The sequence below is a fragment of the Hyperolius riggenbachi genome, chromosome 4 (assembly GCF_040937935.1).
Source record: "Hyperolius riggenbachi isolate aHypRig1 chromosome 4, aHypRig1.pri, whole genome shotgun sequence".
Lineage (NCBI taxonomy): Eukaryota > Metazoa > Chordata > Amphibia > Anura > Hyperoliidae > Hyperolius > Hyperolius riggenbachi.
The window spans coordinates 475,498,732-475,570,820 of NC_090649.1; the positions used below are offsets into that span (position 1 = coordinate 475,498,732).

At 46.5% G+C, this 72,089-nt stretch overlaps 2 protein-coding genes across 2 annotated transcripts; one reads left to right on the forward strand and one right to left on the reverse strand.

Moving 5' to 3' along the window:
* Positions 1–3,303: 3,303 nt before the first annotated feature.
* Positions 3,304–53,424, reverse strand: PACC1 (proton activated chloride channel 1). The gene is made up of 8 exons (XM_068232938.1): positions 53,271–53,424; positions 38,904–39,018; positions 38,178–38,381; positions 29,284–29,438; positions 18,268–18,410; positions 12,465–12,609; positions 8,955–9,062; positions 3,304–5,346 (listed from the first exon to the last, which is right to left on the reverse strand). Exons 1-8 carry the CDS (start codon positions 53,304–53,306, stop codon positions 5,185–5,187), a joined length of 1,068 nt encoding a protein of 355 aa, XP_068089039.1. The 5' UTR covers positions 53,307–53,424; the 3' UTR covers positions 3,304–5,184.
* A 4,044-nt stretch (positions 53,425–57,468) lies between these two features.
* NENF (neudesin neurotrophic factor) lies at positions 57,469–67,481 on the forward strand. The gene is made up of 4 exons (XM_068279695.1): positions 57,469–57,646; positions 59,428–59,488; positions 60,752–60,855; positions 65,727–67,481. The coding sequence occupies exons 1-4, from the start codon at positions 57,491–57,493 to the stop codon at positions 65,901–65,903; spliced, it is 498 nt and encodes a 165-aa protein (XP_068135796.1). The 5' UTR covers positions 57,469–57,490; the 3' UTR covers positions 65,904–67,481.
* Positions 67,482–72,089: the final 4,608 nt, after the last annotated feature.

Below are 72,089 nucleotides of genomic sequence, written 5' to 3' on the forward strand. Positions count from 1 at the left end.
CAAAAACACTGTGAAACAGACAACTTCACATTGCTGCCGGGTTGTGCGTATTGTTGCGCTTTTGCAATCTTAGACTACGGAAGCCTGTATAAAATGTGACATCCAGTTTGATGGCCTGGCTCCAAAGGTAAACTGCAATGATAAAAGACACTTTTGTGTTCAAAATCCCCCTCCCTCTTCAGTGATGCAGTTATATTGCATTATTATAAGTGAGCAACTGTGGTTTCCCATGATGCACCACTCACGCATATTCAATGTTTCTTTTTAGCAAGAGGGCTTTTTATTTGGTCTTTGTTAAGCCCCATCTACCCAATACGATTCTTTGTGCGATTCGATTACGATTCTATTTACGATCTAATTAAATCCGACATGTTCGATCGGGATTTGATTCAATTCGATTTGCTGTTTTGCAATAGCAAATTGAATTGAATTGAATCAGCCCTATTTGTAACATTTAAAAAACATCTGACTAATGTAACACACACACACACATTAAATTTTTCTCCAATTATGAAAAAAAAGGATTGAAAACTCTTGAGAAAATTGCTTGGGTGTATATATCAATAAATTAGCAATCTACCCTACACCATTCAACTTTCATAAAAATTGATTAGAATAATCCTCTACTCCCAATCGACTTATATTGAATAAAAAAAAAAAAACGGGAAATCCACACGTATTTCTTGCTCGATTGAAAAGAAAAGCTTTAGATTTTTCGGGAAAATCCTTTTTTTTATCGAATTGCCGTAAAAATCAGATCATTTTATTGTATCGTGTCTTCCCAGTCCAACCTTTATACTCGCCTAGTGGTTCTGGGTCATATTAATACCTGCCATGCACTGATTAAGACCAGAAAGTCTGAAACAGGCTGTCTGCATGTTGGGTTGATGTGGCTGTGTAACTTTATGAGCTATAGGTTCACTGTACACCAGCGGTTCTGGATGTGCGCCTGGCTTTCAGGGGCATAAATAGAAGATTGGTATATTCAGGAGTGATGCATTATGGGAAACCACACTCTCACAGCTGAATAAGCACAAATATCTTCTAATGAAACATCACATGTTCCCTTTAGAATGTTCTACAGTAGTTTAAATGCTAAAAAAATAAGGCTCTGCCCACACTTGAGGCAAAACACTTTTACAGATCAGAGATTAGCGGAAGGAAAGGACACTCAAATAGATCCTATATTGAGTATAGGAACTATTTACATTTGTACGTTTCACGGATCAGTACGATCCAGTACGCTTAGCGCAAAGTCCTGACCTGCACGATTTTTACTGATGAGCAGATGTGTTTCCCATAGAAGTTGATGGTGGAAAAGCATCTGCTCAAACATACGCCAATGGACCACTGGAGCAGATCTTGCGCTGCCCGCTCTGGATGGCCTTTTGCGATCCAGCCCCGGTGTGGCCCAAGCCCAAGTGAGGTCACTTATATAAGTTCATCTAACATTCTGCACCCCAGTAGACTGTAAATCGAAGCACATACCACCACCACTCACAGTAGGTAGCGTCAGCCTATGCTCTCCCAAGCCCTGCTAGGTGCTTCAGGCAGTGGTAGTCCAGCAGCATCAGTGCTGGGTTACATTATTTAATGATTGGCAGTGAGTGGAGTGTCTGATATCACCTCTCTGGTCTTGGTAGCCACATTTTCCACACAACACTCGATGTAGTACAGTATGGAGACAGGTGGGCTACTCTGCATTTCTGTGAGGAGCACCTAGCAGGGGAGGGCCAGTAGGCCGTTACTTTTAGTCTTGTGATCTGAAGGATGTTCTTTCATTTACTGTAATTTTTCGGCATATAAGACGCACATTTTCTTCCCAAAAATGGGGAGAAAAGTCCGTGTCCCATATGCCAAATACAGGGAGCCCCTGACTTACGAACGCCTGCCGATACGAACCGCTGACCCGCTAGGGCAGCGCAGATCACCTAATGCACGGCTCAAGCAGCGATCACGCCCCCCCCCCTTCTGCACGTCTCCCTTAGTGTCAGCTTCTGCTGAGGACGCGATCAGCAGAAGCCGGCACTACGTAAGCCGCGTGGGAGAGAAGAGATCTGTAAATCGCCACTGGAGCCGTGCATTAGGTGAGCCACACTGCCTCTAATTGGGTTGGGTTGTGAAGCAGAGCCAAGGACAGAGGGGGACAGGAGGGGAGCCAAAGAGGACACGTAGGAGGACACAGGGGAGGAGCCAAGGATGACGCATGGGGAGCAAAGGAGGACACAGGGACAGAAGGGGACACACATGGGGAGCAAAGGAGGACATGGGGGACAGAATGGGACACAGGAGGATACAATAATTGGGGGCGAACATCTACAAGACACTCCTGGAGCATGGATGCACCAGGTTTAGTCCGGATCATCTTATATGCCGAAAAATACGGTACATGTCTGTAGGCCTCTGGGGGGCAGAAGGATAGGTGGATTAACCTGAATAAGATCGGTTTTCCCTTCAGTTGACTACATAGAGTTACAGAATGTTTACTGTTGTCCATCCAGTATTCTCCCAGGAATATTCCATGCTGAACCTGCAGATATTCTTCACATTTTTCAGGCAGTCGGGATCAGCACCGCCCTCTCTAGCTCTGCAGCGTCCAAATATCTGAGAGAGTCTCATCCCGCACCACGACTGGCCTAATAACGGCAGACAACAGGGCTAATAACAGACGGCTACGTTTCCCGATTCAAGGCGGACACATTCATGTACCAATCAGGAGCCAGTCAGTCCACTTCAAAACATAAATTATGCATTATATAGTCTTGTTGAAAATTCCAGAGTTTATAAACTGATTTGGGGCAACTCCTATCTTTTGGCGATTTGTAAATTCCTGTGTTGCTGAAACTGCTGCCTGCAGATCTGTCTTAAGGTGCCCATTAACGATACAATTTTACCTTCAGATTCGATCTTTCGATGCGATTTTAATGATCGAAACTAATTGGAAGGTAATTATCGATTGATCCCATTAACGCAACAATTTAAGAAGGTTTTACCTTCCAATTCAATCATAAAATCCGACTTTCTGATCGATTATTTTTCATATCGACCAAAGATTCTTTGGCCGCCCGGAATTGCTGACCGGGCGGCCCACGGTGGCTGCTGTACACATGCTGGATTAGAGGCAGTCATTATCGGCCGTCTCATGTGACTTTAATCTAGCGTGTATAAGGGCCATCAAGGTGCCCATTATGGTACAATTTTTCCTTCAGATTTGAGCTTTCTTTTTATGACTGAATTGTATAGAAAACTGTGCACTGCACTGCTCTGTGAGCCCTCTGCCCCCCCCCCCCCCCCTCGTATTGCCATAGAACACGTTGTTAGCCTGTAGGCTGACTGCACATCTGTAAAACCTCAGCCCAGCAATGTCCCCCGAGGAATCGGGTCCTGATCCGCGAAATCAATCTAGCATGTGTGGGCCTTAACCTGCAGAGGCGTTCGCTAGACTTGTACAGCAGACCTGCCATATCTGTTCTCCGCCAAATCAGCAGCAGGGATCACAACTACTGTCTGGTGAGTTGTTTTTTTTTTATTCTGGTACACACATCCAATTTTGATTGGTCAATCACTGAAAATGTTACCACTTTCATGTAGTATGAGAGGTTACCTAAGCAATCTGTTCATAGTATTTAAAATCTGTTGGCCCTCTCAATTTACACGGAAATGGTAAAATTTGTCAGTGGTTGGCCAGTCAAAATCAGATCTGTGTATGCACCCTCAAACCTGGAACACACCTTCACTTTTGATTGGCCAATTTTACTACCCCTCTGTAGTATGAGAGCCAACAGATTTTGAATACTATGAACAGATTATGTAGGTAAGCTCTCATATTACATGGAGGTAGTTACAATGGTCAGTGACAGGCCAATCAAAATTGAAGGTGTGTATCAGGCTTAAAGTGAACCTGAGATGGTTCACTATCGCTAATTTATACTTACCCGGGGCTTCCTCCAGCCCCATGAGCAGCGCTGAGCCCCTCTAGGGCCCCTCCATTCAGGTGTCACGACTCCGGCATGCTGGGCCGCACGCATCCCTCGTCACGCTCCTGTCCCCTGGAGCGTTTTGTGCCCGTGCAGTATTACTGCAGCAGCACTTTTGTGGGCATGACAGTCATTAACTGCAGGAATAGTGTTGGCTGGCAAATCTCTGCCATCAAAGCAGCTCCTAAAGTAGTAGTTGAAGGATGAATTCTTTGGCTTTTCAGAGGTACAAGGATGGGCTAGCTAGACCCTCCACCACATTTTATTCCCAGCAGTGTCCCCGTTTGGGCACCATTCCTCGCTTTCTTGCCATGTGATATTTGACTCCAGTGCAGAATGCAGCACATTTTCCAAAACTCTACAGATAACACCAAAACAAGAGCTGGGGATAATCTTTCAATGGGGTGTCTGTTCCAGTGACAGCTGAACACAGTGAGACACTCCCTACATCCGGTGAGCAGGCCCGGATTTACCCCACAGGCACAGATGTTCTGGCACCTTAGCCTTCGCCCTCCATTAACCTACAAACACCCATCGAACCATACTGCAAGTGTGCTGGCTGTCCCAGCTGTCACTTCTCCCCTACTTCCCTTGCCTATGATAGGTAGCTACAGGTGTTCCTTAGTAATAGGTAGCCAGAGTTATCCTCAAGATTAAGTAGCAAGAGGTGCCCTCAAGTATTAGGTAGCCAGAGAAACCTCAGTATGAAGGAGAGAGTTGCCCCCGAATGAAGGTAGATCCTCTCAATGGAATGACAAGAGCAGGGTGAGTAACCTCTCATTTACACTCTCATCAGGACTCTGCATAGGGAGGGGAGTTAGCTGCTTTTCCATCATCAGGTGCTTGTAGGCACATGCCTACAGTGCCATATGGGAAATCCAGTCCTGCCAGTGAGGTTTCCTCTACTTTCTGAGGCAGGAAGTTAGCAGCCAACTCCCCAACCACATTCCTCCCTCCCGCCACCCAAAAGTGGAACAACATATTTTGGAAATAGACCCCTGTTGGCTGACTCCTGGAATGTGTCCAGCCTTGGCCGGGACCACGACTGAATCTGCTATTCTCACACTAGAAAGAACTGATTGCAATTCAAAAAACAAAAGGTTTCTGGCAATGTCCAAGCACCGTCTCTCCACACAGGACCACAGGGGTCCTTGAGCCTCCAGACCTTTTAGTAACGCCCCCAAGAGTCCACTGGCCAATCGGGATCTCAGCTTATGTGGTTTAGCTCCCGCGCTCTCTTCTTCAGGTGCCGCTTGCGGATCTTGATCATCCACTTTACGCTGAGTTTGGCAAAGTCGGCGGCTTTGAAAAGAACCAGAAAGACGCTGCAGAGTAAGGCTATCATGCTCCAGGGGTTGGCGGTGATAATCTGCAGAGCGGGGATAAAACAGGAAGAGGAAATGGTGAGAGACAAGTGAGTCCATGAGAAGCAGATGCTGCTGAATTCTACAATTAAAGTGAACCTAAATTGGGGGGGAAAAAGGAGTTGAGCTTACCTGGTGCTTCTACCAGCCCCCTGCAGCTGCCCTGTGCCTGCACCATTACTGAGCGATCCTCCAGTCCCCCGCAGCACGCCTTTTTCTTCTGGATGCGCAGCCTCGGTCTGCAAGCCTCCTGATTGCGCTTCCATGGATCGGAGAACTCTGCGCATGTGCAATATGGAGAAATCTCTACTGCACATGCGCAGTGGCCATTGATGCGCCCGGCCAAAAGAGGGGCACTGAGGGGGACTGGAGGAGCGCTCAGTGACGGCACAGGAACAGGATGGCTGCAGAGGGCTGGTAGAAACCCCAGGTAAGGTAAACTTTCTTTCCCCCGGTTTATGTTCCGTTTAATGGATTGTTGGCTCTGCGGGTGTCATGTGCTTCTCAGCATCAGAAGTGTAGACACATGTCCTGCCTGCAGAGACGGTATTCAGTGCCTATTAAAGGAGTCATCAGGCAAAAATATGGGTCCCCCCCTACTTACCCGGGGCTTCCTCCAGCCCCTTGCAGATGACACGTCCCATGCCGCAGCTCCGCGCTCTGTCTTCAGCCCGGTGTCTCCGCCAGTGCAGCCGGCGACCTCCTCTAGTGCGCCGCTGTCAATCAAGTCCACGTTGTCCGCGGTGTACTGCACGTACTGTGTACGTGGGCTTGATTGACAGCGGCACTCGCACAGGCGCAGTAGAGACAACCTCGAGGTCGCCCTCTGCACCGGCGTGGACCCCAGGCCGAAGACTGAACGTGGAGCTGCGGCGTGAGACGTGTCATCTGCAAGGGGCTGGAGGAAGCCCCGGGTAAGTAGAGTAGGGGACCCATATTTTTACCTGATGACTCCTTTAAACTCCACTAATGGTGGCCATACACTGTTAGATTGCCATATAGTTTGGGAAACAGATCAATCCCTCTCCAATCTGAATATGATTAGCGAGGGGTCAAATCCGCCCATACTGCATTCTACTCGGGGAGAAATGTACATTTTATATGTATGTATTTCATTTTTTAAAATTTTTCACGATTGTGGTCTTGTAAATCAGGGCTGTGGAGTCGAAGCAATTTTGGGTTCCTGGAGTCGGAGGTTTCATAAAACTGAGAAGTAGGAGTCAGATTATTTTTGTTCTGACTCCACAGCCCTGGTAAGTATTAGACTTATGCTGGGAATACACGATGCGTCTTTGCGTTCGTTTTTGCCGTCGTTTTCGCTTTCGATCGATTCTACTCTCGATTCACTGCTCGATTCCCCTCTAGATTCCTTATCTTTTCTTATCAATTACATTCACTTGAATGAGGAGAATCGAAACGAAAGTAGAATCGACCAGATCCAACAGGTTGGAATTTATCTATCGAACCCATCTATCTAAAGTAAAAACTTAACGTGTATTCCCAGCATTAGGTCCCTTTTTATTGCATTGCCACACCCTTTTTTTTTTTTACCACAGACTGGCGCAAAAGCAATGAAAAACTAGGGGGGGGGGGGGGGGGGTGTCAAACCTATAGCGGTGCATTGCGCAGGAAGGATCAGATTTGATGCAACGACAACAGCACGTCGTTGACCACCCATGGCGACCAGAAGTCATGTAAGTCTATGGGGCCGCAGATATTTTAAACTGCTTGGCGTTTGCATTGCGCATGCGCGGACACGTATTTTGTCAATACACTTCCGTGCACTTCTTATTTCCTCCACAGGAAGTGAGCGCTAGAGAGCCATTCGATCGCACCGCACATATAACGCTGTTTTCTACTGTGAAACCGGCCTTATGATTTGGAGCAATTATGGGTACCTGGAGTCGGAGGTTTTGTGAAATGAGAAGTCGGAGTTAGATTCTGATGATTTTTGTACCAACTCCACAGCCCTGCTTTAAATACCAATAAAATATTTTGAAACACAATGTGTCAACCACTTGAAATGCAAGTTTAAACTATTTAGCACTTTTATACAGATAAAACACATTATCTTTTTATACTCTCTTCTTCATAACACTTCACTTTGCTAATAACTTCTGATAGAGTACTCAGACTTTCAAGGATAGTCAAACAGGGGCGTTGCTAGGATACCAGAAGATCTTGGGCTACTCTGGACTCCAGAAAATTGCCATGGTCGCTTCTAAGCTTCACATACATTATTTGACTGCTATCTTAAAGACAATCTGTGTATTAAAAAAAACTCTCTGGGGGATACTTACCTTGGGAGAGGGAAGCCTCCGGGTCTCAATGAGGCTTCTCCGACCTCTGAAGCTTGTCGGAATCAGCGCTGGCTCCCCCAAAACCCCATCCCCGACAAGCGGTAATTTATTTACCTCTCCGCAATCCTGCGCAGCCGCATGAGCGGATAAGATCGGGTTCTGCTATTTCCACCTTACTTGAACGGAGAGCCGCTAGGGCGCCTGCGCAGGATTGCAGTAGGTAAACATTCACCTCCTCGCACTTCGGGGGGTCCCAGCACATGGAGGACAGGGAAGCCTTGTTAAGATCCAGAGGCTTCCCCCTCCCTAGGCAAGTATCTCTGGAAGGTTTTTTTTTTAATATACAGATTCTCTTTAAAGGAATACTGTGGGGGGGGAGGGGTCAGGGGAAAATGAGTTGAACTTACCCGGGGCTTCTAATGGCCCCCCGCAGACATCCTGTGCCCACGCAGCCACTCACCGATGCTCCGGCCCCGCCTCCGGTTCACTTCTGGAATTTCAGACTGTAAAGTCTGAAAACCACTGCGCCTGCGTTGCTGTGACCTCGCTCCCGCTGATGTCTCCAGGAGTGTACTGCGCAGGCGCAGACCATACTGGGCCTGTGCAGTACGCTCCTGGTGACATCAGCGGGATTGAGAACACGGCAACGCAGGCGCAGTGGTTTTTAGACTTTACAGTCTGAAATTCCAGAAGTGAACCAGAGGCTGGAGCATCAGTAGCGAGTTGCTGCGCGGGCACAGGATGTCTGCGGGGGACCATTAGAAGCCCCGGGTAAGTTCAACTCATTTTCCCCCGACCCCCTTACAGTATCCTTTAAGGTAGCAGCCAAATAATGTATGTGAATCTTAGAAGCAGGGGCGTAACTAGAAATCAGCGGCAACCCACACCCCTAGCAACTATTTAAACAAATCCCCCCTCTCCTCAAAGGACAATTTAGGCCATAACTGCCACACAAAAAATCATATGCAAAGTAATAAAATGGGCAGTGTCTGCACTGTTCTCCACAATAATCACTTGAATCTCAGATCATAATTAAGCAGACATATACCCCAAACATAATTAGGCAGCACATCCCACAAACAAAATAATTAGGCAGCATGTCCCCTCAAATAACATAATCTGGCAGCATGTGCCCCCAATCAATGTAATTAGCTAGCATACCCTCAGTATACATCCATTATGCGTCCTATTTTAAGACGCACTAGGCAGGTCACTAGCAAAACAATCTCTCCCTGCTTAGTCCTCTGTGCCACTGACCCAGTGAAGATGCCACTGAACACATTATGAGCATGACAAGGTGTCTGTATACTCACATCCTGAATTTCTTGAATGTATGGATCTTTCCACTCAAAAACCACGAAGAATAACTGGTCTCCTTTGTCAGTGGAGCCTCTTCGATCAATGTAATTTACAACACTCGTCTGCCATTAAGAATAAGAAAACAGCCGTTTAGCGATATAGAAAACATCCCACTATACATAGAGGACACAACTCATTTGACTGGGGCAAGATGAATAAGCTGCTTCTGGCTATATTCCCGGTCGTGAACAAGCACATCCTATCTGGGCATGCACGAGCAAAGTCTGCACATGCCCAGTAGAGTGAAGTTCTCATTCATTGAGAAAAGCAAGTTGTGTATAAGTGGCTCGATTCTACTGGGCATGCACAAGGTTAGATAAACTGGGATTATTTAGTCTAGAGAAAAGACGCCTTAGAGGGGATCTAATTAACATGTATAAATACATCAGAGGGCAATATAATAGCTCGGCGGATGAGCTTTTTGTCCCTAGGCCTTCTCAAAGGACTAGAGGACATGATCTGCGCATGGAGGAAAAACGTTTTAGCCATTTATTTAGGAAAGGGTTCTTTACAGTAAGAGTGATTAAGATGTGGAATGCATTGCCACAGGAAGTCATTATGGCAAACTCTATACCTGCATTTAAAGGGGGCTTAGATGCTTCCCTTGTGTTGAAAGACATCCATGGCTACAATTACTAGGTAATGCCTAATGATGTTGATCCAGGAATTTTATCTGATTGCCATCTGGAGTCGGGAAGGAATTTTTTTCCCTTTTGGGGCTAATTGGACCATGCCTTGTAAGGGTTTTTTCGCCTTCCTCTGGATCAACAGGGGTATGTGGGGGACGGGCTGGAGTTGTACTTTGTACTGGTTGAACTCGATGGACGTATGTCTTTTTTCAACCAAAATAACTATGTAACTATGGACCTAACTCACACATGCCCAGTTGTGATACCTCCAGAAGCGTGGCCAGGGTCCCTCTGAACTTCTGTAATCGAAGTAAGCTTCTTTCGGCCACGCTCCTTGCCGTGGACAAGCGTATCCCAATTGGACATTAGCTTTGTGCATGCCCCATAGAACAAAGCTACTCATGGACCGCTTTGGTCCTACTACTGGTTCATTCTACTGGGCATTTGTAGGCCAAACACAACCAATCGGGACCCACTTGTCCACAGCCAGAAGAAGCTTATATGACCTTTTGCCAGAGTTTTCCCTTTGCCGGGGTATCTGAATTTTTAAATAACGGTTTATGGGTTCTTTAAAAGACCACTATCGCGTAAAAATTGTAACATTTAAATACATGTGTACCTCTTACCAACAGGTTATGGATTAGACAACAAGGAAAAGAGCTGGCACATCCAAAGTTAATCTTTATTGGTTCCATGTAAAAAATATGGCCAACGTTTCGGAGCCACATAGGACTCCTTTATCAAGGCAATGTTTTCTCGGAGGCAAAGATCTGTCTGCTGCTGTGCAGAAGTTCCTGCAAAGGATAATGGAAATGTATGCAGCTTGAAAATGTGACCAATCAAATGTAACCTCAGCAAAATTTGATTGGTTCATTTTCAAGCTACATACATTTGCATACAAAATTTGCATACTGCTGCATCAACTCGAAATTACTTGGCCATCCCTACTTAGGATTATACCACTGCCATCCAGGGAGAGCTTTGAAAATTAAAAAAAAAAAAAAAAAAAGTGCGAGATTTTCCACCAATGAATATCAGAACATTCTTAAAGAGTCTCTGAAGCCACTGTAAAAAGCAGTTTTTACCTTTTATTTCTTTTAAGGATCATTGCCAGACATAAACCGCTGCATCCCCGCGGAAAAACGAGGTGTTTATACCCCCCAAATCCTCTGTGCAAAATCCACAACTTTCCTGGTCGTGGATTTTGCTGCCCAGGGAGGCAGAGCTTAACACTGAAGTTCTGCCTCCATTCGCGTCAATCCACTGCGGATCTCCGCCTCTTCCCCGCCCCTCTCAGAGAAAGAAGACTGAAAGTGGCGGGAGAGGCGTCGATCAGCATGCATTGATGCGATGAGAGGCAGAGCTACAGCGGAAATCAGGAAGCGCCCCCTCAACATTGTCCCGGGGATTTGGGGGTGGTAGAATCCTCGTTTTGCCACGGGGATGCTGCGGTTTTGTCTGGCAATGATCCTTAAAAGAAATGAAAGGTAAAAACTGATTTTATAGTGGCCTCAGTCTCTCTTTAAGGTGGCCATATTTTGGCCAATTTTTTTTTTTTTTTTTTTTCCAACCAAAGAAATATGATCGATTTTTCCACTCGATCAAATCATCAGAAATATCAAAATAATAAACCATACATTTATGATGGACTTTTCCAAAAATATCGAATGATAAAATAAATCTATCCATTTTTATATTTTTCTATAATTTTTCTAAAATCTATTGTTTTTTTCTTAATAGAAATTTTTTTTTTGAGGTTTCATAAAATCGATAGTTTTTATTGAAAAAAAAAATCGTAAAACAATCAATTTGATTGTGCTGTATATGGTCACCTTTAAATCCCCAGCCCAGGTCTGACATGTGTTGAGGTAATTCCTGCACAAGTCGGTAATTTAACTTTCTGCTCAGGAATTTCAGCTTTTCATGAAGTGACAGCTTTTATGAACTGACATTTTCCTAAGTGCTCGGTAAAGTCAGCTGTTTTCAGCATTACCGCATTTGGTAATGCTTTATGAATCAAGGCCATTTTGGGAGACCACATTCGCATTAAAGCTGAATTATCGCAACTACCTTCTGTTTTAAGAAGGCAAACTACTTCTCTTACGGTCTGAACTTTCCCTCGAGGGGTCCAAATACATCTACAGGTCACATGACATGGCAAATATACAGCAATTATAAGGCATAAAATTACTGACCTAAAAACTATTTATTCTGCAATTAAAAGTTATACTCACAGTGTGCAAGTAAAAAGTTCGTTTGTCAGCGGTATGCCTTCCGCTTAACACTCCGGCGGCTATGGCGCTCATGCTGTGGCCAGCAGCGCGGTCCCGATGGAATCCGTAGCTCGTCTCTGGAGGGATAGGCGTGGCTTAGTCTAGGCGTGCTTGTAGCGTCATTACGCGTTTCGGCGCTCTGCGCCTTCGTCAGATCTGACGAAGGCGCAGAGCGCCAAAACGCGTAATGACGCTACAAGCACGCCTAGACTAAGCCACGCCTATCCCTCCAGAGACGAGCTACGGATTCCATCGGGACCGCGCTGCTGGCCACAGCATGAGCGCCATAGCCGCCGGAGTGTTAAGCGGAAGGCATACCGCTGACAAACGAACTTTTTACTTGCACACTGTGAGTATAACTTTTAATTGCAGAATAAATAGTTTTTATGTTAATGCACCATGGAGCGCTCCTTGTTTTTGTTTTAAAGTTACACACATCCCAGAGTTCTGGAGCAGAGCCGGGCAGTAGGAACATAAAAGCCACAAAGAACTGTTGAACGATCTTTTTGAAAACTCGGATTGGAGCGCAGGGGTTGTTTGAATTTCTTATAAAATTACTGACCTCCTGCCTGAACTCCACTGATTGGCTGCTGTCCTCCTCTGTGGTCTTCACAAGGGACATTTTCACCCACGTTCGGAATCCACCAGAGAATTTCCAGCTGGAGAAGGAGCTCTCGCACTCCTGCATGAACCCCGCCTTGTCTCTACTGCAGGGAGTTCATACAAAGCAGTTACTTCACACATATAGACTGATATCACATGCATACATCAAGCACTCATTTTACTTTGACGTCAGCTAATCGCAAGTGGTTGTGAGTGGAGGATATAAGGTTATTTTTTATAAATAACACAATAGCACAAGACTAGAGCACGTGGCATGGATAGGCTGTACAAGAGCACGTGGCATGGATAGGCTGCACCAGAGCACGTGGCATGGATAGGCTGCACCAGAGCACGTGGCATGGATAGGCTGCACCAGAGCATGTGGCATGGATAGGCTGCACCAGAGCACGTGGCATGGATAGGCTGCACCAGAGCACATGGCATGGATAGGCTGCACTAGAGCACGTAGCATGGATAGGCTGCACCAGAGCACGTGGCATAGGCTGCACTAGAGCACATGGCATGGATAGGCTGCACTAGAGCACATGGCATAGATAGGCTGCACTAGAGCACATGGCATAGATAGGCTGCACTAGAGCACATGGCATAGATAGGCTGCACTAGAGCACGTGGCATGGATAGGCTGCACTAGAGCACGTGGCATAGATAGGCTGCACTAGAGCACATGGCATAGATAGGCTGCACTAGAGCACATGGCACGGATAGGCTGCACTAGAGCACGTGGCATGGATAGGCTGCACTACACCACATGGCATGGATAGGCTGCACTACACCACATGGCATAGATAGGCTGCACCAGAGCACATGGCATAGATAGGCTGCACCAGAGCACATGGCACGGATAGGCTGCACTAGAGCACATGGCACGGATAGGCTGCACTAGAGCACATGGCATGGATAGGCTACACTAGAGCACGTGGCATGGATAGGCTGCACTACACCACATGGCATGGATAGGCTGCACTACACCACATGGCATAGATAGGCTGCACCAGAGCACATGGCACGGATAGGCTGCACTAGAACACATGGCACGGATAGGCTGCACTAGAATACGTGGCATGAATAGTAGTGCTGAACGATTTTAGGAAAATATTGAACTGCACGATTTCTGTCAGAAATTGCGCTTTTGATTGGATTCACGATTTTCAATACACAACGATGGATGAGCACACTGATGGTGAGCATGAGTTCCCCCAGTAGGGGTAGCCACATATAGGTGCCCCCAGTATAGTTTAGCCAGCTATAGGGTCCACAGGACAGGTTAGGCAGTGTGTAGGGGCCACAGGACAGGTTAGGAGGTGTGTAGGGGCCACAGGACAGGTTAGGCAGCGTGTAGGGGCCACATACAGTAACGCCAAGGACCGGATGCCATTACCCTGCAGTAACAGACCTGCATGATGTGGTTCCGTTGCCTGGACTAAGTCATTGAACTACACTGGTGAGCAATATGATACAACCAATCACATCTCCTCCAATATATGGTCTTTACCCGTGTCTTTGGAGTTACCAATTTTTATCAATATGGACTTCTTGCCTAGAGATGTTGAATTAAAATGCTGCTTTTTGCCTCTGCATAATATGGAACTTACGCTGACTACACTGCTTATGCCATATTGCTGCTGCATCTGTATTAACCACACTACTTTGCATCTGCTCAAGCGGGAATCCGTGTTTTAGCTGCCTATACTGCTAATACTCTTTGCAAAACCTGCTGCACTGTCTAAACTGCTATAATATATACCTGTGTTTCAAGAGGATTACCTACTTACGGACTGCCATATTTTTAATATGGAGATAATTGATCCGGCTAATAGGACTGCCAGTATGCCTTTTGGGACCGTACTTGGTTGAAATTCCAGAGACTCACTATATATGCAATATATTTATTTGCAGGAGGGCCCCACTCATATCCAACCTTTGATAGATCAGACGGTTGGAAACAACGATATTGCACTCGGAGATCTCATATTTGGTGTATGTGTGCACGTGTGAGGGAGATGCAGGTGGGATACGGGGGGCAGTTAGGGGGCATGGGAAATGGTCCTAGAGGTTAGGGAATATTTTATTGTTGGTAATTTTTGATAAAAAGATTATATTATGTATATATATAACATTATTGGTATGTACCCTCCTCCATTTTTTCCACCTTCCTACATTGTTTAAATCTGGGTCCTATAGAGCCTTCCTGTTCCTCCTACGGTCCCCGCGTTCCACCACCGGCTCCCCCGGCCAGAGACAGCTCTCTGCCGCTTTGGAAGTCTTTGGGAGCCCGAGTGCTCCCGAATACGGACTGTTCCTTACTGCGCATCCGCGACCATGCTCAATCATACATGTGCAGTACGGAGCCATCAATCCTCGGGAGCACTCGGGCTCCCAAAGATTTCCGAAAGCCTCCCGCGGTGGAGGCCAGCACTGGAACGAGGGGACCGTGAGAGGAATGGGAAGGCTCTATAGGACACAGAGATTTCCCTCTCCTTAGATGAGCATCTGTTTTTTTTAAATACGCGTCAGACTCACTTTTAAGGACAACTGTAGCAAAACAAAAAAAAAACAAAAAAGTAAGCAGTCTGACAATCTGACAGGTTTTGGACTAGTCCATTCCTCATGGGGGATTCTCAGTATTTCTTTTATTCATTTCAAAAGCATTCCTAAATGGCAGTTGCTAAGTCTAACTGCCAAAATAGAGTGCAAGCCTGTAGGGAGGCTGGCCGGTATCTTACTATTTTGGCAGATAAACTTAGCAACTGCTGTTCAGGAGTACTTTTGAAAGCAAAAAAAAGCTTTAGAATCCCTTATGAGGAGATGGACTAATCCAAAACCTGTCTGAGTTTAACTGCTTACATTTGTTCACCATAGTGGTCCTTTAAGACAGGTTCTGTCTTTTTTACTAAGTACTCTTTAACCACTCCTTTGAACTATCTAGGGATGAGAGGTCACACCGCCTGCGCAGGTGCTCAGAACCCACCAGACTGCACCAGTAGCAACAGTAGACAAGACAAGACAAATAACATTTATATTGTGCGCAAAGTATTGGACTCAAAGCACCAGAGCTGCAGCCACTAGGACACACTTTATAGGCAGCAGCAGTGTTAGTTGTGAGTCTTGCCCAAGCTCTCCATACTGAATAGGTGTTGGCTTACTGAACAGGAAGAGCTGTGATTCAAGCCCAGGTCTCCTGTGTCAGAGCCAGAGCCCTTAAAGAGACACTGAAGCGAAAAAAAAAATATATGATATAATGAATTGGTTGTGTACTATGAATAATTACTAGAAGATTAGCAGCAAAGAAAATATTCTCATATTTTTATTTTCAGGTATATAGTGTTTTTTCTAACATTGCATCACTCTATAATATGTGCAGATTACACAACACTCAGCATTCAAAATGAGTCTTTCAGAGCAGTCTGTGAAGTAATGAACTCTCCTCTAGCAGAGGAACAGTTCAATTACAGTTGAGATAATAAAAGTCAGATAACAGCCCTCTCCACGACTAAGTTAGTCGGAGAGCTTAATAGCTTTTTTGCATAGAGATAACAACTGGAGTTTCTCAACTCTTCCTGTACTGGAAACAATTAGACTGATGTATCTGATCTTAATGTTTTTTTTCTTAGCTGTACTACACATACAAATCATAATATCATAATTTTTTTTTCGCTTCAGTGTCTCTTTAACCATTACAGTATCCCGCCACTGCTGGATAGACCTTTGCCAGGAGAACAGGTCCTCTCCTCAGTCTGGAACAGGTAAGAACACGTGGTCCAGTTTACACAGACACGGCTAAATGTTTCTCTATTAACAAAACAGAATTGCTCTGTTTTCCCGTCCATCACTCCACAAATCAGCAACGCCAAAGTGGCGGTGCCAGAGATCAGGAACCTGCGAGGCCGAGACACAAAGAGCTGATTGAGAGGCTGCCGGACAGCGAGAGGAAGGAACAGAGGGGATCATTGTCTCCACAGAGAGATTATGGAGGTAGATTCACAGCCCTATAAACACATCTAATCCTGCCAACATACTATTCACTGTGACTCCAAACACAAAACAATATCACTTCATCAGGGCTTAAAGGGATCGGCCACCCAACACGTTACTTCTGCGGTAAGACTTGCTGCCCTGCTATGGCCATTGTTTGGCTTTTCAGCCGTGTGCTCAACCACTTGATGTGCAGTGCAGAGCCGCCAGCAGGGGGCCGGACAGATCACTGAATACTCACCTAACGGCACAGAAAGATGGATCACGGCGACATCCACCGACGACCAGCGTTCCCCGATCCAGTGTTCTCCCCAGGGACTTTTAGCCAGGTGCTCCACCCGGCTAGTTTTGGTGAACACCCGGCTGTCATAGGCTCACTTCCTCCTCTGCTGTAAGCAGAGAAGCACCAGCCCTGCATTCTTTCATCCCACCCCACTCGGCTATTTTTTCATGCCACCCGGCTGGAAAGAAAAAATTCTGGGGAGAACACTGCCGATCTATCTTCCTGCTGACAGGTGCATGCAACAGAACATGACGGGTGCGAATGAGAGGTCAAACGATCACAGCACTTAGCGCAGGAATCGTCAGGGATCTCAAAGATCGGATACATTGTGATAGTCGTTATGACCAGGCGTCACCAAACGTCCTTCATGCAATCGCACGCCTGAACCACGTCACAAGATCGCATAAAAGGCCGCTCAACAAAAATCGCCGGTCGTCATAAAAATCTCGGAGTGGGTGCAAGCCTTAAAGGTGATGAATCCCAACTAAACCCAAAACTGAACAAGACAAATAGTGAAAGCAATGTTTTTATTAGTGTAAAAAACTTAATTGTGTATCTGTGCTTGCTGCAGCTGCATACCTATCCATACAGGCTTAAAGGGAACCTTAACTCAACCAACCTAGGGCTTCTACCAACCCCCTGCAGCCACCCTGTGTCCGCGCCATCCTGGAATAATGCTCCGGTCCCCCATCGCAACTAAGTTTCGTTTTACTGCGACTGCGTGGCACTGGCCGTGCGCTTCCTCGCTCACATGGCCATCACCACTCGCTCACATGGCCATTACTGCACATGTGCAGTACGAGATTTCTCTTCCTGTGCATGCGCAGGACGGCGACGTGAGCCAGAGCGCGCAGGAGCAGTGGTTTGCGACTGGCCAGTAGCCAAAAATGAAGCTTAGTTGTGGCAGGGGGACAGGTGAGATTTTAAACTGCGTAGGGGAGAGGATGACATTTTAAAGTGGGGGGACAGCAGCCGAGAGACTGCCGTGTTTGTCGAGATATCGAATGCCGAAACTTTGCAGCACCGATTTTTATCCGCTTCAATAAAATTTTCAAATGAGATGATCGATCAGCTTGCAAAGTCGGTAGATGTATGGACAGCTTTATGCTGGGAATACACGTTACGTTTTTTGCAAAGAATCGTTCCGATAGATGCCTTCGATGATAACATTCCGACATGTCCGATTCTCCGCTCAATTCTGTTCCACTCGATTTCTCATATAAGTGAATGGCAAAAAAATAAGAAAAAACGAAGATAAGAGATTAGAGCAGAGAATCGAATGGCTAATAGATCGCGTGGATAATTGAACGCGAAAAACGTAACGCGTATTCCCAGCATTAGGTACCACTTTCTGTTCAGGTGCTTTATCAGCTCACCTACCTTCAGAAGGGTTCTTATCACATACATTTAGATTCGATTTCTTACTTTATAAAATAAGTGCACTCAAATTTTAAGTCCAACTAGCGAATCAGACTTTATTTCTCACCTGGTCAGGAAGTTCTGGTAGGATGAGAACAGCAGATAATCGATAGCACTGAAGTCTTGCTCAGTCTCGTTGAGATGGAATTGCAAGAAGACCAGCTCCCTCTTCCGCACATCCCGGGGGCCCTTCACAATGAGGGCGCTCTTCTGCGAGACAAAGACCGCAAGTTCAGAATATCGCAGTCAATTAACTATCCAGCAAGAAGTAGGTGCAGCCAAACCGTGATAATATAAACCAAGGCTGCTGCGCTGAAGTTCCAATACAATACACTGGTGTTGGTATGTCCCCTCCTTCCTCTCCTGCAGTGACACTGCACTCACATCAAAGAGATAAAAACAGAAAAACCGGGAGACTCCCTTAATTTCAAGCAATCTTGATCCAGCTTTAATAATAATCTTGCACAGTACAAAAATAGAAATATCACACTCACTTCTGTGGGTAATAACTCCAATAGGACCCACTGGCTATGAACACTTCCCACCTAAGTGGTACTCAGACACGTCTTCAAGGTACAGCGTACTCGTGTTGCCCGCTCTCAACCAGACTGGTTTCGGCATCTTGCCTTCATCAGGGGTATTGATAGCGGGCGGGCATGAAAACTTTATATATAAAAATGATATAATTACCATTCAAACCAGCCCAACAGTGATGGTCAGTGTGGCACACAGCTGTGGGTGCCCATCACCCATCCCCAACCTGCATCACTTGTCTCAGAGAGGCATAAACAGAAATCATGTGACCAAGAAGCACATGTCGGTGGGGCCCTCCAGTCCGGGCACACTAAATTACTATTATTTGGTATTGATATAGTACTGACAACTTTTCCAGTGGATTACAGAGTACATAGTCATGTGACTAACTGTCCCTCAGAGGAGCTTACAATCTAATCCCTACCATAATTACATGCCCATCATATGCTTCGGCCAATGTACAGAGATCGTTGTACACAAGGCAGCTCCCTGGAGGCATCTTGTGACCATGCCCTCCTTTGGAGACCCTCCAGACAGTAGCGGTGACCCCCACAATACTGGCCGGCCACACCCCTCCTCACCATGTCCCCATCGCCGGCAGTGTTTTGCACATGTTTAAATCGCTACTGCGCCTGCACACAGTGCTCCTGGCACACATGATCAGCACCTTCCGACAACCCACAACCGGGGGGGGGGGGGGTCACCGCTGCTGGCTGGAGGGTCTCTGAAGGACAGCGCAGGCAGGCACAGGATGACTCCAGGGCGCTGCAAGAAGCCCCAGGGGGGTTGGGGGGGGGGGCTTCAAGTGGACCTGAACTCTTGCACAGGAGAGAAGGAAAACAGAGAAATGCTCCCTGTATGTATTTAGAGAGTTTAGCCTGTCTAATCCCCCCATATCTGTGACTAAGCGCAAGTTGTCATTTGATCCCTTAGCTGTGTCAGGTCAGGAATCTCCTCTGCCGTGGCAGAGCAGCTGATTTGTAAACACAGGGTGGTAACAATATGTCTGCTTCCATGAATGCAGGAAGTAGACACACTGCAGATGTATTGCCAGATTTGTATCAGCTGTTTTACAAAGAAATGTTTTTCTTTAAAGGTTATTATGCTGCTGCTTATCTTTTAGAGCAGAGAGGAGTTCAGGTCCGCTTTAGGTAACCCTTTTATTTTTTCTCTGCAACATCACTGTTTCTCATATTGGTACAGAGGTGACGCACATTATAATGGCTCAATGCTGCCATCTTGTGAAGACTTGATGAATTACAAAAACTTTAAAGATTTATTTTTTTATTTTTCTTCCTTCTTTTTAAAAGGGAACATTAAAGGGACTCTGAGCTCTGAATAAAAACGAAATTGGTACTCACCTGGGGCTTTCTGCAGCCCACCGTAGGTCGGGAGGTCCCACGGCGTCCATCTGTTTCTTCTCCCAGGGCCTGGTCAGAAATGGCTGCCCGGCGGCTGCCGTGGACACTAGGCCCGAGTGTCGGACTCCTTCATCCTGATACGTCACTGCTGTCGTCACCACGCCGGCCGCCTCGCGTCATCACGGCGGCCGGCATGACAGTACTGCGCATGCCGCTGCAGAAAGCCTCAGGTGAGTACCAATTTCGTTTTTATTCAGAGCTCGGAGTCCCTGTAAAGTGTACCAGAGATCACAAAATCTAAAGAATCGATACTTATCCGGGGCTCTCTCCAGCCCCATAAGCATGTGCGAGTCCCTTGCCAGGCCCCCCCGCCTTCATTCAGCCACAATCAGCCCCTGTAACAGGCTGTCAGGTCCTGCCTGGGTCTTCTGCGCATACCCAGACCTTCCGTGCATACGCAGCAGACCCGGACTGACGAGACTGAGCCGGTTACCAGGGCTGATCGTAGCTGAACGGTAGACCGCAGGAGGACGGCGAGGGACTCGCACATGCTTATGGGGCTGGAGGAAGCCCCGGGTAAGTATCAATTCTTTAGATTTTGTGATCTTTGGTACACTTTAACTGAATAAAAAATAAATAAAAAGTTTCACTTACCTGGGGCTTCTACCCGCCACCTGCAGCCGCCCTGTGCCCGCAGCATTCCGGTCTCCCCCGCAGCGAGGCAGTTTTGTTCCTAATGACTTAGCTAGTCGATGGCCACTGCGCCTGCCAGGCGACGGGAGTCTGATCGAGGATGCACGCGGTCAGGGCCGCGCAGGTGAATTTTTGGCTGTTTTATAGGCTTCGGAGGTTTGGAATCGGTGCCTGCACTACTATTAAAGAGAACCTGAGGTGTGTTTAAAGAATGTTATCTGCATACAGAGGCTGGATCTGCCTATACGGCCCAGCCTCTGTTGCTATCCCAAACCCCACTAAGGTCCCCCTGCACTCTTCAATCCCTCAAATCACAGCCATGCTGTGAGGCTGTGTTTACATCTGTAGTGTCAGTCTCAGCTGCTCCCCCGCCTCCTGCATAGCTCCGGTCCCTGCCCCCGTCCCTTCCCTCCAATCAGCAGGGAGGGAAGGGATGCAGGCGGGGACTGGAGTTCTGCAGGAGGCGGGGAGAGCAGCAGACTGACACTATAGAGATAAACACAGCCAGCTCTGACAAGCTGTTTGTCAGCAGAGTGGCTGTGATTTATGAGGGATTGCAGAGTGCAGGGGGACTTTAGGGGGGTTTGGGATAGCAACAGAGGCTGGGCTGTATAGGCAGATCCAGCCTCTGTATGCAGATAATATTCTTCAAACCCACCTCGGGTTCTCTTTAAGCTGCTGAGCTATCGGGAGCTCTAGTGCTTGGTTTCAGCACAAGGGGGTGAAGAGGATAAAAGGAGGGTATTGCTTAGTTTTGTTGGTTAGTTTTAAGCCTCATTTAGGGATTATGGTTTAGAAAGGTAGGGAAAGGCAGGATTAGGCATCAGGAATCAGGAAAAGGGATAGGAAACAGAGTTAACATTTTTGGGATAAGAGTTGTTTGGGTTAAGGGTTAATGTTGGAAAAGGGATTAGGGTTAGCATCAGGACAGTGTTAAAGAGAACCAAGCACCACTTTTTTTTCCTGGTTTCTAATAGCTATAGGAGCTGCCATGTTCCCCCCTCCCCTTCTAGCTGCCCACAATTTATCCAGGGGAAGGTGTGAAGATAGCATCTGTGACTTCTGTAAACTCTTTGAAGCAAAGTGTTTTATCCATCCCCCCTTCCCCACTGATTAAAGCATTTGTTTGCTGTTTGCTAATGTGTTCAATAAAATAATTACATCAGTCCTTATCTGCATGAAACTTCTGAAGTTGGGCAGGCCTGGGAAGTATGTAAAAAAAAAAACCCTCTGCTAAACTTTTAAATGTAAAAAGTGGTAAAAGGTTTTTTTTTTAATTAATGAGCCACATTGTTGGCATGCATATTTAATGTGCTATTGAGATGGTCTGGGTGCTAAAAATGGTGCTCGGTTCACTTAAAATTGTTAAACGCTCAGAAGATCATGAATGCGTGACCTAACTTAATAATTGTCAAATAATCCGTTTCCGAGAATCCAGTCTCCTAACTCTTTTACTTTCACAGAACTGAGAGCACATGAAATCTGTGACAGTTCCACTGACTTCACCAATAAGAAGCGACACAGAGGACGGCTTTCATACAAGGACTGCAAGTCACAAGTGACAAGTATTTGCTTAACCACCCTGGCGTTCTATTAAGATCGCCAGGGCGGCTGCGGGAGGGTTTTTTTTAAATAAAAAAAAAACTATTTCATGCAGCCAACTGAAAGTTGGCTGCATGAAAGCCCACTAGAGGGCGCTCCGGAGGCGTTCTTCCGATCGCCTCCGGCGCCCAGAATAAACAAGGAAGGCCGCAATGAGCGGCCTTCCTTGTTTTGCTTACATCGTCGCCATAGCGACGAGCGGAGTGACGTCATGGACGTCAGCCGACGTCCTGACGTCAGCCGCCTCCGATCCAGCCCTTAGCGCTGGCCAGAACTTTTTGTTCCGGCTACGCTGGGCTCAGGCGGCTGGGGGGACCCTCTTTCGCCGCTGCTCGCGGCGGATCGCCGCAGAGCGGCAGCGATCAGGCAGCACACGCGGCTGGCAAAGTGCCGGCTGCGTGTGCTGCTCTTTATTTGATGAAAATCGGCCCAGCAGGGCCTGAGCGGCAGCCTCCGGCGGTGATGGACGAGCTCAGCTCGTCCATACCGCCCGGCTGGTTAAAGCGGATCCGAGATGAAAAACTAACTTTAACAAGTAACTTGTCTATATATCTTATCTAAAGTTTAGATAGTTTACACAGCAAATCTGGCTGCATACAGCTTTAATAGAATATGATTATTTATTCCTGTGATACAATGATAGCAGCCATGTTGTTTGTAAACATTACACAGGGGCAGGCTTATCTGTATCTTGAGCAAAAAACCTAATCCCCCTCCTCCTCCCTTCTCCCTCTGCCTCTGAAATCTCTGGCTAGTAATACCTCCCCCTCCTCCTGCCCAGACTGAGCTCCCATGAGCCCTTGCTACTGTCTGAAAGTGCCTTGGCTCTCTGAAAAGCTGTGGGCGTTGCTTGTTTAGTTTATAGGGAATTAGAGTATTAAAACAAAAAAAGTATTTGGCTTGAGGAATGCCCTATTAACAGTAGGAAAGGAACACAATTATGCAATGAGTAAAAGTTCATCTCGGATCCACTTTAAAGGGGAACTTCAGCCTAAACAAACATACTATCATTAAGTTACATTAGTTATGTTAATTAGAATAGATAGGTAATATATTTTTTTACCCACCCTGTTTTAAAAGAACAGGCAAATGTTTGTGATTCATGGGGGCTGCCATCTTTGTCATGGGGGCAGCCATCTTTTTGGTTGAAAGGAGGTGACAAGGAGCAGGAAACAGTTCCAAATGTCCTGTGTCCTGATAACCCCTCCCAGCTGCACACGCTAGGTTTTAAATGTCAAATTCAAAATGTAAAAAAAGAAAAATTTGCACCAAAACAGCAGAACGAGAGCAACAACATCAGAAATCCCATCATGATTTGCACAGCATCAGGGGAAAAAAGCCCGGGCAGTTTTCTTCTATGCAGCTAAAAATGAGGCTTGGATAAGAGAAACAAAGTTCTGATGCTGTGAAACTGTTAAAGAAACACCAGGCCTTTTCAGTGCTGCTGAGTCGATTTTTAGTCCGGACGTTCACTTTAACAAGTAAATAAACATTTTACCAGTAGGTTTCTATGAAATGTGAGCACTGAAAAGCTGTAAACAGGCAGATTCTGCATTTTGTTTGTTTGTTTACGCTCCTTTGCAAATAACGCAACATCAGATTTGTGTCTCAGAGCTGTCATTCGTTACAGTTTTAAACCGAACCTAAACTCAGAACTTCCTCTCTGCTCTAAAAGATGAGCAACAGAATCAGAATCTATTATTTCGCCAAGCACTACTGAGTTGTGCCCGGAATTGGGTTTGGCAAGTACAGGGCTAAATGTGTAACGGAACATACAATACACTATGACACATACAAAAACATGCTGTACAATTTAGATACATATACATCAGTTTGAACGCAACATTTACATAAGATGACCATAGATTTTGTACAGTGTGCATCAGTGCAGTAAGGTGCAACCAGTTCCCGCTTGACGGGGGAGGATGGAAGAGTACATAGAGTTCAGAGAGTTTACAGCTGAGGGGAAGAAGCTATTTCTGTGTCTTGTGGTCCGGGTGTAGATGGACCAGAATCTCCGGCCAAAGGGAAGCCGACTGAAAAAGCGGAAGGTCGGGTGAGACGGATCATTGGCGATCCTCAGAGCTCTGCACTGGCGCACGGAAGGGGGTGTTCCGGGTGTCTGGAACCCTCCCCCAGGCCCCCTGCACCGAGACCGTATGTGTGTGCGGCGAGGCCTCACGCTGCGGGGGCCTTGCTTGCTGCTGGCGGCGGGCGTACGGGCACCAGGCAGAGCTGCGGGGGAAGAGAAGACTTTCCACTTATGGTGCCTGGATCCTGCGCAGCTTCTATGTACTTCCTGTCCCGGCCGGCGTCTGTCGCTATGGTAACAGCGCCCCCTGTGATGGCATAATCGCATGTCATCACGGGGAGCTCCTACCGATGCGACGCGCCGGGAGAGGCTGAAGATAGAAGCTGCGTGTAGGATGAAGGCAGGTAAGTGAAAACTCCTCTCTCCCTGCTCCCCCACCTACCTAACCTATACTGGGGCATATACCTATGTATTCTATACTGGGGGCATATACCTATCTAATCTATACTGGGGAACATATACCTATCAAACCTATACTGGGGGCATATACCCATCTAATCTATACTGGGGGGCATATACCTATCTAATCTATACTGGGCATATACCTATCTAATCTATACTGGGGCATATACCTATCTAATCTATACTGGGGCATATACCTATCTAATCTATACTGGGGGACATATAACTATCTAAGCTATACTGCGGACATATACCTATCTAATCTATACTGGGGCATATACCTATCTAATCTATACTGGGGGCTTATACCTATCTAACCTATACTGGGGGCAACTATATGGGCTACCTATACTGGGGGGGGGGACCTATAGTTGGCTACCTATACTGTGGGCACCTATACCTGTGTCCACGTTGGGGGCGCATTTTACGCCCTCGCCCTGGGTGCAATTTAGCCTAGAAACTGCTAGTATTTGGCTCCACCCACACCATGTTTTGGCCACGTCCACACACCGCTTTCAGGAATCCCCCCCCCCCCTCCCCTGGAAATCCTGGATTTGCCCCTGCTCTGGAGCGTAGTCTTGAGTTGAAGATTTGAACTAGAGAGGGGAGAGGTTTCTCAATTATTCTTTTTGCTGCTCTGATGACCCTCTGTAGTTTGTGTCTATCCCTGGCAGAGGAGCCAGCGTACCAGACCAGGATGGAGGAGCAGAGGACAGATTCGATAGTGGCGGTGTAAAAGCTCGTCAGAAGTTCCTGGGCCATGCCGAACTTCTTCAGTTGGCGTAGGAAAAATAGCCTCTGCTGGGCTTTTCTCTGGGTGGAGGTCATGTTGGTTTTCCAAAACAGGTCCTTGTAGATTGTCATGCCTGGGAGACGTGCACAGGGAACGCTTGCAACTTCCGTGGCGTCAATGCCTGATTGGAGGTGAGGTGGAAGCGTGCTTTCTGAAGTCAGCAATCATCTCAACTGTTTTTGCATGGTTGAGGACCAGGCCATTCTTCCTTATACCAGTGGCAGATTCTGTCAACCTGGTGGCGGTACTCCTGCTCATCATTCCCAGAGATGAGGCCCACAATGGTGGTGTCATCAGCGAACTTGATAACTTTGACAGAGTCTGCAGTGGACCTGCAGTTGTTAGTGTATAGGGAGAATAGGAACGGCGACAATACACATCCTTGAGGGGCCCCTGTGTTGGTGGTCCTTGGTTGCGAGATGATAGTGTCCAGCTTGACGGCCTGTGATCTGTTACTTAGGAAGTCCATGATCCACAGGTGGAGGGTCAGGAGGACCTTGAGGGCGGCAAGATTCTCTTGAAGTATTTGGGGGCTGATGGTGTTAAACGCCGAACTTAAGTCAAGTAGGAATCTGGTCTATCCAGGTGTTCATATACGAGCTCCAGGTAGATCTTTATGGCATCGTCAGTGGACCGGTTTGCTCAATACGCAAACTGGAACGGGTCCAGCAGGGCCTCCGTGGACAGTTTGAGGAGAGGAAAAACCATGCTTTCAAAGGTTTTCATGATAACGGATGTGAGAGCCACCGGCCCGAAATTGTTGAGGTCGGAGCTACCCTGTTTTTTGGGGACAGGGATGATGGTGGACCTCTTGAAACAAGCGGGAACTTTGCCTTCCTGGATGGATTTGGTGAAGATGGAGGAGAGGATAGGTGCAAGCTGCTGTGTGCAAGTGTTCAGACAGGCTGGTGACACTACATCTGGGCCTGAGGCTTCCCTTGCGTTTATCCTTGACAAGTGCTGCCGGACCTCGTCTTCGTTCATAGTTGGAGGGGGTTGACTCGGATACGGGGCAGCTAAAATCAGAGGAGGGGGCCAGAGATACTGGGGGCCTAGCTGGTGCCGGCTGGCTCTTAAATCTGCAATAGAACTCACTGAGGCTCTCAGCGAGCTCGGTGCTGGGAGTTGCATGCTGAGGTGGGGGCTTGTAGTTCTTGGCAGCCTTAAGCCCCTTCCAGACAGCCCGAGTGTCTCGCGAGGAGAGGTTTTGTTCCAGTTTTACAGCATAGTTCTTTTTTGGTGGCCGTCAGTTCCCTTCTTAGGGTGTTTTTGCCCTCCTATAGTCCTCCTGGTTGCCAGACTTGAACGCCAATTCCTTGCTCCTGCGCAGTTGCCTTAGTTTACTGGAGAACCATGGCTTGTCGTTCGGGTAGTGTTTGCGGGTTTTTGTTGGTACACACTGGTCCTCACAGAAGCTGATGTACGAAGATACGGTGTCTGCCCACTCGTCTAAGGCCGGCACTTCAAGAGCCTTCCAGTCCGTACAGTCAAAGCATGCTTGAAGAGCTTTCTGTTGGTGGGGTCTGATCGCTCCCCCAGTGTTTATATTTTTTAACAAATATTTTTGTTATTTATTTTTAAATAAATTGAGTTTTTTTTTTTTTTTTTTTTTTTATCTCCCTACCTCCCTCTCTTCGTCAGCCTGTCAGCGCTATCGGCTGTGATAGGCTTCAGCCGCACATGCAAAAACGGATCCCCCTCTACACAGACACAGAAATGCAGGGAGATCCGGATTGCCTTCTGCCTGCTCCTCCCCTCAGCATAGGTTAGGTGGCTCAGGTATAGGCTAGAGGGGGAAGCAACCAGGAGGTGGCAGCGTGCGGCAGGAAGGGTCCCCACCTGGGTCCCCCGCTCCCTCTCCAGCTATTTGCGCCAATGTGTAATGTAATGTATGCAGCGAGCGGGGAAGCTTACCTTCCTTCCATTGCTCTTTCTGACATTTATCACGCGGTGACATTTTTACTGCTGGCAGGTGATGTCAGTGGAAGGAGATGATGCATTTTTGGCAGTTGGAAACAACTGTTATTTCCCACAATGCAACAAGGCTTCCACTGTGTGATGCCAGCACCATGGTCGTGACATCACACTGTGGGAGGGGTTTCACCACAATATCAGCCATACAGAGCCCCTTGATGATCCGTTTGTGAAAAGGAATAGATTTCTCATGGGAAAGGGGGTATCTGCTACTGCAGGGGTAGGGAACCTATGGCTCGGGAGCCATATGTGGCTCTTTTGGCTCACAGACAAATCAGTAGGGGTTGATTCACTAAGCTACACTACTCAAGCAGAGCAGCTTAGTGTGGCAGCACAAGTAACATTTTCAAAGTAGTGCACACTACTGCTGTAGCAAGCACTACTAATTTACTTGCGCTACCCCAAAATAAACGGCTGCTCCAATTGTCCCACCCTGGGCCCCGTCAGGTCCAGTGACTTTGTAGAACGAGATCCCCACACTTTGATTGGCCCAATAGGCTGCCTGTCACTTGACATGCAGCCTATTGGGCCAAAGTGCGGGGATCTCATCCTACAAAATGAATCAACCCCTAAGTCAGCTAGCTAATTGTACAAGCTGTTAGTTGGTATTTCTCCTATCTGGCTCTCTGGGAAATTGCTGATGTTGCTGAAACCCAAGAGAAGCTGAAGACGTGTCTGACACTTCCGCTGGCCGGCGGATCAACTGTATACACATCACCATGGCAACAGGGAAGAGAGCCCTACTGACCCAGTTTGAAACATATTGTATGGCTCTCACGGAATTACATTTTAAAATATGTGGCGTTTATGGCTCTCTCAGCCAAAGAGGTTCCTGACCCCTGCGCTACTGACTGGGATGAAGTTCAATCCTTGGTCACCGTTTCTCTTTAAAGGGGGTGGAGGGCAACTTGTGATAGTGGGCCCCGGGCAACAAAAAGTACAAACCTTGTACTGCTGGTATTTGTATGTACGCAGTACAATACAATACAATACTTAGTCCTCCTTCTGACTGGCAGGTGAAGGCAGTGAATTAATCACCTGTCAGCTTCCCTCATGCACCAGCTGGGTGCTTGTTAGCGCTTGGTACTGGCAGTAAACAGATGCATCCACCGCCCCTCCAGAGTCACATTCAAGTGTAGCTGTAACCATGTAGCTGGCTTTTTTGCCACAGAGTAACACCACCGTGTGTCCGACGCTGACATTTCTGGTATATAACCGCTGCCATGTGGCTGCAGCACTCGATATGTGTTAATGGGCAGCAGACGGGGCACTGAACTGCCCAACGTGCACAGTTCAGCCATCTGTCTGAAAGAGGCCTTACTGATTAGCAGTGAGAGGCTAGCAGCGGAGGTACATGCACCGATGCTGAGCTGCCAGCAGGTGGAGATATCTCGTCAGACTTTCGGTTTTACCAGTCTAGAGGCAGACATGCTGCACAGGCCGGGTCTTTACCATGGACAGGAGGTGGAGCTATCACGTCACACCTACCATGGTCAGGAGGTGGAGCTATCGCGTCACACTTACCATGGTCAGGAGGTGGAGCTATCGCGTCACACTTACCATGGTCAGAAGGTAGAGCTATCGCATTACACTTACCATGGTCAGAAGGTAGAGCTATCGCATTACACTTACCATGGTCAGGTTGGTGAATGGGTCGGTGTAGTTGATCTTCTGGGTGTCACAGCTCTTCTCTCCAGGCTGCCCGGGGTTCTTCAGGGGCTGGATGTGGTTGTAGAACTCATGCTTACAGCTTAGCAGCTCCGCCTTCCCCGGGTACACAGCAATGCCTGATCAAGAGCAGGAAAATAACAATATTATTATTATTTATTGTATTTATAAAGCGCCAACATATTACGCAGCAATATGAGACATTCTATAATCAATAAATCAGTCACAAGTCATCCTGTCACGTGTTTAGTAAGGAATGATTACACAAATGTTTTCTAACAGCCAGTGAGAAGCCACTTCTGTCTGCATAACAGTTTCATGTAGTCCCTGCCCACTCTGCTCTCAACCTGGGAGGGGGAGGGGCTGCTGTGTCAGCCAATCAAGCCATTGCATTGCCCAAAAGCTAGACCAGTGGTTCTCAACATAATTATGGCATGTCACCCATAAAGTGACACTGAAGCAAAAAACAAAAAAACAACTTATAATTAATTGTATGGGTAGTACGGATAATTAACAGAACATTAGTAGCAAAGAAGAGAGTCTCATATTTTTATTTTCGGCTATATTTATATAGCTGCTTTTCTACAACATTGCATCATTCTCTAATATTTGCAGTTTACAAATTACACTCTGTATTTTAAATGATGAAACAGAGCAGAGCTAATGAACCTTTGAACTTCCTGGCAGAAAAACCTGAAAAAAGCTGAACTGAAAATTATCAGTCAAAAAATAAACATACACAGGTCATACTTACCTCCCGTGTAGTCTACTCCTCAGTCTCTTTCTCCTGTCCCGCGTCTTGTTTGTCCATTGTGATGAAGGGAATTCTCTGTCTTTTATTTTGAAAATGGCCATTACCCCCTAACAGCTTTCTGGTGAGCAAACTGTTAAAACAGTAACATTGCCCACTTGAGCCATAGGGAAACATGGACATTACCTGACACATCAGTTGTCCTCTCAGCTATAACTGACAGCAACGGATATATAACTAACAGCAACTGCTATATAACTGGACAGCAACTGCTATATTTCAGGTCTGACAAAATGTTGTCACATCTTGAAGGGATCATTGTCAGAAGAAAATGGTGAGCTTCTGAGAGGAACTGATGGCAAGGTAACTATGTAATGTTCATTTGAAGTTACCTCGTGTGTTTATTTTAAATAATTTTACTTAGTTTAGGTTCCCTTTAAGGGCCCGTTTCCACTAGTGCGGTGCGATTTCTTTGCGGAAATCGCATAAAAGAATTTGCATGCGGATGCAAATTCGTATGAGTTTGTATGCAAATTTTCATGCGAATTCGCATGCGTTTTCGTGTATTTTTGTAAGTATGCAATTTTAACCATGTCAGTGTCTGTGTGCTTTTACATTGGACTTCCACAAAAATGTATGCGAATTCGCATGGAAAATTTGCATAGCGAAAATGCAATGCAAATTCCTACTAAATACATTACATGTGAATCGCAAGCGATGTGTGCGGTGTGCGAATTCTGATGGCTCTGCTCTGCAGATTTTTCCTGCACAGCAAAGCGCTCAGTTGTCCTGACAAGTGGAAACAGGCCCATTTACTTGTATTGGTTATGCGGATCTGCATGCAGAAAATGCAAGTGAATTGCGCTAGTGGAAACGGGCCCTAACAAACAAGAAACAGTAAGAGACCGGATAAGATAAGTGTTTCAGAAAAAAGCTTTGCTCTCTGACTAAATTAGTCAGAGAGCTCAGAGAAGTTCTTTTGCATAGATAACAAGTGAAGTTTCTTAACTCTTCCTGTACTGGAAACAATATGAAACTCATATCTGTGCTACTAATGTTCTATTTCTTAAAGTGGCCATACACTGGTCGATTTGCCATCAGATCGACCAACAGATAGATCCCTCTCTGATCGAATCTGATCAGAGAGGGATCGTATGGCTGCCTTTACTGCAAACAGATTGTGAAATCACAATCTGTGGAGCTGCCGCTGTCGCCCCTCCCCCCCCCCCCCCCCCCCGCATACATTACCTGATCCGGCCAGCGCGAGTCCCTCAGTCTCCACTGTCTTCTTCTCCACTCTAGGCTCCAGGGCTGCAGCTTTACTGTACTTCCTCTCCGGGTAAGTTTAAACAGTAGAGGGCGCTCTACTGTTTAAACTTCTTGGCGGGACAGGAAGTAGCCAGCCGGAACCCAGCGGAGAAGAGACAGCGGAGATAGCGGGGACTCGCGCCGGCGGAGCAGGAAATGTATTGCGTCGGTCGTCGGGCATTCGAACGCCGCTATCAATGCACTCCCGACCCGCCGGCGATCGTGGGATATGTTCTGCACGGACAGAACGACGGGAATCGTCGGGACCGATCGATTTCGGACGAAATCGATCGTTCGGTCAGCGTTTGCACGACGATTTTACAACAGATTCGATCACAGTGATCGAATCGGCTGTATATCGGCTGGAAAAATCGGTAAGTGTATGGGCCACTTTAGCTGTACTACACATACAATTCATTATATCATAAGTTTATTTTCACTTCAGATTACATTTAATGAATTCATTGGCCAAGTACAAAATCCCCTATTGCTGGCACCATCATCTTATCTACTCCTCAATGCAAATATATTTGTTAGGTGTACTCCACAATGGTGAACAAATGCTTTTCAGACCCTTCTTGCCGCTATTAATCAACTATTAATATTCAGGTTTATTTACATACCATTTATCATTTTGGGGGGGGGGGGGGGGGGGGAGTGTTTTCAAAACTTACCATATTTGATTGATTACGACAAGCTCAAGTACCCCCCGAGGCCTACTAATGGTACATTTGAACCTTTATGAAGCTGTTCTCAGTTGTCTAGCACCTGTGGTAGGTCTAGCACCTCAGGTGGCACTTACCTACTAAAGTGCCACCTGAGGTAAGTGCACCATGCGTTGAAAACCTACCACAGGTGCTAGACAACTGAGAACAGCTTCATAAAGGTGCACATAACAGCGAGAGGTCCAGCAGTAATGATCACTTGGAATAGTCACTGAGATGCAAATAATTTTTGCTTTTCTGCAGACTGGATACAAAAATTGTACTCAGCTTGAAACTAGCAACACACATTCCTTCAACTTGCCTACTTTTTGTACCCCCAATTTAGACCCACCCTGTCAATTTTACCAATCTTGCCAGTCATGGTGCCCCCACCATTGCATCCCCAGATTTCCTCCAATTTAGATGTGTGACAGTGACGTATATGCTAATTAACTCCATCCAGAAAGTACAAATTGAGATGAGAAAATCACATCTTCTACCAGCTAATCCAGAATTTCAGGGTTTTTTTTTGTAGTGATTTGATAACCCCCAACTTCTGGCTCCTTGGTGAAGATAATTTGTTCTTTTTGAGAATTTTTCACTAGTGGTCAGCGGTTCTATGCAGCAGCCAATCGGGTTCTATTCAGCAGCTAATCAAACAGCAGACAGGATCAGGAGACAGAGGAACCCGCCAGTAGCTGATTAAGGGCCTAAGCCCACTAACGCAGTTGTGTCCGCTTTTCAGCATCTGTAACATTGATATGTTGCTGAAAAGTGGACTCAACTGCGCACAACTTCGTTAGTGGGCTCAGGTCCTAACAGTGCGCAGCATTCCTGTATCCAAGGTTATTCACGGATCCTGTATTTACCCCTTTCTGACACAAAACTAAAGGAGAAGAGTTAGTGAGCTCTGCTCTGCTCGTCATGTCGACTGTCAGGTCAGGCGGTTTACCTCTGCGCAAGTTTGCAACTAATGCATGGAAAAGCCAACGAGTAAGACACAGTGCAAGGTGGGTTCTTTAGAAATCTGGTAAGGAATAAGCAGATTCAAGGATGCTTGGTATTAAAGCAAACCCAAAATCGGTTTAAACCAAAATGGGGCCCTGGGCAAAATTGACATGGGACCCCCCCTTACCCGCGCACCGCCCACCCACATGTATTGCAGTATTAGCTGCCAAAGCAAACCTATCCTTCCCCACTCCAAGATAGAAGCAATAGGTGGCCCATACATTTCTCCCCCAGATAGTATTAGGTTGGGTCCTGGGGCCCCAGAGCTGGTTGACGGACGCCCAGGTCTGCTCCAAAAGTGAGTAGGGGCCCCCTGGGGCTCCTGCAGATTACTCATAGTGGAACAAACTTACCTGTCCTCAGGGCTGTGGAGTTGGTACAAAAATCATCCGACTTCGATTCCTCAGTTTATTATTATTATCATTTATTGTATTTATAAAGCGCCAACTTATTACGCAGCGCTGGACAATAAATATATACAATGATACAAGGATGACATACATAGGGTTATACACATAGAACAAAGTTATACATGCAAATTGTACAAAATGCATGATCATGCAATATGGGCTGGTTAGGTAGGCCCAGTAATACAAGTACAGGATGTCATAGGACAGGAGCACATGATCCTGTAAATTACACTAGGGAGTGGAGGACCCTGCCAGAGGCTTACAATCTAAAGGGAGGGGTGGAAACACTAGGTGGGGCTGTGAAATATTCAGTAGAGAGTTAAGGTGGCCATACACTGGTCGATTTGCCATCAGATTCGACCAACAGATAAATCCCTCTCTGATCGAATCTGATCAGAGAGGGATCGTATGGCTGCCTTTACTGCAAACAGATTGTGAATCGATTTCAGCCTGAAACCGATCACAATCTGCTGAGCTGCCGCTGTCGCCCCCCGGGCCCCCGCATACATTACCTGAAGCCTGGTCCCGGGCATCTTCTCCACATCGGCTCCCGGCGGGCATCTTCTCTGGGAAATCGGGCCAGTGTATGGCCAGCTTTACTGTGTGCTAGGAGGTGGGTAGGCCATCATAAAGAGGTGGGTTTTGAGGGCTTGCTTAAATGTGCTGAAAGAGGGAGCAAGTCTGACGGGTGGTGGAAGGGCTTTCCAGAGGGTGAGGGCGGCTCTTGAGAAATCCTGCAGGCGGGCATGGGAGTGGGAGATGCGTGGTCGTTGGAGGATCGGAGGGGGAGACCTGGTGTATACCTGTGAACAAGCTCCGAGATGTAGGTAGGGCAGGTGACCATCAGCAGTTGGAAAAAACCTGCCATTTACCCTAGGGCCCCCATTTCATCTTAATCCTTTTCTGCTTCTGAGATTTATTGCTAACTTTTTTAATTTTTAGCTCCCTTCAGTTTTGTTTGTTTTTATAATAACAGCACATTGTGGTGGAATTGTCTGTTTCCTTGAAGTTCCAATGTCAGCATAACTGCCTCCATAAAGGACAAAGCGACCTTGTGTGCAGAGCAACAGAACGTTTGTCAAGTGTAAAGAGCTGTTGTGCCGTAACTTATCTTACTTTACAGAAGTGAAACTGACACTGCAGACAGCGATATCTCCAACAGAATCAGCGCATCAATTATTCACGTGTTCTCAGTTCAAGAAGGTTACATTACACATAACCCCAGAATCACACTCTCCTTTATACAAAACAAAAAAAGTTTGCCTTCTTAAAACTTTTGTTTTGCATAACATTTTAGTAAGAGGGCTTTTTGGTCCTTTGTAGCCCCTTGCACACTGCTAGCAGTTCTGGTTCACCATGAGCTTGCTGGGTAGTCTCTAACTCTCCTTTATAGTGGCTCCATCCGCCTCACATTCTAAACCAGTGGTCCTCAAACTAAGGCCCGCGGGTCGAATGCGGCCCCGAGGCTTTTTCACCGGCCCTCCACTCTCAAAATGTATTACTTATAGATGTGGTCAACTGCATCTTTAAATATTAGTGTCTTGCAGATAGAATAGCAGTGCTGGTACCATCAATCCACAGGGAAGCCAGCGAGCAGTCATTCATTGGCTTCCAATCAAATTATACATCAGGTGATACTGCTGTCCAATTGGATGACAGGTACGCTTCACTGTCAGCGTATGCTTCACTGTCTGGCAAAAAAAAGTTGTTTTTTTTTTTTTTTACTATCTGTACATGCTGTATTGGGGGCATAATATCTGCTTTGGTTAAATGGGAAACAAAAGGGCTTCACGTGTAAACAGGTAATAGTTAACACTACCTTCGTTCAATGTAATGTTTTCTACATCATATCATGTATACTCCGGCCCCCCATTATTTGAAGTATGTTGACCCGGCCCTTGATGGAAAAAGTTTGGGGACCCCTGTTTTAAACGGACAAAGCCCCCCCCCCACCCCTCCTATTTGTGTACGGGCAATGCGTGGCTCCTCCCAGCATGTCCCCCACTTCTGTGTGACACGCTGGAGAAAAGCCTGAACTGCTATTCTGTTCCACCAGCAAAGAGACTGTTTGGAAGCAGTCAGGAGATGAGTGGGTGAAGGCCAGATTTCCACCACTCAGGAGTAGACCGAGAGGGGACAGAGCTCCTGGACAGACAGTCATCTCTGCAGCAATAAGAGGCACAGCCAAGATTTTACACATGTCGAACTTCAGTCCTCGAGTAGCCCTGTTTTCATGTTGGTCTTCTCCTGACTGATGGGACACCTGGCCCTCACCCAATCCCCACGTGACTGCTCCCATCCCAGTCACTGCCACTACAATGTAAATATCTGTACATCCATGTAGAGCTGTCCCTCATTAGCCCCTCCCCCCACAAGTCACACTGCCTGGTAACATGTACGGATCAAGGTTGCAAGAGTGCAGGTCCCCCTAATCCCCTTTTACCAGCGACCTCTGCCTGTCAGAATTTCAGGTTGCCATTGACATAGCTGCATCACCCTGCCATGCATATGAATTCACTGGAGTTCGGTGCAATTACAAAAGTCAGCAAAACACTGAGCTAAAATAAGCTGTAAAGGGTAAATTAACATGCAGTATTTACAATACATATGTGGAATGAGAATGGGCAGTGGTACTGAAAGAGGGCATGTTTATATAGTAAACGGTTTACCTAGTGGCAAAGATTTTCTTTTTCAGCAGAGCTAAACATGTTCAGCACCCTGGAAGACTTTTGTCTTTCACTAGATAACAAGCAATGCTGAGCAGTGCCACATAATACGATGGCCCTATATAAATGTATATTCTGGCATATAAGACTACTTTTTAACTCTTGAAAATCTTCCGAAAATTAAGGGGTCGTCTCATACGCCGGGTGTCATTGATGCCGGGTGATACGCCCTATTCTGTTGCCGACAGAGCGAGAGCGTGTAACCTGGCGTCACCCACCGAACTACTGGAGCGTAGAATCTGGCCGGCCAGAAAAGGAAAAGACACCTCGTCGTCGGAACCCCGGGAGTCGCAGAGTCAGGGCAGCGTGAGCAGCGGGACGCAGCCACAAGCCCTAGAAAGTGACGATAACATAAGGGGATAGAAGACGGGGTGAGTGCTGCGGTGCAGCGTGGATAAAAAAAACTTAAAGGAACACTCTTGAATGCATAAAAGTTGGTGAGCAAAACAAGGAGAGCATTTCCAATATGTCCAAGCTGCAACTTGTGATATCAATATACTAAATGGAAGGATAATGTCCTAAGGGGTAATTATACAACAACCAATAGATTGGACTGAGTAGTCGAGATTGGTAGAAGATACTACGATTGCTGCAGGTTACCATTCAAAACAGGTCGAGAGATGATAATTGGAATCATTGATCCTATTTGCCCTATTTTTGCATTAATATAGGAGAACTTCCCATTTGTGCCACGCTTTTTGAACAGCAAGATCTGTCCAGAGACCGCGCTTCATGTATGGTTGGTGTGTGTATGTGAGGAGCGCTCCAAGTTCTAGGCAGGCTTTTTTAAGGGGGGATTGGGGGGGGGGGGGTTTATGGGAACTATGTGTAATTTTTGATACAATAAAATTTGTTATGCAGATTGAGAACTTGAAAGTTCAATTGTTTGAGAAGTATTTAGCTATTTAATGTTCTCCTCCCAAGGGGAGTTAAAGAAAAACTCCGACCAAGAATTGAACTTTATCCCAATCAGTAGCTGATACCCCCTTTTACATGAGAAATCTATTCCTTTTCACAAACAGACCATCAGGGGGCGCTGTATGACTGATATTGTGGTGAAACCCCTCCCACAAGAAGATCTGTATGTACTTCTGGCAGTTTGTACTTCTGTATGTACTTCTGGCAGTTTCCTGTCTGTGAACCTTGTTGCATTGTGGGCAATAGCTGTTTACAGCTGTTTCCAACTGCCAAAACAGCAAGCAGCAGCTACATCACTTGCCAGCAGTAAAAATGTCACCATGTAATAAATGTCAGAATATAAATCAGGGATTTAAAATATTTTACAATGAGCAAACACTGACTAAATCATTTATACATAATTATTGTAAAAATGAAGCATTTTTTATTACATTATTTTCACTGGAGTTCCTATGATTGAAGACTAGTGCACCAGGATTACTATTTGTAGCTTTTTACAGCCCCCCATAGTTCCTGGGGGTACGGGGCGTCCTCTGAACCCCCTTGATTTTCCCGCTGGCGGCCATGTTACACCCATCACTCCAGTCTTGATCGTGCTTCTGGCAATGGGAGCTTTCTGCCCATGTGCGGTTCTCACGGGAGCGCATGAGCACTCGCCGCGACTTTCATTCAGGTCGCAGTTGTAACATGGCTGCCATCGGGAGAACCGAGGGGCTCAGAGGAACCCCACAAACTATGGGGGGCTGGAAGAAGCCCCATGTAAGTAAAAGCAGCCAATTTTAGTTAAGTTCAAGATCCCATTAAGTAGATATGCGAAAACGTACCGAACAGGTCCGTTTTCTGCACAAGTGGGAACCAAGCATTATTTTTAGCCAATCATTCAGCACTTGTAATTCTTCCTCTAAAGGGACCTCCAAAAGGTAGAAGAGAGAACTACAAGTGCTGAATGACTGGGTTGTTGTTATTCTCTCTTCCACCTCCCGTCATCCTAAGAAAGAACTCTACCCACGTATCATAGAAGCTCTCCACTCACCAGGAGCCTCATACACATCCACCTCCTTGTACGAGACGGACATGACCGGATGCTTCAGCTTCTCCCGGAAGTCCGTTATCGTCTGGTAGACCAGAAACACGGCCACGCCCATCAGCAGCAGATAGATGAGGATAAGCAGCACCGAGAAGAAGTTCTTCAGACAGGTCCGGCTGAAACGCACCGGGGGGCTGCTCCTATCTGACTCTGGAAGAAAATTCAGGAAAGTTGCCCATTAACGCTGTGATTTTTAGTGAACGATCTTATTTTCGATAAGATCAAATTGAAGGAAAAGATCTTATTTCATTGATCCACAGCATTAAAGAATACAACTTGTGATTGTACCTAAACCAGTTAAAATCGCATCTCATGCTGATTGACCATTTCCTTAAAGGAAATATCCTGGCAGATTAAAAATAAATTTACTTGCCTGGGGCTTCCTCCAGCCCTTTGCAGCCGCCATATCTCTTGCAGCAGCTCAGCTCTAAGCCGCTGGCTGTGGTAACCGGCAGTGCAGAGGCAGACCTCGCAAAGATCGTCCTCTACTGAGCCTGCGCGAGCGCCTTTGTCAATCACTTGCACGTGGTGTGTAATGTACTGTGCAGGTGGGAGATGTGTTGGTTGCAAGGAGTTGGGTGTCTTTTTTTTTTTTTTATCTGCCCGGCCGTGCGCGGGGGGGGGGGGGGGGGGGGGAGAGGGGGTAGGCTAAGCTTTGTAACGCATGCTCACCTGGTGCTGTAGAGGAGGTGAGGTCATCCTGCAGCTCCTCCTCTTCCTCTTCCATGTCATTCACATCATCCAGGATCTCCACATCATCTTGAGGTAGCTCCGCCTCTTCATTCAGCTGCAAAGGAAAACTTGATATGATTACTGTCAATAAAAGATTCCCTCACCACATCTGTTTCCATGCCCAGGGGAAATGTACATAGACACAGGGTACCCTGAACAGATGTCCCGTTTTACCTGGGACACGTCCCAGGTTCAGGGCCCCCTGTCCCAGGCTGCAATGTGTCCCAGGTTATGTCCCGTTTTTGGCTCCTGGGTGTCCCAGCCATGGGACTCTGTGGCCGCATGAGGAAATGTTTGCCTCATTTGCGGAGTCGGAGTTTTCTGCTGCATTTCATGTGTCAGAGGTAAAGGTAGTTGCATTTCATTTGTCGGAGGAAACGGTTGCTGCAATTATTATTTGATGAGACTGAATTTGAAACTTTGGGGTTATTGTTGCAGCATTTGGCATTTTGGGGGCTCATGATTATTAAATGGTATGCTAATAATGTAGCATCAGCAGTTTCTCCAGATTTCGCAGACAATCTAATCCCACCATAGTCATAGTCTATGTCCTACGATATTATTATGCATTTATGTAGCACTGACATCTAAGGCAGCAGTTTACAGAGAATGTAGTCATGTCCTTGGCAGAGCTCACAATCTAATCCCGGCCATAGTCAAAGTCTTATGTCCCGCCATATTTATGTAGCACTTGCATCTTCTGCAGCACTTGACAGAGTACATAGTCATGTCATGGACTGACATCCATGATGCAAATCTCCCATTTCACATCATTGTGGGAAGTTGGAACACTTCGCACGCCGCACTAGCACCCCCTCCATCACAGGTTGAGCCAAGAAAAATCTGGTCACTGTAACACAGGGAGAACATACAAACTCAGTGCAGATAGTGCCCCACCATGCTGCCCAGCCCAATGCACCCATCCCAGGGCAGGACAGCAGAGAGAGATGGACATGAGTCTACAGAGTAATGCAGAGAGCCCGAAAAAAGGCCCATTCACGCTAGAGCGTTTTGCCGAAATTTCGGCAAAACGCTCAAACGCTAGCGCTTTTTAAAAGCGCTAGTGTAATGAAACCCTAATCAACGCAAATCGCTCAAAACGTGAACCGCGTCGCCTGCATTATTTTCAGGCGATTTCCCAGCGATCGCGTTTCAATGCTATAGAAGCGCTAAACGCGATCGCGGCAAAATCACTGCAGTGTTCAGTGATTTTTCCGCGTGAAATTGCGAAAGAAAAATCACTCCTGCAAAACGCCGGCAAAAATCGCCAGCGTTTTGCGTTTCTAAGTGTGAATGGGGCCTTATGCTACGTACACACTTGCGATAACGATCGTTCGCTAGGAACGATAATTGAAAGACGAACGATACGGCAACGATAGGAATGCAACGATGGGATGCAGCGATCATCATACACATTTTAACGATCGTTCTCGCAGAAAAGAACGATCAGAAGGAAATGTTGCGTACATATTTATATAAAATAAAAAAAAACCACTGACATGGAGTTACAATAGATACAAATATATGATTGTTAACTTGAAAACAAAGTTTAATTGAAATGAGCAATGTAACAATCTTTACCTCCGCACTACAAAGGAAGTACTGAAGCTGGGCAGAATTCAACGCAGGCACATTGGCCCTTGTAACGATCGTTCTCGGCCGATGTCTGTACACACTATAGTTTTGTAACGATTGTCGGTAGATACGATCTGTCAGGTTGGATATTTCCATCTTCCCGATGTCGTTCGTGTTAATGATCGTTTGGTAAAGTATTTTCCCCGATTGTCGGCCGAACGATCGTTAATTAGCTGTTTCAAACTACCATAGTCGCCAGTGTGTACGCAGCATAATGCTTGTTCCAGCAGAGTGACTAGGGATAATCAATCAGATGCAAATGATTCAGAGTTGATGCAGAATTATGCAAATATTTTACACAGCTTTAAAATGGACCAACATAGTGAAGCAGAGGTTTGATTGGTCCATTTTCAAGCTGCATAGATTTACATAAAATATTTGCATAAACCTCCCTGGCATTTAATTTCCCTGCAATTTTACAAGTGTACAATTTCTTTATATTGTGTTTCTTTATATTGTAAGCATTTTTGCGGAACTCTTGCAAGTTGTCCGCAAGCATGTGTACAATATTTTAAAAAAATAAATAAAAAATCAGTTCTTTGTTTTTTAATTTTTCATATTTTTTTTTTATGTTTGCTACTATGGGCCGTAGCTTTTTTTTTTTTTTTTACACTCAGAATTTTATATATTGGATCCAATACAGATGTTTGTATCGGATCCAATACAAGAAGGCGCACGCAGCGTCATCAGAGTGACACGTCGGGGGACGTGATCGCCGAGGGAGAGGAAGCAGAGGAGGAGATCGCCATGAAGAAAAACGGGAATATGCTTTCAGGGAAGAATAACTGGATGGGCCTGACTCATCCTTACCGATTCTACCTATTTTTTTAGGACGAGTCAGGATGGTTTATACCGCTAGGGAGGTTATTCAGCATCCACTTTGTATCTTACAGACCGTCCCAACTCAGAACTAACTCTAAACTACTGAAAACAAATACGGTAACCAGCATGACAGGTCGGTAGTTTTAGATTGACACAAAGATGGCAGCATTCATATTCTCTCATCTTGTTTTTTCTTTAACAGCTGGGAAGAAGCCAGGAACTTCCTGTGTTATCTGATGGACTTCCTGTGTTATCTGACACATGCAGCTTCCTCCACAACATCCTTATCAGTCCTGCAACAGAGGAGGATGGGAGAGGGATATCACCCCAAATATGAAGAGAAATGCACTCCAAAGCCACCAGCTCAATGCCCAGCTGAGGCGGCCAATAACGACCGCCTCTGCCGATTACCTGGTGTGTGTACTGCAGCCTCTAACCGCCACCCATACAGCAGTTCTCCCCTCTCACCACTTCTGCACCGCCACTCCGTCAAACCTACACCCCCCACATTGCAATAGAACACGTCGTTAGTCTACAGGCTGTCTGTACAGGCTCAGCCCAGGGATGTCACCAGAGGGATCGAGTTCCAATCCCCATAGGGCGACCTCCATCTATCGTATGTATGGGCCTTCACGCACAGCTAGAGAGGGGAGGGGAAGGGACTCTCAGACCGAATTTATGTAACCTTTAAAAAAAAAAGTTACATACTTCTGTCCAGTGCGACTACTGTCAGCGTAGCATACGCTCTTAAACAGGAACTGTCATGAAAATCTTAAAATGTAAAACACATACAGATAAGAAGTACGTTTCTTCCTGAGTAAAATGAGCTATAAATTACTTTTGTCTTATGTTGCTGTCACTTACAGTAAGTAGTAGAAATCTGATTCTCAGCATGGCCTTTATTCTTTACAAAGACATTCCCTGAAAAGGATTTATACAAAGATGCTGGCCAGCCTGCCTGCTCACCGTACACTTTTTTAGCAGTTGGACGGAGCAACTGCCATTCATTAAGTGCATTTTTGAAAATAAAGAAATCCCTGTGACCCCCCCCCCACGAGGCGATTAGCTAGTCCAAAACCTGTCGGTTCTGTCAGATTTCTACTACTTACTATAAGTGACACCAACATTTTACTCTGGAAGAAACATACTTCTTAATTGTATATTTTTACATATATTTTAAAATTTTCGCAACAGTGGTTCTTTAAGCTACGCACGCTCCTTTCAAGTGCCACGCAATGTGATGTAGGGAGACCACGATACGTTACTAGCGTGGCTGCTACTACATTAATTAACATAGTAGCGGCGGTGCTAGTAAAGTATTACGGCCGCACTACATCACATCGCACGGCACTCCGAGCAGTAAATAAAATCAAAATCTAAACTTACTTGGGGCTTTCTCCAGCCCACCTTAGGTCGGGAGGTCCCTCGGCTTCCTTCTGGCTCTTCTCGCAGGTCCTGCTCAGAAATGGCTCCCGGCGACACTGGGCCCAAGTGTCAGGCTCCTTCTTCGCAAAGTAAACGTTAGTTGTCATCACGCCGGCCACCTCGCATCATCACAGTGGCCGGCGTGACAGTACTGCGCATGTGTGGTTTAATCGTGCATGCGCCGTACTGTCACGCCGGCCGCCGTGATGACGACTGACGTCATCTTTGCGGAAGAAGGAGCCCCGACACTCGGGCCCAGTGTCGCCGGGAGCCATTTCTGAGCAGGGCCTGCGAGAAGAGCCAGAAGGATGCCGAGGGACCTCCCGACCTACGGTGGACTGGAGAAAGCCCCAGGTAAGTTCAAATTTTGATTTTATTTACTGCTCGGAGTCCCTTTAAGCAATATTGTTACCATAAAAATCAAATTTCAACAGCAACTGGTCTGAGTGTATTGAGTGATAAAGATGCTAATCCTGCATTCAAAACTTGCAAAACTTTTTCTGCTGTTATGGTTTGTAGTTATCACAAACCTTAGGAGCACTGGCCCTAGTGCCAAACAGTGCCAAAGAGTTGAATGCTGGAACTTCTTTTTATCTATAATATATTCCTCCTCTTCCATTTATTTCCCTGCCTAGCTGCTTATCAGAAACACCCTCTGATTACTAGTGTTTACAAGCAAGGCTGAGGTGACTCAGTGATTGGATGTATAAATAATTAAGAAAAAAAAAAAAAAAGACAGTGCAGTTCTTAGTATACACCTCAGTGGGAGTGTCTGAAGACTCTGGGAGGAGGGCAGCTAATGAATACACACTGAGCAAGAGAAGGGAGGGGGGGGGGGGGAACAAGAGTCAGGGAGGATATGATGTCAGCATTAGCTTGGCAAGATGGCCACTGCCTAGAATAGGATTTTCTGCTTTTCCTTTATAAAAATTCACAGGAATCATTACGTGGATAGCACAATACATCTGTTATGTAAGTAGAAGTAGTATTTATCTACTTATATATGTGTTTTTTATTTCTAGGTTAGCATGGGTGTCGCTTGTTCTTTAAGAACGCTGACAGTAGCGTGCGCTCCCTGGTTTAACCTGCGCTGCTTGAGCGTGTTATCTTTCATGAATCAAGCCTCTAGTATGAAAGTAACCTAAAAGTCCTTATTTGAACCTAAGAGAAAGAGAAAAACCATTAACCCCAGAAAGGTAAACACAAACCGAGGTGTGATAAATGACAGATTAACAGTGTGGCGGTGGTGAGAAATAGCAGTGCGCCAGGAGATCACATGATCTGAGGTCAGCAGAAAGTGAAAGGCAGAGAGATAAATCGTGTAATTATTAGTCATTCTGTGCACTTATACAAACACATCCAGGTACATAAGCCGGACTTCCAAGGGAGAAGGACACAGAGTGCAGTCTTTAAAGTGTAATCCACCCAAGTAGAAAAAGCTACACCGTAGACTCTCATTATAGTAAACTCTGTCACAGTAAACTTAAAGAGAAACTCCGACCAAGAATTGAACTTTATCACAATCTGTAGCTGATACCCCCTTTTACATGAGAAATCTATTCCTTTTCACAAACAGACCATCAGGGGGCGCTGTATGGCTGATATTGTGGTGACGCCCCTCCCACAAGAAACTCTGAGGACCGTGGTACTCCTGGCAGTTTCCTGCCTGTGAACCTTGTTGCACTGTGGGAAATAGCTGTTTACAGCGGTTTCCAACTGCCAAAAAAAGCATGCAGCAGCTACTTCACCTGTCAACAGTTAAAATGTCACCATGTAATAAATGTCAGAATGTAAATCAGGGATTTACATTTTTTTTTACAATGGGCAAACACTGACTAAATTATTTATACATAATTATTGTAAAAATGAAGCACTTTTTTATTACATTATTTTCACTGGAGTTTCTCTTTAAGGCAGCCATATACTGGTTGATGGAATCTGATCACAGAGGGCTCTATTGGCTGCCCATTACTGAACGCAGATTTTGAATCGATTTCAGCTTGAAATCGATTCACAACCTGTGAAACTGCCGCCAGCTCGCCAACCCACCACGTCACTACCTGTCTGCCAGCGCGAGTCCCTAGTCCCTGCTGGCCTGTCTCCTCTTCACTTCCTGTCCTGTCCTGTGACGAGCGCAAGTACAAACTGTAGAGGACGCTCTACTGTTTGAACTTCGGCTTGTCACAGGACAGGAAGTGAAGAGGAAACAGGCCAGCCGGAGAAAGTGTCATCACGGATCGGGGACTCGCGCCGGCGGACGGGTAATGTATTGCTGCTGCTATGGTCGGTTGTCGCCGAATCAATCGCTGCTCCCGACACGCCCGCGGTCGAGCAAAATTTTCCGCCAGGACAGATCGAATGAAAAAAAAATCGGTCAACATTTTCGTTATCGATTTCACAGCAGATTCAATCACAGTGATCGAATCTGCTGTATATCGACGGGAAATCAACGTAGTGTATGGGTAGCTTTAGTCCCCAGGTCCTGCTCATGCGCCTGTATGTATATACAACGTATGACGAATTTAGGTCAAAACCGCAAGGGCCATGCAAGTCTATGGAGTGCGCTGGAGGTATCCAAATTGCTGCATTCCCGAAACAAAGTCTGCACCACGATGCCCCATGATCCGTGCCACAAATATAAACCGGTCCTGTATAAGCCTTTTTGTAACTTAGCCTTATTAAAAATCATCTTTCCATTTCAATTCATAGCCAGCTAGGAATTTACAAAAAAGAGGCAGTGCATGGTCCGGCGGAGGAGAGTACCGCGACGCTAGAAAGCGCTGTCCACGCTGTACGTGTGAATGTAGCATAAACTGCACTTCTTTGCAACTATGACAACAATACTCAGAATGAGAGACCATCAACAAGGTGCAAATTTTCTCTAAGTTGATTTTGTTGCAATTTGTGTGCTGGACCAATCATAAGCTGCCACTGCATTTCATTGGTTTAATTGGTCCAATTTCAACCTGCATGCAAACCGCAACCAAACTTGCATCAACTTGGAAACATTTATTTAAAAATGCACCGCAACAACATATACTATAGTAGAATGTAATACATTACTGCTGTATATTTGTATGTAACAGCACCCGCCTACTGATGTTTAGGTTTTTCCACGAGTCATGCAGCATTCTGCTTTTTTTTCCCGCATGACTCGTGCAATCGCAATAACAATGTATTCCGCCACGCCCAAAAAAATTGCAGAACAAACATGAAAAATTGCAGGAGCAAAATGTGATCGAAAATTAACTATGATGGAACTAAATCTTTTTCACAATGCACTGCTATGGAGAAGAAAAAAAATGCATACCAACTGATTAAGTGTAAACGGGGCCTTAAAGGGATACTGTAGGGGGGGGGGGGGGGGGGGTCGGGGGAAAATGAGTTGAACTTACCCAGGGCTTCTAATGGTCTCCCGCAGACATCCTGTGCCTGCGCAGCCACTCGCCAATGCTCCGGCCCCGCCTCCAGTTCACTTCTAGAATTTCTGACTTTAACCACTTCACCACTGAGGGGTTTTACCCCTTGAACACCAGAGCAATTTTCACCTTTCTGCGCTCCTTCCATTAATTCATCTATAACTTTATTATTACTTATCCCAATGAAATGAACTATATCTTGTTTTTTTCGCCACCAATTAGGCTTTCTTTAGGTGGGACATTATGCCAAGAATTATTTTATTCTAAATGTGTTTTAATGGGAAAATAGGAAAAAATGTGGGAAAAAATTACTACTTTTCAGTTTTCGGCCATTATAGTTTTTAAATAAAGCATGCTACTGTAATTAAAACCCATGAAATGTATTTAACCATTTGTTCCGGTTATAAAACCATTTAAATTATGTCCCTATCACAATGTTTGGCGACAATATTTTATTTGGAAATAAAGGTGCATTTTTTTCAGTTTTGCATCCATCCCTAATTACAAGCCCGCAGTTTATAAAGTAACAGTGTTATACCCTCTTGACATAAATATTTAAAAAGTTCAGTCCCTAAGGTAACTATTTATGTTTTGTTTTTTTATTGTATTTTTTTTTTTTAAGTACAAAAAAAAAATAAAAAAATTGGGGAGTGTGGGAGGTAATGAGTTAATTTATTGTGTAAATGTAATGTTTGTTTATGTAAAATGCTTTTAGGGTGTAGTTTACTATTTGGCCACAAGATGGCCACAGTGTGTTTGTTTACATGCGACCTGTAAGCGTCCTTCCGGACGCTTACAGGAAGCAGTAGGAGGCTGGGAGAATCACTATGATCGCGCTGTTTCTAATAGAAGCAGCGCGATCATTGCGGGGGCTTAGATCAACGAACAGGAATGGATTTTCCCGTTCATTGATCTCCGTGCAAGCAGGCGGCGGCGTGCACGAGCGGCGGGTGCGCGCGCACGAGTGGCGGGAGCGCGGACAGCGGCGGTAGCGCGGAAGGTACGGATTTCTCCGTCCCTGGTTTTTTAGGGGGGAAAAAAGGGACGGAGAAATTCGTACCGCGGGGGTTTAAGTGGTTAAAGTCAGAAAACCACTGCGCCTGCACGCTCATGTCCTCGCTCCCGCTGATGTCACCAGGAGTGTACTGGGCAGGCACAGACCATACTGGGCCTGTGCAGTATGCTCCTGGTGACATCAGCGGGAGCAAGGACACGGCAACGCAGGCGCAATGGTTTTCTGACTTTAAAGTCAGAAATTCCAGAAGTGAACCGGAGGCGGGGCCGGAGCATTGGGGAGTGGCTGTGCCAACACAAGATGTCTGCGGGGGACCATTAGAAGCCCCGGGTAAGTTCACCTCATTTTCCCCCGACCCCCCTACAGTATTCCTTTAAGGTGGCCACACAAACCATACAAATTTTTAAAGGGGAACTTCGGCCTAAACAAACATACTGTCATCAAGTTACATTAGTTATGTTAATTAGAATAGATAGGTAATATAATCTCTTACCCACCCTGTTTTAAAAGAACAGGCAAATGTTTGTGATTCATGGGGGATGCCATCTTTGTCATGGGGGCAGCCATCTTTTTGGTTGAAAGGAGGTGACAAGGAGCAGGGGACACAGTTCCAACTATCCTGTGTCCTGATTACCCCTCCCAGCTGCACACACTAGGCTTCAAATGTCAAATTCAAAATGTAAAAAAAAAAAAAAAAAAATTGCACCAAAACAGCAGAAAGAGAACAACAAAATCAGAAATCCCATCATGCTTTGCACAGCATCAGGGGAAAAAAGCCCGGGCAGTTTTCTTCTGTGCAGCTAAAAATGAGGTTTGTATAAGAGAAACAAAGTTCTGATGCTGTTAAACTGTTAAAGAAACACAAAGCCTTTTCAGTGCTGCTGAGTCGATTTTTAGTCCGGATGTTCACTTTAAATATCTGTTCGATTCAAGAATAGCAATCAAATTTTCTAACAGATTGTAACAATTCAAAATCTGACCAATGTACCACACACCTATGTTCAATTTTTCCCCAATCATGAATAAAATAATTGAAAAAACTCAGAAAAAAAATTGGATTGGAAAATTGATTGGAACTGTACATCAAGTAATTGACAATCAATCACACACCAAAAAATTCTTGATAAAGTTAAGGCAGCCATACATCAGCCAACCGACCATCCAATTCGATTATTATAATCAAATTGGATGAAAACTGGTGCTACCAAGTGCATGCCCGACCAACAAAGTGACCAATTTCGGGACAGAAATTGGCCGCATGGTCGACTGCGCATGCTGGAAGAGGTCGGGCCGAAGTTGGTTGGTCAGGTGCGCGGCGATACGGCGGTCAATTTGCGAACGGGCGACGAGACGACGAAACGCTAGGCGCCGCTAGCATGTATGCGGATGTTACCCGGCGAGATGGACGGACACCGTGCGGAAGCTGCTACAGGACAGGTAATGTATAAATGCACACACTACATACATTTATACATTTTTGGGGGCTGACGCGGCGGGCTCAGCCGATTCCCTGATGATTTCATGCTGAAATCGGAAGGGAATCGGCCTATAGTGTATGGGCAGATTCGACCAAGAGACAAATTTATCTCTAATCAGAATTAGAGATAAATTTGTCTCTTGCTCAAATCTGCCCATAATCTTCTAATGTATGGCCACCTTTAGTCTGAAATGTATCGATCGAAAACAAAGAAATAATTGGATCTTTTAATTGTATGGTGTGTGGCCACCTTAAGAACCCCCCATGACGAGATGCACTAGTCCAAAACCTGTCGGTTCTGTCAGATTTGAACTGCTTACTTTTTAAGCAGTAGTGGTCCTTTAAGGCAGAGGTCACACTTGATCAAAGCTGCAGCATTTTGCCACAGACAAAAAAAAACCGCACGCAGAATCGCATATATGTGGTTCCTCATACTGTTAATAGACACATCTAGGGGGAAAAAAAGTTTAAGTCACCTGGGGCTAATTCCGCTAATTCTCCCCTCCGGAAGATCGCGACCCAGACCTTCGGTGCACCGCGTGCCTCTCGTAATAGAGTCTCAGAGAGAACTGAACTGCACAATCGCAGAGTGCAATAGGAGTGCGATCACGGTGCCCGACCCTGCCACAGGTCACTATCTTCCAGAAGGGAGAGTGGAGGCCTGGCTCAGAGCGGAATTGCGCCATGGGGCCTAACAGATGTCTAGCGGCTGGAAGAAGTCCAAGGTAAGTGAAACTATTTTTTCCCCCCAGATAAGTCCTTTAAAAAAAAATTTAAAAGAATACAGCCTGCACAACTTTCCCACACAATGCATGTGGTTTTCAGTAGAAATCAATGGCTACTGTAAATAAAAAAAGAAAAAAAAGCTTGTTAAAATGCTCTGCAAATTGCCCAATCGTGCAGCAAAAGGCTTGCCGGGAATCGTCTGTGATTCCCGCAGATACAAGTGTGATCCCTCCAACCTTTAGGCCTGGAACCCACTGCAAAACGCTATCGCTAATCGCAAGCATTTTGTATGAGCAGTTTGTCAGCGGTTTCATGAGTGTTTTAGGAAGCGATTTTACAAAGTGTATCAATTTGCCAACGATTGTGTAGCGATTAGCATTTTAAAGTCCGATTGGTCCTTTCAATTAATTTTAATTTTGTTACAGTGTGTTGTAAGGTTAAAACGCTAGCGAAATCGCTCCGTGCAGGTTTTAATGAGCGATTAAGCCAGAGTTGATATACTTTACATTGAAGTGCTAACGCTCCCAAAATGCTGCATGTCCTGCATTTGCGATTTGAGGAATCGCAAACGCTCCAGTGGAAGTTGCCCCATCCATTAACATTAGCTGAGCGTTTTGAATCGCTCCAGAAATGCTCACAAAACCGCTCTTGTGGGTTCCAGCCCTTAGGGCTTGTTCACACCGAGGGCTTTTTCACTATTTTTAAATATAAAATCGCTTGTGCAATGATTGCAGTGTTCTCCCCAGGCTCTTTTAGCCGGGTGCTCCACGCGGCTAGATTTGGTGACCACCCGACTCATCGGCTCACCTCCTCCTATGCTGTAAGCAGAGTTGCCCTGCATTTTCCAGGGCTGTGGAGTCGGTCCAAAAATCCACCGACTCCTCAGTTTAGGATTCCACCGACTCCGACTCCTCGACTCCGACTCCTCTAATTTGCATATTACAATTTTGTTGATTAAAAGCATGTAACATGAAATTCGTCTCTTAACTGCCAACGCTTAGGAATTTTACAAGACAACTGAAGTGAGAAGGATATGTAGACTACTATATTTATTCCCTTTAGACTAAAACTAGTCCTTGGTAAGAGTACTTGTAAAAGGTACAAACCGGAACAAAGAACATCTATCAGGCCCTAGGCAATGTAAGTGTGGGTACATGTAAGAATGATGTGCAGGTACTCTGCAGGGGAATGAGGAGATTCTTCCTCTATTACACATTCTTCATGCACAATCTGAACCAGGTTTATGGGTGATAGACAACACCTCTGTGTTCAATGTGCACAGCATTCTCAGTGGATTCCCTGCAGCTCTGTGGGGAGTGCATATGTAGAGTATAGTACTACTGTGTAACAAAGTAAACCTGAGACAGATGAAATTAAAGTTTTATACATACCTGGGGCTTCCTCCAGCCGCCTTCAGGATAATCAGTCCCTCGTTGTCCTCCTCCACCACCTGGATCTTCTGCTATGAGTCCAGGTACTTGAGCCAGTCTGGCGTAGTGCGCATGAACACACTCCACCGCTAGGAGCATACTACACCTGTGCAGCACTATTGCGCAGGTGCAGAATGTTCCTGGCTGTGGGAGCAGCATGCGGCCGGACAGCGCTGACTGGCTGAATTACCAGGACTCATAGCAGAAGATCCGGGTGGTGGAGGACAGCGAGGGACTGATTAGCCTGAAGGGGGCTGGAGGAAGCCCCAGGTATGTATAAAACTTTACTTTTCATCCGTCTCAGTTACCCTTTAATTTGTAGTCACCAAACCAAATTTTAACAACATATCAAATTATTTGATTTCATCAGCAAAGAGAGTGCGTACATTTGCATAAATCAGCATCAATGCAGAATTCTTTCCATCTCATTGACCATCTCTATTAGTAACACAGCTACACATCAGGCTTTATTCTTACAGCATAGATGTTATTTAGTATATATAAGAGATTCCTGTGTACACATCATATATACAGTCACAATCAGATATGTATATCTGACCTTAAAAATACGGGGACTGCTTTATTGAAGCAGCACAAGTAGCTAATTTTGATTGGTTTATTTCATTTTTGTGGACTAAGCACAGCTATTACTGTATATATACATTATTTTTAATGACTATTATCTGAGAAATAGAACATTTTATCATATTTTCTATTTTAATTACAGTTACAAATTCATTAGGAGTCGGAGTCGGAGTCGGTGCATTTTTTCCCGACTCCGACTCCAGGCACCCAAAATTGCCCGACTCCACGACTCCGACTCCACAGCCCTGGCATTTTCATCTCGCCCCGCCCAGCTACCTTTTTACGCCACCCGGCTACTATTTCATGCCACCCGGCTGGAAAAAAATTCTGGGGAGAACACTGGATTCCTTATGGGACAGTGCATATCAACGTGTTGCGTTCGCTTTCCGCTGACCAAAGCGCCGCCTGTACCATTTTTGGGGCAATTTTGCTTCAATGGAAGGTATAGGAAAAGTGCAAAACGCTCAAAAATCGCTGTATGCGGCAATTGCGCTTTTAAGAATAGATACATTGTATTTATTTTTTTCCGGGTCAAAGAGTTCACTTCCTGACTTGCGTCAAGAAGTGGAAAAACAAATTGCTCTGCAAAAGCACCAGGACGGGGGAAAGAATGCGCACAAAATCGACAATCACTGGCGTCAGGGATTTCGATTTTAGATGTGAACAAAGACTTATGAGATCTACTCTGCTGTATATATTACACACGCTGCTGTACACACAAATAGCACAGAAAAAGCCATTGTTCCTTATTTTCCACACCTGCATCAATCTGCTGACAGCAAATTGTGACTCTTCTGTCTACAGTTGGCACTAAACTATTGCAGAATTTAGGCGCACTAAGACCACAGAGAAAGCAACTTGAAATTAGGCTCACCATCAATTCCTACAAATATAGAGTCAAACTGAATCCGTTCTACTTGTCTCATCAAAAGACAAAACAAACACACAAAAAAAAAAAAAAAAAACAACTAAAATTCACTTTAGCATAAACGAGCAGAGGAGGTGACAGTGTGACAGATGGGAGTTTTCCCTCTATGGAATTTATCCCAGGAAGTCGGCAGCTGCGTTCTGCTACGGAACACATGATAATGACCCTCCCTAGTCCTCCAGAATATTCGGAACTTCCCAAACTTTTCAATATTCATCCATACCATTACCAGGGGCGTAGCAATAGGGTGTGGAGAGGTTGCGACCGCATCGGGGCCTTTGGGCCAGAGGGGCCCTGAGTGGCCCTCCCTCAACTGCAGTGTTAGCTCTCTATTGGTCCTGTGCTGGTAATAATCACTTCTATGGATACTTAGAATAGTGGTAATCATTAACAAACTGTTCCCCATCCCCTTCTTACACCTCTGACACTGTAGTTGGCAGGTTTTTGGTGCGTCGTATAAATTATTATGTATAGAGTGCTTAGGGGACCCCATTGTAAACCTTGCATCGGGACCCACATCTCCTTAGCTACGCCACTGATCCATAGATAAGTCTATACCTTCCTATTAAAACTGGTGTCACTTTGTTCTTGTTTGGAAAACTTTCTCAGTTATTTGGCACATCACTGAAATAGAAAATATACAAATCTGTCCTCTGGACCTCAGAAGAATAATGTAGCAGGCAGGATGATCTGTGACACTGGCATATATCAGATGTGGGTGAATGATACCCTGTCCCTGCCTCCCCCTCTGTGCTGTGTGATCAGTGAGGACCTGTTGCTGGGGAGGCAGTGAAGTTGCACAGGGATCATGTGATGCAGAGGATAATGATGATGCTGCTGGTTACCTCCTGGTAGGATCTGGAGAGCTCCTTCCTTATCATGGCACCGGGCAGGCTGGGCAGAGCGTCCAGGGCGGAGTGCTGCAGGATGTGGCTGGCAGGGGGTCTGCAAGATCAGAATGCCCTCCCGGCGGCGGTGGCGGCTGCTGCTGCCCTGGAGCTCAGCGATGCGCGCGCAGCTGCCGTACTGGCTGCCGGGAAATGGAGTTCAGAAACTTTTCTGTAACTTCTAGCAGGCATGCGGCTATGCTATAGGGAGAGCTGGTTGAGTGCAAGGCATGCTGGGGCTTGTAGTTACACATCTGGGCTGAGGGGATTATTAGGGGATGTGCAGCTATACACTGCAAGCATTGTGCGTACATCTAACTTTAACAGTTTTTTTAGAGACCAAAACAGCCTGACCCCCCCCCCCCCCTCTTAAAGGGCACCCCTCTGATCAGCTAAATATGATTCTTCTACACCATACATATGTATAATCTATTGTAATAAAGTATGGAAACAGGTAATAAGTGCATAAATCCATATTTTGCGACGGAATCGGAAGTGCCGGGAGAAGGGGGGGAACGCACAAAAATTGAAAATCGCTGCTGTCAACGATTTCGATTTTAGATGTGAACAAAAGCCTAAAAGGAGGAGCTATGGCCCCATGGAAAGGGTAACAGTGCCCTACACACACATCATCATTACTGGGCTTTGTATGGCTGTTAGAGATGTTGCAAACCTCCGATTTTCGGTTTGCGAACCGGGTTCGCGAACTTCCGCAGAAGGTTCGGTTCGCGGAAAAATTCGCGAACCGCAATAGACTTCAATGGGGAGGCGAACTTTGAAAAATAGAAAAAAATTATGCTGGCCACAAAAGTGATGGAAAAGATGTTTCAAGGGGTCTAACACCTGGAGGGGGGCATGGCCTCTGCTTCTATCATGGAGTCGTCTCCTCCTACTCCTCTCTGACTCCTCCTCTGAACTGTCCCCCTGGTCATCTCCTCTACCGGGAACATATGTGGTAACTGTATAATCGTCATCATAATCCTCCTGGCCAGTTGCGCTTTCCTCAGACACCTCCTCAAGTGCACCAACTTCAGGTGGTCCACCATCATCCCCATCCACACACGTTACGTCCATACTATCGACACCTAACTCAGACGTATGAGGTGGTGTACCTGCGCCTTCTTGTTGTTGTTGCAGTAGTGGCTGGGAATCAGTGATTTCACCACCACCACCACCAAATAACTCCTGCGAAGTGTCAAATGCAGCGGATGTGGTGCTTGTTGTAGCGCTGGTGGCTGCGGGAGATGAGGTGTTCTGTGTTAAATACTCAATCACCTCCTCACGATTTTGGGAAGTGATGGCACGTGCCTTCTTCTGAGCACTGTATTTTGGGGCAGGTCCGCATGAAATCACAGCAACACCACCTCGCACAGCCACAGACCTGCCGTTGCCTGGTGGCCTTCCTCTGGGTCTGCCTCTACCTCTTCCTCTACCTGGTTTGTCCATTTTGTCCATCTCGGGGGTATGCTAGCTATATGCAGTGAGGTGGGTTCTCACTCAACACAACAGGTAGTTAGATGCAGTGAGGTGGCCAGGTGGGTTCACACTCAACACAACAGGTAATTAGATGCAGTGAGCTGGGTTCACTCAACACAAGGCTAGGTATATGCAGTGATGAGGTGGGTTAAGTAAACACAACAGGTACTGGGTAGTTAGATGCAGTGAGCTGGATTCACTCAACAGTAAAGGTACTTAAGATGCAGTGAGGTGGGTTCTCACTCAACACAACAGGTAGTTAGATGCAGTGAGGTGGCCAGGTGGGTTCACACTCAACACAACAGGTAGTTAGATGCAGTGAGCTGGGTTCACTCAACAGTAAAGGTACTTAAGATGCAGTGAGGTGGGTTCTCACTCAACACAACAGGTAGTTAGATGCAGTGAGGTGGCCAGGTGGGTTCACACTCAACACAACAGGTAGTTAGATGCAGTGAGCTGGGTTCACTCAACAGTAAAGGTACTTAAGATGCAGTGAGGTGGGTTCTCACTCAACACAACAGGTAGTTAGATGCAGTGAGGTGGCCAGGTGGGTTCACACTCAACACAACAGGTAGTTAGATGCAGTGAGCTGGGTTCACTCAACACAACGCTAGGTATATGCAGTGATGATGTGGGTTAAGTAAACACAACAGGTACTGGGTAGTTAGATGCAGTGAGCTGGGTTCACTGAACAGTATACAGTAAAGGTACTTAAGATGCAGTGAGGTGGGTTCTCACTCAACACAACAGGTAGTTAGACTTAGATGCAGTGAGCTGGGTTCACTCAACACAACGCTAGGTATATGCAGTGATGAGGTGGGTTAAGTAAACACAACAGGTACTGGGTAGTTAGATGCAGTGAGCTGGGTTCACTCAACACAAAGCTAGGTATATGCAGTGATGAGGTGGGTTAAGTAAACACAACAGGTACTGGGGTATATGCAGTACTGGGTAGTACAATGTGCAGCTCCCTGTCACACACACAGGCAGTCAGTCACTGAATGTGCTGGGCTGCTGGCAGTGGCACACACACTATCAATTAGCAAGGCTGTGCATGCAACAAAAGTGTCAGAAAAAAAAATGTACAGGTTGAGCTCTGAAAAGAGCTGTTGCTGGGTGCTTTAAAAGCAATATTAATCAGTCAGGAACAAGCAAAGCAGCCTAGAACCTAACTAATCTGTCCCTAAGAGAAAAAGTCTGCAGCAGCTGTCCCTTTCCTCTCTCTAGCAGGCACACGAGTGACTTGTAATGGCCGTCGGAGGCTGCCTTATATAAGGGGGGGTGGGGCTCCAGGGCTTACTGTAGCTTGAATGGCTACAATGTGCCTGCTGACTGTGATGCAGAGGGTCAAAGTTGACCCTCATAGTGCATTATGGGGCGAATCGAACTTCCGGAAAAGTTCGCCTGGCGCAGGCGAACGCGAACTCCCAATGTTCGCCTGGAACCGTTCGCCAGCGAACCGTTCGGTACACCTCTAATGGCTGTCTGCGCTCCAATTGTGAAGATTTTCCTGCACTTGATTGACAGGACGAACCGATTATTTATGACAGGTCCAATCTGAATTCCAGAAGATAGTCTTTTCTGATCGATTTTCTGATCACTTCTAAACAAGATCGATCAGAAAAATGATTGCAAATCAGATCGGACCTATTGGAAATAATGGATTCGACTGCCAATCAGATGGAAAATTGCATTGTGTGTACCAGTAGGACAGGTAGTCATCTTGTACATTGGAAGAAAGAAACACCTGATAGGAGTTTTATTACATGACATTTTTGTATCCCCACTCATTCGCTGTTTTCAGCAATATAAGTCAGTGAATATAGGAGTAGGAGGAAATCTCCCCAGCATGTATCCAGACACAGATCAGAAGAGATCTGTCCCCTCGGGCCCTTTTCCACAAGCAATCACAACACGCTAGCGATTGCAATAGTCCACTTTTTTTTTTTAATGCGATTGCAATTTTGCATATGCAATGCATTACATTGCAAAATCACGGTAAAAATCACTCCGAGGTGTGATCGCGCTACTGTAAAAATCGAAGCGCAGTAGCGGAAAATACCTACCGCGATTCCTATGTTATTTTGCAAACCCTAGCGATTCAAAAATCATTAGCGTTTTGCAATTCAGCATTGCAAACGCTCAGGGACCTTTTCCACAATCAGCGCTTGCGATGCTGAATTGCAAAAATGCAAATCGCTAGCGATTTTTAAATCGCTAGGGTTTGCTAAATAACATAGGAATCGCGGCAGGTATTTTTCACTACCGCAATTCGATTTTTACAAACGCGCAATCGCACCACGGAGCGCTTTTTACCAGGATTTTGCTAAGCAATACATTGCATAGCATAATCGTGCTCGCAATCGCAGAAAAAAAATGAGGGACTTGCTGAATCACAATCGCTAGCGTTTAGCGCAAGTGTTAGCGATTGCTAGTGGAATAGGGCCCTAATATAGTGGAAAAGGGCCCTTTAAGCTACTTTCTTCATAAACTGAATACAAGTCCACTTCCCCACATTCTGTAATGCAGTAGCGCCCCCTAGCGCTGAAGGCTGCGGCTGCTGAATTGCTGTCCTATGGAATGATGTTTTTTTTATTTGAATAGAGCTAAGGCAGTGAAGGGGTTACAGTAGGTGGTGATGTGGGCGGGGCTTGTGGCCGGCTCAGCGTTCTATCCCCGCCCCTGTAGGAAGTTTGACCAGGATGTGGCCGCGCGGGGGGCTCTGCTGGCTGCTGCTGCTGGGGGTCACTGGTCAGCTGTGCAGCTCTATGGACGGGGAGCTGCGGCGCCCGAGTCCCCACACCAAGCCGGCCAGGCTCTTCACTGAGGAGGATCTGGCCGGATACAATGGGGAGAAGGTAACTCCGGCTTCCTGCAGCTCTGCCAGAGTGGGCGGGACTCATTGCTGTTATTAATCATGTGCACATGTATTACTTTATCTTCTTACTCTGTTCAGTAAACCAGCACCTATTTAGCAAGGAGTCCTCGGGCAAGACTCCCTAACATTGCTATTGCCTACTGAGCGCACCCTGTGGCTGCAGCTCTGGCGCTTTCAGGCCAGGGTTTCTTTGATTTCTAAGCATTTCCTGAACAGCACTTGCTAAGTCTAACTGCTAAAATAGTATGCAAGTGAGTGATGAAACTGTCTGGTATCTAACTGTTTTGGCAGTTAATTTGCCGTTAAGGAAATGCTTCTGAAAACCCAGAGAATTCCCCATGAGGAAATGGACTAGTCCAAAACCTGTCAGTTCTGTTAGATTTTAACTTGCTTTTTTTCACTGGAGTAGTTCTTTAATTTTCTTTTAAATGCTGGTAAAATGGGTCACCATGATTAGGCATGGATTCCGTTGCAGGGCGGGGAGTGTTATGCAAGGCATTTATCCGTCACAGTGCAGTCAGTCTGCAGGCTGTGAATACATCTTCTGTGCTGCAGCCTCCCACATGCCTTTCTGGGGAAAAGCCAAAAGCCAAACCTTCCAGGGAAGCATTCGTATATCTGAATCACTGCATTTTATGCAACAGGGAAATGGCAGCTGTGATTGGCTTGAGGAGTTATCCGTTACCTAATAAATCTTTTCTATACTGGTTTGCTGCCGGCCATCCGCTGCTTATAATAGCAGAATTGCTAATAACAACTGGCAACTACAAACTGAAGTGAATCCCAGCCAGGGCACTATCTGCAAAGAGTTTGTATGTTCTCTCCGTGTCTGCATGGGTTTCCTCCCACATTCCAAAAACATACAGATAAGTTAATTGGCTCCCCCTAAAAAAAAAAATAAAAAAAATTGGCCCTAGACTACAGTACTTACACTACATAATATAGACATATGGCAATGGTAGGGATTAGATTGTGAGCTCCTTTGAGGGACAGTTAGTGACAAGTTATATATATACTGTACAGCACTGCGTAATATGTCGGCGCTATATAAATACTAAATAATAATAATATACATTTCTCAATCTCCCGCTAATGCAAAAGTGTGTCTTCTGCTCACAGGGAAAGATACTTAAAGTGTAACTGTCGGGCATAAAATAAAAAAAAATTCTTTATTTTTATCTGGTAAACAAGTAATAAGGATGCTAACCAGGCAATCAAAGGTTAAAATCTCTATTACTTTTCTTGTTTATAAATGATCATTCCCCAGTTTACCTGACTCTTATTTGGTACGTTGTCGCAAAAAGGAAGTTGCAGGGCATGCTGGGTTGTCTTTTTTTGCTTTATTTCCCCTCAGACTAAACTAATGTACAGAAGCAAAAAAGGACAACCCAGCATGCACTGCAACTTCCTTTGTGCAACTTCCTGCGGTGAGAGACCTATAGATGCCTTTTAAACAATACTGGTTGCCTGGCTGTCTTGCTAATCCTCTGCCTCTAAAGATGACCATAGATCTAGCGACTTTGGAGGCCGATCTACCAAGAGTCAGATCTCTCTCTGATCGGAGAGAAATCTGTTGGCCGCCATAAACCGCAGGCTGATTCCCAAACCATCTCAGCATGAAATCTTTCTGGAATCTGCCGCCTCGGCCCCCCTAATATTTGTTTAATTTTATTTTTTAGTAATCATATTTAATATATATTATTAAAAAATGTGCATAGTGCATGTCTAACTGTACAGTAATAATTTGTCTACTCGCTGCAGGAGGAAGAGCCCATCTACATGGCGGTGAAGGGGACGGTATTCGATGTCTCAGCTGGAAAACGTAATTTTTACCATTTGAAACTTTAGATCTTTATATGCATTCTCTTCCCCTCCCCCCCCCCCCAGTAGTGTTGGAATACTGCTGAGCAGGACATACCACCGTGTAAATACAGTAGAATCTCTATATAGTAAACTTTGATATAGTAAACTCAGTCCTCAGGTCCCAGCAAATGTCTCTATGTATAAATATGCGCAACCAATTCTGATATAGTAAACTATTTTTCCTGGTCCTTTGGAGTTTACTATGAAGGGATTCTACTGTGTACACTGATCAGCTAAAAACACTGGTTATCGTGTTACAGGGGCTTGGTGGGGTATACAGGGTGGCGCAGGGAAGACTGGCCTGGCTGCTTGTCATGTGCGTGAGATTACAGGCAGATGGCGGCCCATCTCCATGCACCGTCACTGCTTTGCATGTGTGGTCTTCAGCTCAATGAAGCCGGTTTCGCCTGCCTTTGCTGCCGTACGGGTAACGCTCTCAAACGGCAGGAAATGCAAGCGAACAGGATTCATTGCACGGGAGACCGCGCACACACCAGGAATAGCGCAAGTGGCACATGGAGACCGGCTAGTATCTGCCTACATAGTCATGCATGTTACAGGCAGCCTGGACGGCCTTTCCTGCACCACCCTGCATTAGGAAGCAGGTGGCGCAAGGGGGCGTATCCAAACCTAAAGCAAAAAAACTCCAAAACTTATGATAATTCTTAATTCATTAACCCTAGATAGGATTTTTATGGGAGGGGGAGGAGGGGGGTTCCCTCCTAACCCTAACCTCCCCCCCCCCCCCCACCTACTCCTAATCTTAACCACCTACTCCTAACTCCCCCCCCTCCACCTACTCCTAACCTTAACCTATTCTTAACCCCCTAACCTCACCCACCTACTCCTAACCAACCTCCACCTAACCCTAACCAATCCCTCATTCTCTTATCTGTAATCACCCCCAGTTTTGCACCAGAGTTCGGGTACAGTGTAGCCATACCCGTGAACTACTGCTCCCAGCATGCCCTTAATTACTACAGAGTTCTGCTACTATTGTAGCGCAAATCTGCCATGGCCATTTTTCGCAGGTGGCCCCCTGCACTCAAATTTTCAGCTATAGCAGGCACACAAATTGTCAGTTTTGATTTTGTATACAAACACTTTCAGCTAGATTCTTAGTGAAAAGAATGACAGAAAGGAGGCGGGATTGAGGAGCGAGAAGAAAGGTAGAGGCGTGTTGCACAAAGGTAATTGAATTCATTATTGTTTTTCTGATCAGAGTTCTATGGGAAGGGAGCTCCATACAACGCACTGGCTGGAAAAGACTCCACAAGAGGTGTCGCCAAGATGTCTCTGGAACCAGAAGACCTCACCTATGACACGGTAAGTGATGCAATACTGCAGCAGTGCCACTAGAGGTCTCCAGGGAGCATCTGATAATGATGTCCATTCTGGACCTCCTTGCACTGTGGCATGAAATGGGCTAGTGTGTGTCTTGTGGTGGGGGCGGGGAGTAGGGAGGGCCAAGTAGGATACCCCCTCACTGACGCCAGTTCTGGAGATGCACATGCTTTGTATTTATTTCCATTTTACATGTGTGGATATCTAAAGTGAGTCAGGTAAAAAGGGCACTGGAAATTTGGGCGCAGATGGCGGCGCTGTAGGCAGCATTGTGAATTACAGGTATAGTATTATTTAAAAGGTATTTAAAAGATGGAGCCCAAATTAGAATAAAAACAGGTTAACCCACACTCAATGGCGGCCTGGAGGGGAAATGGTAATTAACGCCGCCTGGACTTTTGAAGGAGCAGGATGAGCCGTGTCTCAGCTTTACCCCGCGTCTAAATTTTCCAGCACCTTAATTACATGTATACTTCTACAGAATGTAAAAATATTAGTGGAGTTGAAACGGGTCAGAGGGTGCAGGATGGGATAGGTGAGATCTGGCAGACAGTTTTCAATAAAGGACGTATAAGGTGAATGGATTAAAATCTTTACTTTCCTGGGGCTTCTTCCACTGAGGTACATTTACCAAGAGTGTCAGAGACAAAATATTGGTAGGTTTTTAGAAATCCATGCAGAACTGTCTGACATCTTAAGAAATCACTAAATAGTGCAGATTCCTAGGAATAGGAGGAGTTAGGAAGGATTCTCAGACAGTGCAGTGTGTGAGGTAAATTGTTGTTGCTGAGGTAACCGATACATCTGCTGTATTGCATTAATGCCCAACACTGAAAGGGTTAAGCTCAGAACAGCTTCACAGGACACCTGGCAGCAGGGGGGAGGAGACCTTCACAAATCATGCCTAGCCTGCACTGCTGCACTATTAAGCACTTCTTAATCTGCGACCGTTTAGGGATGGATTTGCACTTTTCATAACTGTAGTGCAGCTCTAGAAATCCATGCTAAACTGCCACTATTACGTAGGATTTGAGAAGTTTCTTATTATCATGCAGAACAGTCCCCCTGCTGGTAAGAACAGTTTAACCACCCTGGCGTTCTATTAAGATCGCCAGGGCGGCTGCATGAGGGTTTTTTTTAAATAAAAAAAAAACTATTTCATGCAGCCAACTGAAAGTTGGCTGCATGAAAGCCCACTAGATGGCGCTCCGGAGGCGTTCTTCTGATCGCCTCCGGCGGCCAAAAGTAACACGGAAGGCCGCAATGAGCAGCCTTCCGTGTTTGGCTTCTCCTGTCGCCATGGCGACGAGCGGAGTGACGTCATGGACGTCAGCCGACGTCCTGACGTCAGCCGCCTCCGATCCAGCCCTTAGCGCTGGCCGGAACTATTTGTTCCGGCTGCGCAGGGCTCAGGCGGCTGGGGGGACCCTCTTTCGCCGCTGCTCGCGGCGGATCGCCGCAGAGCGGCAGCGATCGGGCAGCACACGCGGCTGGCAAAGTGCCGGCTGCGTGTGCTGCTCTTTATTTCATGAAAATCGGCCCAGCAGGGCCTGAGCGGCACCCTCTGGCGGTAATGGACAAGCTGAGCTCGTCCATACCGCTAAGGTGGTTAAGAAGAAAAAACTGTTGGTAATGCTTTGATAAATCTGGCCCACTGTGTCCCTCGCCGCAGCTCGGGTCCTCTCCCGGGTCCCACTGCAGCCTCTGAAGATCGTTGATCCCCGGATGGGTTGGTGTCTCCTGCACTTGCGTGCCCCTGCGCTGTGCACAAGCGCGCCTGAATCACCTAGAGCAGCTGTGCCCAACCTACGGCCCGCGGGCCACAAATGGTCAGGCCAGTTTCTGTGGCCCGTGCGGCGGTGTCCTGCCGAGGGGGAGGCTGGGGGAGACTGAGGAAGCTGCCCGCGGAGGGGTAGAGGATCGGGTGGTATTGCGTAGTAAAGTATCGGCGTAGTCCCGCGCATACATGCTGGTATTCAGCCCCGGGTAGCGCTGGGATAGTTAAAAAGCCTCGCTCATTGGTTAGTGCAGGAACCTTCCTCCAATAGGAATTAGGCTGATTCCTATTGGAGGAAGGTTCCTGCACTAACCAATGAGCGAGGCTTTCTAACCCAGCGCTACCCGGGGCTGAATACCAGCACATTCTCAAGTATGCGCGGGACTACGCCGATACTGTACTACGCAATACCACCCGATCCTCTCCTCCTCGGGCAGCCTCCTCAGCCCCACACAGACAGGGCAGCCTCCTCAGCCCCACACAGACAGGGCAGCCTCCTCAGCCCCACACAGACAGGGCAGCCTCCTCAGCCCCACACAGACAGGGCAGCCTCCTCAGCCCCACACAGACAGGGCAGCCTCCTCAGCCCCACACAGACAGGGCAGCCTCCTCAGCCCCACACAGACAGGGCAGCCTCCTCAGCCCCACACAGACAGGGCAGCCTCCTCAGCCCCACACAGACAGGGCAGCCTCCTCAGCCCCACACAGACAGGGCAGCCTCCTCAGCCCCACACAGACAGGGCAGCCTCCTCAGCCCCACACAGACAGGGCAGCCCCCTCAGCCCCACACAGACAGGGCAGCGCCCTCAGCCCCACACAGAGCTGACAGCCCCCTCAGCCCCACACAGAGCTGACAGCCCCCTCAGCCCCACACAGAGCTGACAGCCCCCTCAGCCCCACACAGAGCTGACAGCCCCCTCAGCCCCACACAGAGCAGACAGCCCCCTCAGCCCCACACAGAGCAGACAGCCCCCTCAGCCCCACACAGAGCAGACAGCCCCCTCAGCCCCACACAGAGCTGACAGCCCCCTCAGCCCCACACAGAGCTGACAGCCCCCTCAGCCCCACACAGAGCTGACAGCCCCCTCAGCCCCACACAGAGCTGACAGCCCCCTCAGCCCCACACAGAGCTGACAGCCCCCTCAGCCCCACACAGAGCTGACAGCCCCCTCAGCCCCACACAGAGCTGACAGCCCCCTCAGCCCCACACAGAGCTGACAGCCCCCTCAGCCCCACACAGAGCTGACAGCCCCCTCAGCCCCACACAGAGCTGACAGCCCCCTCAGCCCCACACAGAGCTGACAGCCCCCTCAGCCCCACACAGAGCTGACAGCCCCCTCAGCCCCACACAGAGCTGACAGCCCCCTCAGCCCCACACAGAGGTGACAGCCCCCTCAGCCCCACACAGAGGTGACAGCCCCCTCAGCCCCACACAGAGGTGACAGCCCCCTCAGCCCCACACAGAGCGGGCAGCCCCCTCAGCCCCACACAGAGCGGGCAGCCCCACACAGAAACTGGCTCACGTTCTCGCATCACAGATGATCATCTTCATTCTGTATTAAGAATAAATGTTACAAATTTGGAGCCAAATATCCAGAAATTGGTTTCTGAAAAACAGCCGCAAACTTCTCATTAAGAAAATGTGCATCAAATGGTGAGTACAACAATTCTTATATTGTTGTTTTCTTTCCATTTCCAACACCATGTTAACTGTTACTAGAAAAACGTTTAAAGTTTTACATCGAAAATTTGTATGCATGTGTTCCGGGCCCTCGAGATTTTTCTTGATTTAAAGTTCGGCCCTCGGGCCAAAAAAGGTTGGGCACCACTGACCTAGAGTATACTGTGCCTGCACCGTATAACTGCGCAGGCACAGCATGTTCCTGGTGGCCCGTTCACGCTCAGCGACGGGGCACGCAAGCACGAAAGACGCCGACCCATCTGGGGATTGGCGATCTTCAGAGGCTGCAGCCGGGGCACAGCGGAAGACCGTAGCTGCGCGAGGCACACAGTGACTTCTAGGGGTTTAAAGTTAGTTTTAATCGATTCACCTTTTATGTCCATTAACCTCCCTGGCGGCATGATTACTTCCGGATTTTAGGGTCCTTTCAGCACGTTTCAGACCCGTACATCAGGAAACCATCATGCCGCCAGAATGCCTGCAGCAGCCCCAGAACTTACTCGCCTCCCTGGGCTCCTGCGCTGCAATTTTCCCACCGTCCTCCAGGTGGCGCTGTAACCCGGTAGTGTGATCACCTATGGCAATCTCACCAGAGTGATTCAGAGCCTCGGAGGACAGGAAGGAGAACGGCTACCAACGTCTGGATCCCATGGGAGGTGAGTAAAAACGCCCGCTGTGTGCTATACTCTGCATAGAGCTCCGGGCGGCTAGCCCAAGCATAGCTTGGGGTTACCACCAGGGAGGTTTAAGGGAAACTGTAGTAAAAATTAACATGACGAAAAAAATGGCTTATTTTTACCATGTTCATTTATAACTGATCAAGTTTGCTTAGCGATGACCCACAAAGGGGTACATGTGCTGAAAAGGTGGAGAACCACTGGTATAGTGTATGTATTGTAGTCTAGGGCCAATTAACTTATCTGTATGTGTTTGGGATGTGGGAGGAAACCGGAGTGCCCGGAGGAAACCCACACAGACACGTGGAGAGCATACAATCTCCTTGCAGATGTTGACCTGGCTGGGATTAGAACTGGGGACCCAGTGCGATATCTTCAGTTCTGTCAGGTACAGCTCTGCAGAATGTTCATTTACTGAAAGTTCCCAAAGCCAGTACAAAATATACCTGGTCTCCTAGAATACTCGAGGGGGGAGTTTGAGAGAATTCTGCATAGCTAAACAGCCTAGGCTGTGACAAATCATTGGGAGGGTGGGGCTGCATACCAATATTCAGCAATACAGTATGCACAGTAGATATAGGAAGTCTTTCTGATACTGAAAACTGAAAAATTAACATACAAGTGGGTATACTGAATCATGTACTCCATTCTACTATATGCCACTACAGGGCCTCTTTTTTTTAAATGTCTGCGTAACCCTCCTGTGTGTCTTCTGTAGACCGGGCTCACTGAGGAGCAGCTGAAATCTTTGGATGATATTTATGAGGGTGTGTATAAGAAGAAGTACCCGATTGTCGGCTACACGGCCAGACGCATCCTGAATGAAGACGGCAGTCCCAATCCTGACTTCAAACCAGAAGATCAGCCACAATTCACCATCAAAGATGAATTCTAAAGGAGCGTCTACATTACAGCATCCGGGGAATGGTTCTATTTCTGTCCATTTTGGGATTATTCTTCTAGTTCAGTGATGGCTAACCTTGGCACTCTGTGACAAAACTACAAATCCCATCATGCCTCTGCCTCCCCGAGTTATGTTTAGAGCTGTCAGAGTATTGCAATGCCTCATGGGACTTGTAGTTCTATCACAGCTGGAGTGCCAAGGTTAGCCATCACTGTTCTAGTTCTTCTTTTACCACTATGTACTTAATGCAATCTGTGGAGGTTTTATACACTGAACTTTGTTTTCTAAATTGCATTGAAGGACCTTTTATTGCAAAAAATTGTAAACTTTAAAATACGTGTAACTACATACAGAGAAGTACATTCTCCCCCGAGTAAAATGCAGTATAAATGACTTTTTCCCTATGTAGCAGTTCTTGCAGTAGGCAGTAAAAATCTGACAGGTTTTGGCCTAGTCCATCTCTTCATGGGGGATTCTTAGTATTTCCTGTATACTTTACCAAACCACTCCCTGGAAAGGCTCTGGATAAAGATGCCCTACTCGTTTACATGCTGTTTTGGCAGTTGGACTGAGCAAGTTCAAAAGAAGCTTTTGAAAATAAAGAAAACCCTGACAACCCCCCCATGTGGAGATAGACTAGTCCAAAACCAGTCAAGTCAGATTTGTATTACTTACTGTAAGTGGCAGCATTATGGAAAACAAAATTACAGTGAATTTTACTTTAGGGCAAAGGTACATTTTAGATGTATGCATGCACTTGTATTGTATTTTAACATTTACAGTTTTGGGCTATAGTGGTCCTTTAAAGCGGACCTGAACTCAGAACGTCCTCTCTGCTCTAAAAGATAAACAGCTGCATAATAACCTTTAAAGAAAAACATTTCTTTGTTACATCTTACAGAACTATTGCAATAAATCTGCAGTGTCTACTTCCTGTTTTCATGGAATCAGACAAAGGGTAAACATCTTGTGTTTACATATTAGCTGTGCCTGCTGAGGACTGACATAATTCTGTGCTGACACAGCTGAGAGATCAAATTACACTTGTGATTACTTGAAGATGAGAGGGGATTAGGAATATCTTCTCTCTAAAACCACACAGGGTGTATTTCTCTCTGTTTTCCTATTGTCCTGTGCGAGAGTTCAGGTCCACTTTAAAAAAAAAATGTTACACTGTCTTCCTGTCTGCTAGTGCCTTAAAAGAACACTAACATCAGCCTTGTCACTGTCAGACACAATACATGAATTGTTGTGTAGCCACCGGTATTCCGTACCAATGTCAGCATTTCTAATCATTTACAATCCCTAAGCTGCGTATGCCTTCTGTAAAGTGGCGGGAAGCATGTGTAGAGTGAGATGGGCGGAAGAAAAAGGGGGAGGAGGTGTGAAATGTCTTCTTGTGTTGTGTGAATGAGGGCATGGCTGCTGTTCTCTGACACAAGACCACCCAAGAAAAGTTCCTACCCACCTGCAGACCTGCAGATGTTTCCCCCCCCCCAATGATTTTGTGCGCAGAGCCCTGTGGCTCTTAATTCACGGAGCTTTATCAAACATTTTATTAAACGTTTGATAATTTACCTCATGGGTAAAATCTAATTTTGAATTCACTAAGGTACTATATATTTATCGAATGTTTTATTGATGAAATGATCAATAAATCTATAACACCTTAGTGAATTCAAAATTAGATTTTACCCATGAGGAAAATTATCAAACGTTTGATAAAGTGTTTGATAAAGCTCAGTGAATTGAGGCCTGTGTGTGCAATCTAAGGGGAAAATTAAAAATATCTGGTCTCTTGCTGAGGCCCTGTATAGTATATGCAGAATACTAATGAAGCTCGATATGGGTAACCACACCTGTACACTTACTGCACGTCACTGGGATGATTATTCTGATCAGTGAGGGATTCAAATGTAACGGGGCCCTAAGCATAATAGTAAATTTGGGGCCTCCTTTTGGTAAGCTGAAATGGAGAGCGGTCAAAGAAGGTGGCAGGTGGTCCCCTTAGATACCTGCTAGGCACTTGCCTAGGTTGCCTGGTGGATGATCCTGCTCTGATTTCTGATGTGCATACAAATGACCTATTGTTTTGAAATGATCCAATCCTATTCACTTCCTGTTGCATTTCATGGGCGTGGTTCCAAGATGCAGTTTGCAAAACTGTTCAAGCAAGCTAGCTTTGTGGATCTGTAGAGGTTAGTGTTAGGTGGTTGGGGTCCAACCATTTCTTAGAATGATATGGTGCGCTCACACTCTGCAGGTAGCTGCACACTGCATTGCTGCCTGTTATCACACTGCCCATACAATTTTATGGGAACATTCTGCGTTGTTAGTGTACTAGAGTTGGTACACTATCGCTAATTTACTTGGGGTTTCCTCCAGCCCCATGAGCAGCGCTGAGTTCCTTTGCTGTCTTCTTCAGCCCCTCCGTTCTGGCGGTACGACTCCCGGTAATCCGGTCAGTCACTGCCAGTCAAGGGCTTCTGCATATGCCCGGCTCTGCTGTAGGCACTCCACTGCGCTCCCGTACCCTGGAGTGTTCTGCGCCTGCGCAGTATGCTTCAGGGGACGGTAGCGCAACAAGGGGTGCGCACGCGGCCTAGCTGCGCATGCGCAGAAGCCCTCGACTGGCCGCGAGGACGGTGAGTGACTCAGCTTTGCTCATGGTGCTGGAGGAAGCCCCGGGTAAGTATAAATTAACGATAGTGAACCATCTCAGGGTTCACTTAACCACCTTAGCGGTATGGACGAGCTCAGCTCGTCCATCACCGCCGGTGGCTGCCGCTCAGGCCCTGCTGGGCCGATTTGCTCGCTGTAAAAAGCAGCACACGCAGCCGGCACTTTGCCAGCCGTGTGTGCTAACCGATCGCCGCTGCAGCGCGGCGATCCGCCGCGTGCAGCGGCGAAAGAGGGTCCCCCCCAGCCGCCCGAGCCCTGCGCAGCCGGAACAAACAGTTCCGGCCAGCGCTGAGGGCTGTATCGGAGGCGGCTGACGTCAGGACGTCGGCTGACGTCCATGACGTCACTCCGCTCGTCGCCATGGCGACGAGCAAAACGAAACAAGGATGGCCGCTCATTGCGGCCTTCCTTGTTACTGCGGATCGCCGGAGGCGATCAGAAATATGGATTAGGAGCGCCTTCTAGTGGGCTTTCATGCAGCCAACTTTCAGTTGGCTGCATGAAATCGTTTTTTTTTTTTTATTAAAAAAAAACCCTCTCGCAGCTGCCCTGGCGATCTTAATAGAACGCCAGGGTGGGCGATTTTTGGCACACCAAGCAATCGTTTCCGTCCTTTCCCAACGTGAATACGTGTGATTAAATGAACGCGTGTCCATTACAGCTGTCACAGCAGATCGGATTTTTACAATCCCTTAAAACGCAAAGAGCTGGGATCGTTTGTACTCTCGTTTGCCCCGTCGTGTGTTACTGCGGGTAGGAACAGCCCCTGCACTGAGTCATAGTTACATTCGGGATGCTCAGACGCAGCATGGCATTTTTTTTGCCACTGGGTAACATGATTGAAGTGAAACACTGACATACGTGGGGGGCGTGTACAAACACAGCCATGTGGCTGCATGAAATTACAGCCTGAAGACGTTTGTGGCCGGCTGCTGGGAGGCTGAACTGCCCAACAGAGGCGATGCTGAAATGTTAGCACAAGTGTTTTGGGGGTATAGTTGGCATGAATGATATCTGTGGTAGGGTGTGTGCATATGCTGTTGTTTCTGTGTCTTACCTCATATACCTCATTACTTGTAGCAACTTGTAAAATGTGCTGAATACTTGTTGAGTTGTGGTAAATAAAAAATGACTGTTTACTGGTTTATTATTATTATTGATTTATATAACGCAGGCATATTCATGGTGCGATATAACAGGCTAAAAGGTATAACAATATAAACAATACAACAGCTAAAGGGGCACTATGGCGAAAAATTGGAAAATGTAAAATATGTGCAAAGAAACCAGTACGTATTATTATTTTTTTTTTTTTTCTCATAGTAAAATGAGCCATAAATGACTTTTCTCCTATGTTGCTGTCACTTACAGTAGGCAGTAGAAATCTGACAGAAGTGACAGGTTTTGGACTAGTCCATCTCTTCATGGGGGAATTCTCAGGGATTTGTTTTCAAAAGCGCTTAGTGAATGGCAGTTGCTCTGTCCAACTGCCCAAAAACTGTGTAGCGAGCAGGGAAGCTGGCCAGCATCATTGTTGAAATCCTTTTTAGGTAATATCTTTTTTTAAAGAATAAAAGCCTTGCTGAGAATCCCCTTTAAAGAGATGGACTAGTTGAAAACCTGTCACGTCTGTCAGATTTCTACTACCTACTGTAAGTGACAACAACATGGGAAAAAGTCATTCATGGCAAATCTTATTTCACATAAAATCGTTTGTGAGTCGGCCTTGTGACCGTGCATCTGCCGCCCCCAGTGATGTGTGTCCCCCCCCTCCAGTGTAAAATGTGCCCAGTGCAGTATCCCTTACCTGCCTGTGTTAGACACTGGCTCTGTCTATACACGTGCACTACTGTTTGCTGGCATATACGTGGGCAACCTGGCGGTAGCGTTTTGCGATTTTGTGCGCTTTTTTTTTTTTTTTTTTTTTTTTAGCACCTCCAAGTGCTTACCTGTGCGTTAGCTTTTTTTGTACAGCGCTTTTCTAAGTGCTTTTGCAGAGCGACTTGTTTTTTCACTTCCTGATGTCAGTGGCTGGATAGTGTAATGGTTAAAGGTAGCCATACACTGGTCGATTTGCCATCAGATTCGACCAACAGACAGATCCCTATCTGATCGAATCTGATCAGAGAGGGATCGTATGGCTACCTTTACTGCAAACAGATTGTGAACCGATTTCAGCCTGAAACCGTTCACAATCTGTGGTGGTGGTGCTGCTGCTGCTGCCCCCGCCCGCCCGCATACATTACCTGCTCCGCCGGCGCGACTCCCCAGGTCTCCGCTCTTCTTCTCTGGTCTGCTCTGGTCTACGGCATGCTTCCCTTCTTCCTGTCTGGGGGAAGTTTAAACAGTAGAGCGCCCTCTACTGTTTAAACTTCCTGCCGGGACAGGAAGAAGGGAAGCATGTCGGAGACCAGAGCAGAGCGGAGACGGAGAAGAAGAGCGGAGACCCGGGAGTCGCGCCGGCGGAGCAGGTAATGTATGCGGCTCTATTGCGTCGGTCGTCGGGCACTCGAACGCCGCTAGCGATGCGCTCTTTACCCGCGGGCGATCGACGGTTATTTTCCGCACGGCGCGATCGACGGGATCGGACGGAATGGATCGAAATTCGGCGTGTAGCGTGAACGATTGGCAGCAGATTCGATCCCAGTGATCGAATCTGCTGTCGAAACGGCGGCAAATCGGGCCAGTGTATGGCCAGCTTAAGGGCTCTGCCTCTGACACAGGAGACGTGCATTTGAATCTCGGCTCTGCCTGTTCAGTAAGCCAGCACCTATTCAGTAGGAGACCTCGGGCAAGTCTCCCTAACACTGCTACTGCCTATAGGGCGCGTCCTAGTGGCTGCAGCTCTGGAGCTTTGAGTCCACCAGGAGAAAAGCGCAATATAAATGGTCTGTGTTTGTTATACATTGGGGAAACAGCTTTGTCTTTACTTTGTCTTTGTGAAGTCCCATTCTTTATGTATTTCTGCTTCCTGGCTGTAAATGGACAGTAAGGGAGCATACACACACATCCAATTTTGGAAAACATTTTCACCCGATTTTACCAGGAGGGCCAACAGATTTTGCATACTATGAACAGACTGTGTAGGTAATTTTATAGAAAACATTTAATTGTAAGGCCCCGTTCACACTTGCGTTTTGCCATGCAAATGGACCGGATCCTGATCGGATCAGGACCTGATCCGGATCGGAACCGTATGGTTCCGATCCGGTCCGTATGCATCAGGCTGCCATCCGGATCCGTGGGCAAAAAAATAGCAAAATTTTAAGAAAAAAATGTTGGGGTCAGCAGAAGGTGCACCTGGTGCACCTGTAGAATCAGGTTCCTCTGCTGTAGGCCTCACCTCCACCTCCGACATTCTGCCAAACAGCTCCAGCACGTCTGTCACTGCTGCTCCACTCCAGACATGCTTGGCCCATGATTCCCCATCCGAAATGGCCGCTTGGATACGCATAGGAAGTGGGGTAGAACATCAGGTTTTTGTAGGCAGTGTGT

Bases quoted from the DNA above. Each gene is read 5' to 3' on its own strand.
- PACC1 (XM_068232938.1), bottom strand. From the start codon at position 53,306: ATGATAAGGAAGGAGCTCTCCAGATCCTACCAGGAG. The intron at 29,439-38,177 runs GTGAGTGGAGAG...GCTCTTGATCAG, and splicing joins GGATGTGTATGAGGCTCCTG to GCATTGCTGTGTACCCGGGG. The intron at 18,411-29,283 runs GTAAGTGTAATG...TTTGTCTCGCAG, and splicing joins CATTCACCAACCTGACCATG to AAGAGCGCCCTCATTGTGAA.
- NENF (XM_068279695.1), top strand. From the start codon at position 57,491: ATGTGGCCGCGCGGGGGGCTCTGCTGGCTGCTGCTGCTGGGGGTCACT. The intron at 59,489-60,751 runs GTAATTTTTACC...TTTTCTGATCAG, and splicing joins CGATGTCTCAGCTGGAAAAC to AGTTCTATGGGAAGGGAGCT. The intron at 60,856-65,726 runs GTAAGTGATGCA...TGTCTTCTGTAG, and splicing joins AAGACCTCACCTATGACACG to ACCGGGCTCACTGAGGAGCA.